At 45.7% G+C, this 72089-nt stretch overlaps 1 pseudogene; it reads left to right on the top strand.

The window, feature by feature from the left end:
* Positions 1-22370: 22370 nt before the first annotated feature.
* On the top strand, positions 22371-35677 carry LOC119924289 (annotated as a pseudogene).
* Positions 35678-72089: the final 36412 nt, after the last annotated feature.

The following is a 72089-nucleotide window of genomic DNA, read 5'->3' as shown; positions in this document are numbered from 1 at the left end:
CCTTTCGGGCTGCCGGCAGGAGGCATTGCGCCGAGGGGATGTACAGCTACTGCAAGCGATGCCGGTGGTGTATCTTCCTGGGCGGCCGGCTCAGTATGACTCTCTCCTTTATGAGTTGATTAAAGAGTTGCGGAAAAGTGTTCGCGATTATGGGTTACAGTCGTCCTATACAATGAATCCAATAGTGGCCGTCTCTCAATCGTATGTGATGACACCCCATGATTGGCGTACCTTGTTGCGTTTATTGCTCAGTCTGGCCCAGTTTTCTGTTTGGGACTCTGAGTATCGGGAAGCTGTTACCCTGCAAGTTATGGATAATATTGCTAACAATATTAATCTTAGGGTGGTAGGAAAACTAAGGAACACCCAGAAAGAGTAAAATGGAAGGACCTCCTCACGCGACAGTAGCGAGGGCTAGATCCCTTATTAACGTGGGGCCGAGGTTATGCTTGTGTCTTTCCAGAAACTGAGGGCCGCCCGATCTGGACACCTACAAGGAACATTCGTCGAGTCCTTTCTACATTGCGTTCTCCCTCACCCTGCATACTTCAGGAGCTGACCGAGAACCAGGAGACAGACTCTGAGACTTTTCCTCTGGAGGATCAGCGGCCCAGTTCCCCAAAATGATGATCGCTGTCCTGATCCTAGCCTCCTCCACTGTTGTGATTACTGAGGACTAGTGGACTGTTGTTCCGTACCCTCCGTGGGTGCGGCCCGTTACGTGGCAGGACCCGGTGGGAGATATTCTCACTAATGCTTCTGATCTTGTAAGGGGGAATGCGATTCCATGGGAAGGACCAGGGGAAGAGGCACTTGTCAATGTCTCCCTCCTTGCTACTCGCACTCCTATATGTTTCTCTGCAGCTCCGACCACAAGTCCGTGTCTGTCTCTGCTCCCCCTCGCTACTTGTGCTCAAGAAAGAGAATTGCGTGAACCTCAGCCCCGTTCGGTGTACTGTGGGATTACCCGTTTGACTGCTGTATCCCATCGTCTGGGAACCTCACCTTCGGTACCCGAACTTTCTTCTTGTGTGTTTTCCAGCTCGTCTTGGCCACCATCAGAGTCTGTTTTGCCTAACTGGCAAACGTGCCGACAACCCTTCCCCACGGTTATTCATTTGTCCTCTCACGTATTCCCAGCCACCCTAATGAATTGGGGCGGACATGACCACCTTACTTATTTATCCCCTTTGCATGGTTATCTTGGGTTTCTGCCCATGGATGCTTTCCAGGCTTTAGGTTCCTCTGTGCGGGAACTTCCTCCCCTTTTGTACCCCCACCTTTGGCGGGCTTTTGCTGCTTTGGGTCCAATCACGCTTGCTTTTGCTCGATTACAGGTCCCTTTCGATTCTACCCCAATCCATACGGAAGAACGGCAAATAAGAGCATGTATATTGCCACCGCAAGCCTTCCTTGTTGGCTACCCGTCCCTTAACCCCTTCCCTTCCCTCTGGAATATTACATGTGATAATTGTAGACTTACCCAATGTATATCCGCCCATGATGCCACTGCTACTATTCTTATAGTATATAAGAACCACGTCGTGCTTTACTACCCACCTCATTATCCCACCCTTGGGCAGAGTCCCCTGCGGATTCTGCCCTGCAGATGCTAGCTGATCATTTTCGTATTCCAAAACGGTGACATCGTCGGTTTGTTGGATTGTTAGTTACTGGGTTTATCGCTTTGGCATCCCTTATTATTACTACCACCTTATCCCCTATTACCCTGCATACTGAAATAACACAGGCCTCCTGTGTTAATTCCCTTGCAAGAAATGTTTCTGATGCTCTGCAAACACAGTTACGATTAGATAAAGACTTTACCGCTCGCCTCTCTCTTCTACAGCATTCTCTTTTAGAATTAGGAAATGAGGTTGATGCTCTGCCCATTCAACTTGCTTTTCAACTTTGCGATTATCGTTACCCTCATATCTGTGTGACCCCATATTATTATAATGCCACATTTCCCGGGTTTTCGTGGTCCGCGATCCGAAATCGGCAACAAGGAGCCTGGTATTCTTCGAATGTCTCCCTTGATTTGTCACACCTTGCCTCACTCTACGATGCTACGCAAAATACCCCTCCCTTGACCATTCCTGCCAATATTGCTTCACCGATCATTTCTGCCCTTGAGGCGGTTAATCCTTTTAATTGGCTCTCAATGCTGCTTCATAGTCTCCCATATATTATTTTGTTGATCTTGGCCCTGTTTTGCCTGCCCTGCCTTGCCCGATGGCTATCTGTCTTCCTTCGCCCGTTTCTTACTCAACTCCATGCTTTGCAATTGTTTCAAAAACAAAAAAGGGGGACTTGTGGCAGACCTAACATCTGGCCCATCAATTACTGGGCCTAAGTAGTAAGCCAGGCCGCCCGGCCTTCCGTGCTCACAGGAAGACCTACAAGGAACTGAGACGAGAGCTGTGGCCAAAAGGCTGGTCTCTGTTATCACAGCCTTGTACAGGCAAGAGTTACTTGTTATCGGCCCTACGGCCTTGCATAGATGGGTGTTGCTTGTTACTGGCCTTGAAGGTTACAGAATTGCTGTGTTAGCTATAAACACAGGAACGTGGAAAAGTACAGAATGTGACTGAAAGATATAAAGGTCTTGCTGCTTAACCCAATAAACAGTCTCCTTGTCCACCTTGAGACTCGCCTGGCCTGCGTTCTTCCATTGCACGTGCCCGTCTCCCCACTGCGCTGGACGCGTGGGGGCAGACGGCAACAATCTCTCATCCTCATGTCTCTCCCCACTTCAATCCATACTTCATGCTGCTGCCCGGATTGTTTTTGTCCAGAAACGCTCTGGGCATGTTACTCCCCTCCTCAAAAATCTCCAGTGGCTACCAATCAATCTGCGCATCAGGCAGAAACTCCTCACCCTCGGCTTCAAGGCTGTCCATCACCTCGCTCCCTCCTACCTCACCTCCCTTCTCTACTTCTACAGCCCAGCCCGCACCCTCCACTCCTCTGCCACTAATCTCCTCACCGTGCCTCGTTCTCGCCTGTCCCGCCATCGACCCCCGGCCCACGTCATCCCCCTGGCCTGGAATGCCCTCCCTCTGCCCATCTGCCAAGCTAGCTCTCTTCCTCCCTTCATGGCCATACTGAGAGCTCACCTCCTCCAGGAGGTATTCCCAGACTGAGCCCCTTCCTTCCTTTCCCCCTCGTCCCCCTCTCCATCCCCCTCATATTACCTCCTTCCCTTCCCCACAGCACCTGTATATATGTATATATGTTTGTACATATTTATTACTCTATTTATTTGTTTATTTTACTTGTACATATCTATTCTATTTATTTTATTTTGTTAGTATGTTTGGTTTTGTTCTCTGTCTCCCCCTTCTAGACTGTGAGCCCACTGTTGGGTAGGGACTGTCTCTATATGTTGCCAACTTGTACTTCCCAAGCGCTTATTACAGTGCTTTGCACACAGTAAACGCTGAAAAAGTACGATTGATTAATTGATTGATTGATTTATGGTAGGGGAGACATGAGCAGGGCTAAATGAATGAATCAATCAATTGTAACAACTGAATAAGTCAATTGTGTTTGTTAAATGTTTACTGTGTGCAGAACACTGTACTAAGCAATTGGTATAATGTAAAGAGTTGGTACACATATTCCCTGCCCAGAGACAAATAATAATAATAATAATAATAATAATAATAATAATAATAATAGTATTTGTTAAACGTTTAGTATGTGCTAAGCACTGTTCTAAGCGCTGGGATAAATACAAGGTAATCAGGCTGTCTCACGTGGGGATCATAGTCTCAATCCCCGTTTTACAGATGAGATAACTGAGGCACAGAGAAGGTAAGTGACTTGGCCAAGGTCACACAGTAAAAGTGGCGGAGCTGGGATCAGAACCCGTGACCTCTGACACCCAAGCCTGTGCTCTTGCCACTAGGCTAGAAGGCTAGACTGTAAGAACTTGAGGGTGATGTCTGTGTTAGTGCTGTGGGCATGGGAAGACAGGGGGGTGAGGGAATCAGGATGATCCCGCAGATCGAGCCAGGCCAGGAATACGCCCTTCCTTACCTCACCCATGTGTAATGGGGTGTAGCCCTAACTGGCTGCAGCGTCCTCTGCTGGAGAGCCGGGGAATGGGAATCGGGAGGTTTTCACCTCAGCATTTCTTACAAGCACTATCTGACGTTGTCACCTCTCCTGGCCTCCTGGCTGATGCAACCCCTGATAACCCCATCATCGCGTTTGGGACTGAAACTGTTGAGAAGGGAAACAATTCTCTCCCTCTCCTACTCGTTGGCCTCCTAAGGAGCCAGAGATGGCTGAGAAGACTGAGAAGAGGATGACAAGCTTATTTCTAGCCTGCGTTTTGGTTGCAGGGATGCAGGGGTTGAGCTCCCAGGCAGAAATGATCCCCGGAGCTCCCCAGCCAGGATGAGGCCATGTGGCTGAGGCTGGGGTCCAAAGAGATGAGATGGGGTGGGGTGGAGGAGGCTGGGTCCTTCCTCAGCAAGCAACAAAACTTGGTTTTAGCTCTGCTCCAAGCTCAAGGGACCAGTAAGAGACAGGGGGATACTCTCAGAAGAGTTTCCCTTTTCACTGGTGTCTATCCCGGCTATCAAGGCAAGGTTAGTGGGTGGCATCAGACAAGAGGCTGAACAAGGTGAAAAAGACACAGAGGGACAGAGGGTGAGACTAACTCACCCAGACTCCCTTTTCCTGCTCCCCACAGAAGAGGGTGCTGTGGCTAGGCAGTTCAGCCCTCTGGGAGGAGAAGGTCACTGCCCACATACTGACCTAAGCTCTGAGACCACTCTGCTTCCTACACTGAATGTACTTGGTACCAACACAGACATTGCCCCAACGTGCCTGCCTGGGAAAGGGGCTCCATCTTTCTTGCATTTTCTCTAACAACAGAGCCCAGAGACCAGCAGGGGAGTGAGCCTGACCTTCCCTCCTTAAATTGCCCTTCCCCCATACCAGCTCTGCACCCCTCAGCTCTGGGCTGTCCCGGCTACAAACATGAACCAAGAGATTCTTTGGTGACTGTTGGGAACAGGCGAGGCTGCACCACTGTCAGAAAAGATGGGGCCTGTGTCAGATGTGCAACTCAAAAACCACTCAGGTGCAAGGTCAAAACAGTCCTCATTCAGAGCCGGTTCCTGGTGCCTCACTGTGGGCTGCAGGATCAGATTTATCTTTCAGTGAGGCTTGCCCCTCAACCTGTCCAGCCAAGACCCCTCTCAATCAGGTCTACCAAGTCTCCACTTCTCTCCGACCCACAGCCTCTTCCTGCCTCCTCAGCCAGGGAGAACGTCCTGTGTCGCTGAGGGCAGAGGCTCGGGTGGAGGCTCAGGGCACTTTTCCTGAAATGGAGAAGAAACGTGGCTCATTGGAAAGAGCAAGGGCTTGGGAGTGAGAGGTCATGGGTTCGAATACCGGCTCCACCAATCAACAGCTGTGTTACTCTGGGCACGTCACTTAACTTCTCCGTGCCTCGGTTACCTCATCTGTAAAGTGGGGATGAAGACTGTAAGCCCCACGTGGGAAAACCTGATTACCTTATATCCTCCCCAGCTCTTAGAACAGTGCTTTGCACATAGTAAGCACTTATCAAATGCTATTATCATTATTATTATTATTATTATTATTATTATTATTTCCCACTGTATGCTGTGGGGAAGGCCACACGCGATCTCAGAGAAAACCTGGCTGTGACATGAGGTCTGGGCCATGAGTCATGGACCACAGATCCTTGGGCAAATTAGATGGAAACAGGCAGAACCGGATGGATTGTATCATCTGTGCTTCCTATTCCCGACTTCATCTGTGGTTTGGGTCTTCCCGAGTTGGAGCCTGGGGAGAAGTCTGAAGGTGTGGCCATCCAAAGCTGCTCACATTCTTTCCGAGCCCATCCAGGCTCTGGTTCCCTGTCCTTCTGGAAGTCTCCGACAGCAAACCTCCTTGATGACAGTGGTCAGATCTCTTATTGAGAAGCAGTGTGGCCTTTGGAAAGGGCATGTGCCTGGCAGCTAGGGGACCTGGATTCTAGTCCCTGCAGCGTGACTTTGGACAAGTCAGTCAGTCAATCATATTCATTGAGCACTTTCTTTGCTCAGGGCACTGGACTAAGCACTTGGTAGAGTAATAATAATAACAATAGCATTTATTAAGCATTTACTACGTGCAAAGTACTGTTCTGAGCACTGGGGAGGTTACAAGGTGATGAGGGTGTCCCACGGGGGGCTCACAGTCTTAATCCTCATTTTACAGTTGAGGGACCTGAAGCCCAGAGAAGTTAAGTGACTTGCCCAAAGTCATACAGTTGACAAGTGGCAGAGCCGTGATATGAACCCCTGACCTTTGACTCCACAGCTCGTGCTCTTTCCACTGAGCCACGCTGCTTCTCTATATACAATATGACAATATAGCAGACACATTCCCTGTCCTGGATTTGATCCCATGACCTCTGACTCCAAATCCCGTGCTCTTTCCACTGAGCCACGCTGCTTCTCTATATACAATATGACAATATAGCAGACACATTCCCTGTCCCCAGTGAGCTTACATTAATGTAAATGAATAAATTACAGATATGTGGGCAGGGAATGGCACTGTTTATTGTGTGTTGTACTTTCCCCAGTACTTCGTACAGTGCCCTGTACACAGTAAGCGCTTAATAAACGCCATTGAATGAAGGAAAGTGCTGTGAAGCTGTTGGGGAGGGGGGGTGAACAAAGGCAGCAAGTCAGGGTGATGCAGAAGGTAGTTGAAGAAAAGGAAAAGGGAGCTTAGCCAGGGAAGGTCTCTTGGAATCGGTTGTGCCTTCAGGAAGACTTCGAAGAGGAGAGAGCATTGTCTCTTCGATATAAAGAGGGAGGGGATTCTAGACCAGAGGCCAGACATGGGTGAGTGGTCAACAGCGAGATAGACAAGATCGAGGCACAGTGAAAAGATCAGAATCAGGAGAGTGAAGTGTGTGGTCTGGGTTGTAGTAGAAGAGTAGAGATGTGAGGAAGAAAGGGGCAAGGTGATCGAGTGTGTTAAAGCCAAATGAGTTTCTGTTTGAGTGAAGCTGCATGGCTTACTGAAAAGAGCGTGGGCTTGAGAGTCAGAGGTCGTGGGTTCTAATCCTGGCTCTGCCATTTAACAGTTGCGTGACTTTGGACATGTCACAACTTCTCTGTGCCTCAGTTACCTCATCTGGAAAATGGGGGTTAAGACTGTGAGCCCCAGGTGGAACAACCTGATTACCTTGTATCTACCCCGGCACTTAGAATAATGCTTGGCACCTAGTAAGTGCTTAAGAAATACAATGATAATTATTATTATTACAATATTATTAGAAGAGTAATAGTAGTAATGATGGTGGTATTAAGTGCTTACTACGTGTAAAACACTGTTCTAAGCGCTGGGGAGGTTACAAGGTGATCAGGTTGTCCCACAGGGGGCTTACAGTTTAAATCCCCATTTTATAGTTGAGGTAACTGAGGCACAGGGAAGTTAGGTGACTTGCCCAAAGTCACACAGCTGATATGTGGTGGAGCCTGGATTTGATCCCATGACCTCTGACTCCAAATCCCGTGCTCTTTCCACTGAGCCATACTGCTTCTCTAAGAGGAGTGAGGTAAGGTAGAAAGGGGCAAGGTAACTGAGTATGTTAAAGCCAGTTGAGTTTCTGTTTGATGTAGAGGTGGATGGTCAACCACTGGAGATTTTTGAAGTGTGGGGAAACATTCCCTGAACTTTTCTGTATTAAAATGATCCAGGCAGCAGAGTGAAGTATGGACTGGAGTGGGGAGAGACAGGAGTCTGGGAGATCAGAAGGAGAATGATGCAGTAATCAAGGTGGGATACGATATGTGATTGGATTAACATGGTAGCAGTTTAGATGGGGAGGAAAGGGCAAACTGACATTAGTCATGGATTGAATATGTAGTTTAAATGAGAGAGAGAAGACAAGGATAATGAGAAGGTTATGGGCCTGTGAGACAGGAAGATTGGTGGTACCATCTACAGTGATGAGAACGTCATGGGGAGGACAAGATGTTGGGGGAGAAGACAACGAAGATAAGGGAGGAAGATAAAGGAAGATTGGGAGTTCTGATTTAGGCCTGTTAAGTTTGAGGTGACAGGAGGACATCCAAGTAAAGATGTCCACATAGAGAAGTCATTTAACTTCTTTTTTCCTTCAGTTTCCTCAGTTGTAAAATGAGGACTGAGGGTCATGGATCATGCCTACCATCTGTATTGTACTCTCCCACGTGCTTAGGTAAAGTGCTTTGACCAAATTATGTGCTCAATACATAGCACTGATTAACCTGCTCCACCCCACCTCACCCATTCACCAACTTGGTCACACCCTCGACCTCTTCATCTCCTACCGCTGCACTATTCCCACCCTCACCAACTCTGAAATCCCTCTCTCCCATCATAACCTTCTCACCTGCCTCCTCACTCACACTCCTCCCCCGGTAAATCTATACCACTACCCCACAGAGACCTCTACTCTCTCGACCCCATCCATCTCTCTCTGCGCATCACACCCCACCTCGCCTCCCTATCCTCTCTACCCACTCTTGACGACCAGATTACTGTTCTCAACTCCACCCTCTCTACTCAACTGAACTCGCTCGCTCCCCTGTCCCTTCGCTGCTTTCGCACCACTAACCCCCAGCCTTGGATCACTGCCACTGCCTGCCGCCTTCGCTCTAATGCTCGAGCTGCTAAACGCTGCTGGCTAAAGTCTAAACACCAAGCCAATCTTGTTCACTTTAAGTTAATCCTTTCTTGCCTTAACTCTGCCCTCTCCTCTGCCACGCAAAACTATTTTTCCTCCCTTATTTACACCCATGCCCATCAACCCCGTCAGCTGTTCCATACATTTAACTCCCTTCTCAGGCCCCCTGTTCCTCCACTTCCTCCGTCACTCATCCCCAACGATCTGGCCTCCTATTTCATTAGTAAAATTAACTCCGTCAGGTCTGAGCTCCCGAAAGTCACCCCCCCACCCTTCTCCATCCCCCCGGCTCTCAACCCTCTGCACTACTCTCCCTTTCTTCCCAGCAGTATCTTCAGATGAGATCTCCTCTCTTCTCTCAAGTACTACTCCATTGACCTGTGTTTCAGATCCCACTCCCTCTCATTTTATGAACTCTCTCGCCCCTTCCCTCCTCCGCTCTTAACTTCCATCTTCAACCGCTCACTCTCCACTGGTTCTTTCCCCTCTGCCTTCAAACGTGCCCACGTCTCTCCCATTCTAAAAAACCTTCTCTTAACCCCACCTCCTCTTCTAGTTATCGCCCTATCTCCCTCCCACCCTTACTTTCCAAACTCCTAGAACGAGTCGTCTACACTCGCTGCCTCGATTTCCTCAATGCCAACTCTCTCCTTGACCCCCTCTAATCTGGCTCCCGTTCCCTAATGTCCACCGAAACTGCCCTCTCGAAGGTCACCAATGACCTCCTTCTTGCCAGATTCAATGGGTCCTACTCTATCCTAATCCTCCTCGACCACTCAGGTGCCTTCGACACTGTGGATCAACCCATTCTCCTCAACACGCTATCCAACATTGACATCTCAGACTCCATTCTGTCCTGGTTCTCCTCTTATCTCTCTCTCGCCGTTCATTCTCAGTCTCCTTTGCGGGCTCCTCCTCCTCCTCCCATTCCTTTCTGTAGGGGTTCCTCAAGGGTCAGGCCTTGGTCCCCTTCTGTTCTCTATCTACCCTCACTCCCTTGGTGAACTCATTCCCTCCCATGGCTTCAACTATCATCTCTATGCTGATGATATCCAAATCTACATCCCCGCCCCTGCTCTCTCTCCCTCCTTCCAGGTTCATATCTCTTCCTTCCTTCAGGACATTTCCATCTGGACGTCTGCCCGCCATCTAAAACTCAATATGTTCAAGACTGAGCTCCTTATCTTCTCTCCTAAACCCTGTCCTCTCCCTGACTTTCCCATCACTGTAGTCGGCACTAGAATTCTTCCCATCTCACAAGCCCACAACCTTGGTTTCATCCTCGACTCTGCTCTCTCATTCACCCCACTGCCGGTCTCACTTCTACAATGTCACCCAGATCCGCCCTTTCATCTCCATCCAAACCGCTACCTTGCTGGTTCAATTTCACATCCTATCCCGACTGGATTATTGCATCTCCTTCGTCTCTGATCGCCCATCCTCCTGTCTCTCCCCGCTTCAGTCTATACTTCACTCTGCTACGCGGATAATCTTTGTACAAAAACGCTCTGGACATGTCACTCCCCTCCTAAAAGCTCTCCAGTGGTTGCCTGTCAACCGACGAATGTTGCAAAACCTCCTCACTCTCGGCTTAAAGGCTTTCCATCACCTCGCCCGCTTCTGCCTTATCTCCCTTCTCTCCTTCTACACCCCAGCCTGAACATTCCTCTCCTCTACTGCCTCTAACCTCCTCACTGGGCCTCGTTATCGCCTGTCCCGCCGTCAATCCCCAGCCCACGTTCTTTCCCTGGCCTGGAATGCCCTCCCTCCATACATCTGCCAAATTAGCTCTCTTCTTCCCTTCAGCCCGAGAGCTCACCTCCTCCAGGCGGCCTTCCCAGACTGAGCCTCTATTTTCCTCTCCTCCTCCCCATCCCACTCTCTGCTCTACCTCCTTCCCGTCCCCACAGCACTTGTATACATTTGTAGAGATTAATTACTCCATTTATTTTACTTGTATATATTTACTACTCTATTTTGTTAATGATGTGCATATAGCTATAATTCTATTTATTCTGATGGTTTTCACACATGTCTACATGTTTTGCTTTGTTGCCTGTCGCCACCTTCTAGACTGGGAGTCCGTAGTTCCGTAGGGACCGTCTCTATATGTTGCCGATTTGTACTTCCCAAGCGCTTAGTACAGTGCTCTGCACACAGTAAGTGCTTAATAAATACGATTGATTGAATGAATGAATGTCCCCCTTCGTGAAGGTGAACTCCGGGAACTGCAGTCTGCCTCAGTTCGGCCTCTGGTTTCAGGGTCTATGGGGAGGAGGGGTTGAGGCTTCTTCTCCTCCCCTGCCTCTGGTTCAGGGGCACTGGGGAGCTCCACTCTTTCCCCAGCTGGAGTCCTGGGAGACAGGATCAGAGTTTTTCCCAGGCAACCTGGACTCATGCGCAAGGAGAGACCCCAGTCTCCTTGAGGAAGGTTGCTTGGTTCCATTTGTTCTGGTAGTTGCCCTTAATTTCCTGGATTGTGCTCTTTCCTGAGATGCCCCCGTTTCCTACAGGCCTCAGCCATGAATCCAACCTGCCACCATAGCAATTTACTGTATGGCCCTTTGCCAATAAAAGGGGGCTCTGGACTCAGCGATGCAGCCCGGTGGGTTCTGTGAAAGTGATGGTGTGCATATAGCTGTAGTTCAATCAATCAATCAATCAATCAATCGTATTTATTGAGCGCTTACTATGTGCAGAGCACTGTACTAAGCGCTTGGGAAGTACAAATGGGCATCACATAGAGACAGTCCCTACCCAACAGTGGGCACACAGTCTAAAAGGGGGAGACAGAGAACAGAACCAAACATACCAACAAAATAAAATAAGTAGGATACAAATGTACAAGTAAAATAAATAAATAAATAAATAAATAAATAGAGTAATAAATATGTACAACCATATATACATATATACAGGTGCTGTGGGGAAGGGAAGGAGGTAAGACGGGGGGATGGAGAGGGGGACGAGGGGGAGAGGAAAGAAGGGGCTCAGTCTGGGAAGTCCTCCTGGAGGAGGTGAGCTCTCAGCAGGGCCTTGAAGGGAGGAAGAGAGCTAGCTTGGCGGCATTCCAGGCCCGGGGGATGACGTGGGCCGGGGGTCGATGGCGGGACAGGCGAGAGCGAGGTACAGTGAGGAGATTAGTGGTGGAGGAGCGGAGGGTGCGGGCTGGGCAGTAGAAGGAGAGAAGGGAGGTGAGGTAGGAGGGGGCGAGGTGATGGAGAGCCTTGAAGCCCAGGGTGAGGAGTTTCTGCCTGATGCGCCGATTGATCGGTAGCCATTGGAGGTTTTTGAGGAGAATTAAATAATTCTATTTATTCTGACGGTTTTGACACTAATCTACATGTTTTGTTTTGTTGTCTGTCTCCCCCTTCTAGACTGTGAGCCCGCTGTTGGATAGGGACCGTCTCTATATGTTGCCAACTTGTACTTCCCAAGCGCTTAGTACAGTGCTCTGCACACAGTAAGCACTCAATAAATACGATTGAATGAATGAATGAATGAATGAATGAATGAGATGGTGGAGACCCTTCCCAGTGGGACAGAACTCTCAGGGAGAAGGGAAGCATCAACCCCATTTCCCTTTCTTATTCACCCTACTTTCTGCATCAGCTATTCACTTGTGTCTGCAATCCTTAAGCCCTCAGATATTCATAACCCAAAGCCCCTCTGCTCTTAGGTCCATATCCTTAACCTCTGTAGCCTCCATTAAGTGTAATTTATTTTATTGTTTATCTCCCATTCTACACCGTAAAGTCCTTGTGGTCAGGGATCAGATCTAACAATTCTATTCTGTTTGTAATCTCCCACGGGTTTAGCGCAGGCCTGTACACCATAAGCCCTTAGTAAATACCATGGATTGTTGGAATTATTGACTGATTCATTGGGTGAAAGTGTCTCTTTTTAAAACCCCTGAAGCCCTGCCTCCCCATCTCTTGTCCCCAGTGACCTGGCCTCCTTCTTCACTGAGAAAATGTAAAGGACCAGGTGTGATATCCCTAAAATCTTCCCTGCTCCTCTCCATTCCCCCCTTCCTTCTGCCCCTTCTTCAACACTCCCGTCTTTTCCAGCAGTATCTCAAGAGGAGGTCTCCTGCCTTCTCTCCTCAGAGACCTCAAGCGAAGGTCTCTGCCTGTCTCCTCCTTTTAGACTGTGAGCCCACTGTTGGGTAGGGACTGTCTCTATGTGTTGCCAATTTGTACTTCCCAAGCGCTTAGTACAGTGCTCTGTACATAGTAAGCGCTCAATAAATACGATTGATTGATTGATTCTCTCAAATTCCACACCCTCCAACTACACAGCCGACTCCATCCCTTCGTAATTATCAAAGCACTTACCGCCTTCTTCTTCCCTCCCTGACCGCCATCTTCAATTAGTGTCTCTCCAGTGACTTTTCCCCACTGTTTTCAAACATGCTCATTTATTTCCTATCCTAGAAAAACCCTCCCCTGGCCCCTCGATGTTCTCCCATCATAACCCCATCCTCCTCCTATCATTTCTCTCCAAACTCCTAGAATGAGTTTTCTACATTTGTTCACTCAAGTTCCTTTCTCCAAATCTCTCCTTGACCCCCTTCTATCTGGCTTCTGTCCCCTTCACGCCAAAAGAAACCACTCTCTCAAATGTCACAAACCATGACCTTCTTGCTAAATCCCACAGCCTCTATTCCATTCGAATTCTTCTTGACCTCGCATCTGACTTTGACACTGTTGTTCATTCAATAGTATTTATTGAGTACTTAAGTGGAGAGCACTGTACTAAGCACATGGGAAGTACAAGTCGGCAACATATAGAGATAGTCCCTTAAATATAATCCAACCTTGCCTTTACTGACACTGTCATCTCCTGATTCTCCTCCTATCTCCCTGGTCACTCCTTTTCAGTCTCTATCAAGGGCTCCTCCTCTGCCTCCCACTCCCTAACTGTGGGCATCCCTCAAGGTTCAGTTCTGGGTACCCTTCTATTCTCCATGTACACCCACTCCTTTGGAGAAATCATTTGCTCCCATGGCTTCAACTTCCATGGCTATCCAGATGATTCCCAAATCTACATCTCCAGCCCCAATCTCTCTCCCTCTCTGTAGTCTCACATTTCCACTTGCCTTCCGGACATCTCTACTTGGATGTCCCCAAAACACCTCCCACATATCGTATCCAAAACAGAATTCTTCATCTTCAAGCCCAAACCTGTCCTCCTCTGATTTTCCCATCACTTGTAGACAACACCCCCATCCTTCCTGTCTCTCTAACCCATAACCTTGGCATTGTCTTCGACTCCTCTCTCATTCAACCCACATCTTCTTTCAGTAAATCCTGTTACTTCAACCTTCACAGCATCAGTAAAGTCCTCTCATTCATCTCCATCCAAACGTCTGCCACAGGTATCCGTGGTGATTCCCACTGTAATCCTATCCCACGTTAGTTCCTATGCTGGCCTACGTACTGTCCTCCCTACCTCTTGTCTATTCCTACTCCACTCCATACTTCACTCTGCTGCCTTGGTCATTTGCCTGGATTTTTCCCCTGGATCCATTTCAACCTTGCAAGCTTTAACTCTTCCCTCTCCTCTGCCTGGCAAAATTATTTCTCCATCTTTATTGACACCCATACTCATTTTCCTCACCAGTTGCTCCAGATGTTCAAATCCCTCGTCAAACCTCCTGTTCCCTTACCTCCAACATCACTTGCCTGGCTTCCTTCTTTATTGAGACTACTGAAACCATCAGGAGTGATCTCCCTAAAATCTCCCCTTCTCCACTCCAGTTCCTCACTCCTCCTGCCCCTTCTTCAACTCTCCCTTCCTTTCCAGCAGTATATGAAGAAGAGATCTCCTGCTTTCTCTCAAAATCCATCAATCTACCTACTCCTCCCACCCCATCCCTTTGCAACTTATTAAAACATTTTCCCTTACCTTCTTCCCTTCCTGACTGCCCTCTTGAGAGGGTTGCTGTCCAATGGCTTCTTCCCCACTGCTTTAAGTAGATGTAGGGAAAGGTGATTTGAACCAGAATCATTTTTATTGTTACTGAGTAAATAAAAGACTAAGCATTTTTGGGATCTCTGATGATAGTGTGTTCCTGTGATAGAGGTTGGAGGAGAACTCTAGTTTCCAGGGATACACAATGCTCTATGAAGCCATGGGATAGGGAGGGAACACTTTCTCCACAAGCTTCCTGTAATTGTAATCATCCTGGGATGGGGGTGGTAAGCTAATTCCTAATTACCACTTTATATTCAGGGCAACTCTCGAGCTTCAGTCAAAGGGTGATGGCAGTGGTAGGGACACCATGAACAGAAGGTCCCCAAATCTGTGCTTAAGAATGGAAGACACGCAGAGTCTAATTAGGGTCCAGGCACTTCTAAAGTGACTCCAGGGTCTGTTTTGGCTGGGATTTAGGGCTGTCCTATTTCCTGCCAATTTGTTTGTAAAAAAATATTTTTCTTCCTTTTTTCTTCCTTTAAGTTCTGGAGAAACAATTGCTGCCAATTTTCCTTCCCAGTGGTGTTAGTATTAGCGGTAGTAGTGGTAGTAGTAGGTCTAGTACTAGTAGTAGTAGTAGTAATAGTAGTAGTAGTTATAGTAATTTTATTAATTAAATGTTTAATGGCTGCAGAGCACTGTACTAAGTGCTGGGAAAACATAATGTTGATAATGTTGATAATAATAATAATGTTGGTATTTGTTAAGCGCTTACTATGTGCCTAGCACTGTTCTAAGCACTGGTAGAGATACAAGGCTATCAGGTTGTCCCACTTGGGGATCACAGTCTTGATCCCCATTTTACAGATGAGCTAACTGAGGCACAGAGAAGTTAAGTGGCTTGCCCAAAGTCACACAGCTGACAAGTGGCAGAGATGAGATTAGAACTCATGACCTCTGACACCCAAACCCATGTTCTTTCTACTAAGCCACTCTGCTTCTCACACAAGTGAAAAGCAGCATAGCCTGGTGAGAACGAATTATGTCCTAGTGAAAAGAGCCTGGATCTGGGAGTCAGAGTGTCTGGGTTCTAATCCTAACCCAGGCACTTTTTAAATGATATTTGTTAAGCACTTACTGTGTCCCAGGCACTGTACCAAGAGCAGGGATAAATACAAGCTAACTAGGTTAGGCACAGTCCATGCCCACATAACACTTACAATCTTAATCCGCATTTTTCAGATGAGATAACTGAGGCCCAGGGAGATTAAGTGATTTGTGCAAGGTCATACAGCAGACAAGGGGTGGAGCTGGAATTGGAACCCAAGTCATCTCACACTCTGGCCTATCCTTTTTCCGTTAGGCCACAGTACCTCAGTTGTCTGCTGTGTAACCTTGGGCAAGTCACTTAACTTCTCTGTGCCTCAGTTATCTCATTTGTAAAATGGGGATAAAGACTGTAATCCCAATGTGGGGCAGGGATTGTGTTTAAACCAATTATCTTGCACTTCTTCCAGTATTTACAGTAGTGTCTGACACTACTTTACAAATACCATATTTTTTTACACCAAGAAATAGGAATGGTCGCTGCCCTCTGAGGGGCTCAAAATTTATGAATAAAGGTGAGGAAGAGGACTTGAGCACTTCAGGAGTAATGGAAAATAAAACATTAAAGGAGCTTAAAAGACACGACAAATACACAATACCCAAAACGAAAACAAATGTCAGTAGGGAGCTGTGGCTAAAGGAGCAGAATTTCAGTACTTCTGTGAGTCTTAATCACATCGAATATTAATTGTTAACGGCTTTCAATGATATCATCATCTGCTTATTTTAGTGCCATTGCATGTTAATTAACTGATCTTTGTGATGTCCTCTTCTTATTTTAATGCCATCGCATGTTAATTGTTAGCTACTGTCTGTGATGTCATCATCTACTTATTTTATTATTGTTACTGCATTATTGCTACTGCATGTTATTTGTTAACTACCCACTGTGCTGTCATTTACCTTACTGACCTCACCATGAACTATCAATTCCCCTGCTCCCAACTGACCTTCCCATTCCTCACCTTCCCCTTCCCCTCTCCCACCCAGCTCTTTCCCTCCTTTTCCCCCGCCCCCAACTCTCCCCAACACCCCTCTCCAGAATCATTCTGTACCAGTGTGAACTCTCAACCCCTCCCTTCCAACTCCCTCCCATCCTCCCCGCCCCCACCCTATCCCAGTTCTCCTTTCTCATCGCCATCCCGCTTCCTCCTCTCTCTGCCCAGGGTCCGCCAACTCAATCCAATCCAAACCCTCGCAACTACTCGCACCCTTTCCCTTCCCTCCCCTGCTCCCACAGCTTCTGCCAAGTTTGGCCTTTGGAAATTCCACTTCATTATAGGTAAGCTCCCTTTCATCCTTGACCTGTTCCTTTCCAGCTATCTCCTCCTCCTCGTCCTAACCGAAACATGGCTCATTCCGGATGACACGGTTTCTTCTGCTGCTCTTTCCAGCAGAGGCCTTTTCTTCTCCCACTCTCCCAGACTCTCCGGAAAAGGAGAAGGTGTTGGCTTCCTTCTTGCACCCCAAAGTCTGTCACTTTCGCACTATCCCTTCTCCCCCTTCTCTTTCTTTCCCCTCCTTTGAAGCCCATATTATTCACCTCTACCACCCCCTCCAGATTCCTGTAGCCATCATCTACCGCACCCCTGTCCCCATCACCAACTTTTAAAAATGATTTTGACTCCTTTCTCACCTTCCTTCTCTTCTTTTCCATGCCCACTCTGATCCTCGGAGACTTCAACATCCACATGGATGTCCCTGGTGACTCCTCTACTGCCCACCTTCTATCTCTCCGTAACACTGTCAACCTCCTGCTCCACCCCACCTCTCCCACTCAACAATTTGGACACACCTTTGACCTCATCATCTCTTACACCTGCACTATCTCCACCCTCAGCAACTCTGAAATCCCTCTCTCTGATCATAACCTTCTCACTTGCCTCCTCAGTCACACTCTTCCCCCTTGTAAATCTGTATCACTACTTCACAGAAAAAGGATATGGACATGACTTAGCAATGAGAGCTTGCATCATCCTGGGCACTGAAGGAGCCCGAATTTTTCATGAGGCCTGGTACAGGCTCAAGGAAGAGAGGCAACAACTGACAGATAACAGATCATTCCCCAACTAGGTTTCAGGACAGATAACTGGACCTCAGACACTGATAAGGCTATTTGGTGATGGGAGCAGTATTCGCTGCGTAACTTTGGGCAAGTCACTTAACTTCTCTATTCCTCAGTTACCTCACCTGTCAAATGGGGTTTAAGATGGTGAGCTCCAAGTGGGACAACCTGATTACTTTGTAACTACCCCAGCGCTTAGAACAGTACTTGGCACATAGTAAGCACTTAACAAACACCATCGTTATTATTCCAGTGCTTAGGACAGTGCTTGGGATATAGTAAGCGCTGAACAAATATAATTATTGTTATTATTATTGTCATTATTTTATGGGTGCAATAAAGCATGTGTGGCAGAGCTGGAATGGGGCTGAAACTGAACCTAGACGGGAGTTCCGAGGATGGGAGGAAGATGAGCTTGTGCTTGGGATGGAAGCTGGAGTTGGAGGGAGTGTGGAGTCTCAGATCCTGGGAAAATGTCCCTCCCACACTGCAGACTCAGGCTGCAGGCCAGAGAGACTCCATTCCACAGAAGCTCCCTGCCCCACCCTCCTCTACCTGAGTATTTTGATGACATTTCCCTGCCAGACAATCACAGTAGCACACTCAGAGCCCTCACTTCCTGTGCATTATGATGGCATCTTTAACAGGCCAATGCTTTCAAACAAGCTCATGAATCCCTTAGCCTAAAAATCCCTCCGAAGACCTCACATCACCTTCCAATAATTCAATTATCCTTCCTGAATTCCTCAAGTGAGTTGTTTGAATGCTACCTCCACTTCCTCTCCTCCAATTTTCTCCTTCAATTCCTCCACCGCTTGGAAACGTCCCTTTCTAAGGTTATCAAAGACCTCTTTCTTGCCAAATATAATGGCCTCTACTCCATACTAATCCTCCACAACCTCTGCCTTCAATGTTCCCTTTTCCTGGAATTACTAACTTTGGCTTCACCGACATTGTTTACTCCTGGCTATCCTCTTATCTTTCTGGATTCTTCTTCTCATTCTCTATCACTTCTGAACCCCACCTCTAACTCTGGGGGGTCCCTCAAGCATCAGTTCTGCTCTATTTACACACCTGCCTCAGTGAACTCTCACCCCCACAGTCAGTCAATCGCATTTCCTGAGTGCTTGTTGTGTTCAGAGCGCTATACTAAGTACTTGGGAGAGTACAATATGACAATATAGCAGACACATTCCCTGCCCACGGTGAGCTTACAGTCTAGAGGGGAAGACACACTTTAATATAAATTAATGAAATTACAGATATATACAAAGGTGTTGTGGGTCCTGGAGAAGAAATGAGGAAAGGGTGGATTTTAGTGATGTTGTGAAGGTCAAACCAATATGATTTAGTGATGGTTTGAATACGTGGGTTGAATGACAGAGAGGAGCCTATGGAAAACGCCACGGATGTGAGACAGGAAGGATGGTGGTGCAATCTACAGTGATGGCAAAGTCAGGGGAAGGGCAGGGTTTGGGTGGGAAGATAAGGATTTCTGTTTTTGGCATGTTAAGTTTGAAGTGATGGCAAGACATCTAAGTAGAGATGCCTTTAAGGCAGGAGGAAATGTGAGACTGCATAGAGGGAGGCAGATCAGGATTGGAGATGTAAATTTGGGAGTCCTCTACATAAAGGTGGTGGTTGAATCCATGTGAGTGAATGATTCCTCCAAGGGAGTGGGTGTAGATGGAGAATAGTAGGAGACCCAGAACTGAACCTTGGGGTGGGAGGCAGAGGAGGAGCCTATAAAAGATACTCAGAATTAACAGGCAGAGAAATAGGAGGAGAGACAGGAGAGGAAATTGTCAGTGAAGCTGAGGTTGGATAATGTTTCCAGGAAAAGGAGGTGGTCGACTATGTCAAAGGCAGCCAAGAGGTTAAGGAGGATTAGGATGAAGTGACAGCCATTGGCTTTGACATGCAGGATTTTGATCCCTTTCTCACATTCCTTCTCTCTTTCTCCATGCTCACATTGACCCGGGGGCCTTCAATATCCACATGGATGTTTCTGATGACCTTTCGGCTGCCTACATTCTATCACTCCTCAACTCCACTGACCTCCTGCCCCACCCCACCTCACCCTTTCACCAATTTGGACACACACTAGATCTCATCATCTATAGTCAGTGCACATCTCTACCCTCTCCAACTCTGAAATCCCTCTAACTGATCGCAACCTCCTGATCTGACTTCTTTCACACACATCTCCTCCGCACAAATCTGTGCTGTTCCTTCACAGAGACCTCCGATCTTTGATCCCATTTAATTCTATCGACTCATCCTGCCCCATTTAACCTCCATACCCAAAATGTCTTTCCTTGATGACCGAGTTGACATTCTAAACACCACCGTCTCTACTGAACTTAACTCACTCATTCCCCTTTCCCGTTATTGATCTTGTGTCACGGGCTGAAAGTGCTGGATCACGTCCACAGTCCACCTCCTTTGCTTTTGTGCATGAGCCACAGAGCACTGCTGGCCTAAATCCAGATATCAGGGTGACCTTGTCCACTTCAAGTTTATCCTTTAGTGCTTTAATTCAGCACTCTTCTCTGCCCGGCAAAATGATTTCCCCAACCTTATTAACACCCATACTTATCACCCTCACCAGTTGATCCAGACATTTAACTCCCTCCTCAAACTCCTCTCCTCCCACCTCACCTATCTCTTGCCCCCGGTGACTTAACCACCTACTCATTAAGGAAATTGACACTACCAGGTGTGATCTCACTAAAATCTCCCCTAACCCACTTCAGTACCTCCCCACTCCTACCCCTTCTTTAACTCCCCCAACTTTTCCAGAAGTATCTATAGGGGACTTCTGCCTTCTCTCAAAATCTACACCCTTCACCTGCGTTTCCAACCCCATTACTTCTCACCTTAACAAAACACTTGACCCATGCCTTCTTCCTTCCCTAACAGCTATCTTCAGTTTGCTCTCCAATGGATTTTTTCCCACTGCTTCCAAACATGCCCATGTCTCCTCTATCCTAAAAAAACCCTCCCTTGACCCCATGGCTCCCTTTAGTTACTGCCACACCTCCCTCCTACCAATCCTCTCTAAACTCTTAGAGCAAGCTGTTTACACCCACTGTCTCACGTTCTTCTCCTCCAAATGTTTCTTGATCCCTTCCAATCTGACTTTTGTTCCCTTCACTCCACAGAAACTGCCCTCTCATAGGTCACCAATGATCTCCTTCTTGCGAAATCCAAAGGCCTCTACTCCTTCTTAATCCTCCTCAACCTCTCAGCTTCCTTCGACAGGATCTACCACCCCCTTCTCCTGGTAACATTATCCAACCTCGGCTTCACTGACACTATACTCCCCTGGTTCACCTCCTATCTCTCTGGCCATTCCTTCTTAAGTCTCTTTTGTGGGTTTCTCCTCTGCCTTCCACCCTTCCACACAGTTAGAGGGTGGAAAACTGTGAGGATACATCAAGAGTCAGTTCTGGGTCCCCTTCTATTCTTCATCTACACCAACTCCCTTGGAGAGCTCATTCACTCCTATGGCTTCAACTACCACCTCTATTCAGTTGATACAAAAATCTACATCTCCTCCCCTGATCCCTCTCCCTTTCTGCAACCTCGCATTTCCTCTTGCCTTCTAGACATATTTTACTTGCATGTCCTCCCATCACCTCAAACTAAACATGTCCAAAACAGAACTCCTTATCTTTGCACCCAAATCCTGCCCTCCCCTTGACTTTCCCATTGCTGTAAATGGGCCTGGGAGGTAGAGGATTTGAGTTCTAATCCCTGCTCTGCCATTTACTTGCTCTGTGACCTGTCACTTTTCTGTGCCTCGGTTCCCTAATTTGCAGAATGGGAATTCAATACCTAGTCTCCCTCCTACTTATAGAGTATGGGCCCCATGCGAGACCTGATTGTCTTGTATCTACCGTAGTGCTTAGAATAAGGTTTGGCACACAGTAATTGCTTAATAAATGTTATTATCTATTATTATTATTAATAATCATTCATTATTATTAATGATAATTATATCCCTCTCCCGCAAGCATTTCTAAGCTGTAAGAATGGAAGTGGATTAAGTCAGCCTGAAATTTAGATTTCCACCAGCAGTGCTTTGCTCGAGCACTAGAATGAACGAGGCAACTGTGCAGGTGATTCAGGGCTGTGGGTTAATAGTAAGAGATTGAAGAAGGGATAGGGGAGAGAGTGAGTTGAGTTCAATACAGAGGGTAGTATTGAGAGTGTCTATTTGGTCATCAAGGGGAGATAGATTGAGTGTGGAAGCTAAGTGGTACATGGTGACTTGAGAAAATTGGATGGGGTCCAGGGATCAGAAGTCTCTGTGGAGGAGGTGTGTGGGAGCGGAGGCAATTGAGAAGGTTTTGGTCAGAGAGAGGGATTTCAGAGTTAGTGAAGGTAAGGCTTGTGCAGTGGTTAGAGATGATGAAATCGAGTGTGTGTCCAAGTTGGTGAGTGGGCAAGGTGGGGTGAAGCTATCTGTCAGTGGAGTTGCAGAGTATTAGAAGGCAGTCAGCAGAAGAGTTATGAGCAACATCTATGTAGATATTGAAGGCCCCAAGGATCAATGTGGGCATGGAGAATGAGAGATGGAATATGAAAAAGGAATCAAAATGGTTAAAGAAGCTGGAGGTGGGACCGGGGGTGGTAGATAACAATTACTAGGGTCTGGAGTGTGTGGTAGAGGCAGACGATATGGGCTTCAATGGAAGGGAAAGACAGGGATGGTGGAGGTGGAATGGTGCGAAAGCAGCACTGGGGCAAAAGAAGGAAGTCAACAACTCCTCCTTTCCCATTGAGTCTGGGGGAGTGGGAGAAGATGAGATCCCCTCTGGAGAGAGCAGCAGGGGAGACTGTGTCATCTGGGGAGAGCCAGGTTTCAGTGATGGTGAGGAGGAGGAATGACTGAATCAGGAACAGATCAAGGATTAAGGGAAATTTCCCCATGATGGAGCAGGGGTTCCACAGGTCAAACTTGGCTGAAGTTGGCTGACCAAAAACAGCTGCTTTTGGGGCCTACAATTTAACACACTTGGTAAATGCGAACTTCAATGAAGGTTCCTGAGGTGGTCTTTCTCCCAGAAGTAGCCAATTTCTGCATCCTGAACTCCTTAAGCTCCGGAATTCTTAGCAATCAATCAATCAATTGTATTTATTGAGCGTTTACTGTGTGCAGAGCACTGTACTAAGCCCTTGGGATGTACATGTTGCCAACATATAGAAACAGTCCCTAACCAAAGTGGGCTCACAGTCTAAAAGGCGGAGACAGACAACAAAACCAAACATACTAACAAAATTAAATAAATAGAATAGATATGTACAAGTAAAATAAATAAATAAATAAATAAATAGAGTAATAAATATGTACAAACATATACATACATTAGCAGTCCATGGGATTCAATCCTACAGTTTTTCCTCCCCATCTGAGGAACTATTCCTCCTCCTCTTGCTGGACTATTGCAAAGCAACTCCCAAAAGAGACAGAGTAGGGGCCCCACTCATCTTGGGCAAACCTTGTCACTCCCCGAGTTTGATTATTCCTGGACCACCTTGTCTGGTCCCCAAGCTCCCAGCAGCTTCTTTACCAAGTTCTCCTGAATCGACCTCCCCGACCCCGGTGCTAGGAGCTGAGCTTGTCCCTGAGCTCACACCACTCCTCAGGTCAGAAAGGGGAATGTGATTGTTTCTCTGTTCATGATGCTAGGTCCCTGTCCAGGGGACTCTGCAGCAGGCCCAGGCCTCAGGAAACCGATTCCAGGGGCTCAGGGATTGTCCCCAAACCATATGCAAAGTCTGCATATGTGACTTTGGTCTGCAAAGTCACAAGACACTTTCTGGCTGGTTCACGGATTATCCTCCCCTGCTCGGAGAGGACAACCACCTTGGCACTCCCAGGAGGTAAGTGGTGCTAGGCTCAGATCAACTGAGCTCTAGATATCACCTCCCCACCTTACTTCTCTAAATTCTCTGAGGGTTGGGTCTTGGAGTGCCTTCCCCCTTGCTGAGATTGAGTATAGCAATATTTGTTAAGCATTTAACTATGTGTCAGGTACTGTATTAAGCATTGGAAAAAACACACCATAATGAGTTCAGAAACAGTATGATGCAGGAATAAATGCAATAAAATAAATAGATGGGACTCACAGTATTAGAATGAGAGAGAATAGGTAATCTATCCCCATTTTAGATGTGGTAACTGAGGCCCAGAGAAAGTTACAATAATTTCCCAAGGTCTTCCATCAGGCAAGTGGCAGAGCAGAATTAGAACCTAGATTCTCTGACTCTCAGGGTCATGGGTCAAAGTCTTGTGGCTTTGCAGACTCTGGCATATGGTTTGGGGACAATCCCAGAGTCCCTGGATTCGGTTTCCAGAGCCACGGGCCTGCAGCAGAGTCCCCTGGACAGGGACACTCATCCACAGTGGCAGGATAGAATTTTTAGAGGTTCCCAAAGCCAAATAGGCCTCATTGTGCAGAAGCAATCAAAATATCCACCCACACTATGAGCAGTATCAGGAAGTGATTAGAAGCAGCATGGCCTAGAGGAGAGAACATGACCCTCTACCATTAGATTATGACCCTGACCCTGACCCTGATAATGAGATTATGCTGGTTCCCTCTTGTAACCCCTTTGAGCCCCCAGCTTCAAATAACCTTCTGGGGTATTCCAGGTCCATGGAAGGCCCATCTCAATCCTTAATATATTTGATAATAAACTCACTTTTATTTATTTATTTGTTTCTAAAATTAAGCAAATCCTACATTATAATGATCCCATCCTCATCTTTCCTTCACTTTGGACCTATGAGTGACTTAAACGGGTTTCAGCTCCTCTCTCTGTATTCATATACTCAGTGACTCCGGGCAGTGAGCAGTGTATGCCGGGAAATGGCAGTAGAGCTAGGTCTCGTGGAGGATAATTCTGGTTCCTACACTCTGCATGTTTTCAATGGACAGGCTGTAATTCAGAGTTCATGACCAACTTCCAGTATAAGAGGAGGGGATGTATCCACTCCACAGTCAAAGACCCAGCTAACTGACTATTCCTTTGAATTCTTATTTCCATTTTCAATAAGACAAGCCACCCATAAGGAGACATTTACAGAGGGTGCAGTCAGTTCTACTTCCTGCAAGCACAGATAATTATAGCATTACTCTTCTGAGAACACTTACACTTTTGAGAAGTAGTGTGGCCTAGTAGAGAGAACATGGGCCTGGGAGTCAGAGGATCTGGATTCTAATCACAACTCTGCCACCTGTTTGCTGTATGGCCTTGGGCAAGTCCCTCAAATTCCCTATGCCTCAGGTACCTCATCTGTAAAAAGGGGATTAATACTGTGAGCCACATGTGGGACATGGACTGTCAAACCCGATTAGCTTGTGTCTACTCCAGTGCTTAGTACAGAACCTGACACATAGTGCCTGGTGCTTTAAAAAAATTGTTGAAATCTCACCGAATTCCACTCTTCCAAATGATGATTTAGTCACAACTGTGATTTTCAACTGAACAGCTAATTTGTACTCAAGAATCCAGGGAACTCTAAAATTCCTCCTTTGGTGAGAAGCTGTGTGGATTAGAGGCAAAGGCACAGGCTTGGGTGTCAGAGGTCATGTTTTCTAACCCCCCTTCCACCACTTGTCCACTGTGTGACCTTGGGAAAGCCACTTAACTTCTCGTGCCTCAGTTACCTCATCTGTAAAATGGGGATTAAGTCTGCGAACCCCATTTGGGACAACCTGATTACCTTGTATCTACTCCAGCGCTTGGAAGAGTGCCTAGTACATAGTATGTGCTTAACAAATGCCATTATTATTATTATTATTATTATCATTTACAGCCGAGATCCAGTCTCTCTTTCTGTGCTCCACCAGGACCCCAGGGGCTCTCTTCAAGAGGAAACCGGGCAGAGAGAAAAGAAAACCTAGGTAACAAAAAGTCCATCTTTCCTTCAGTCTCTAATGCTAACAGACATTCTTGTTGGCTAAGTCTGCTTTGAGATAGAACCCAAGAGGCTGAATCACATCACGGTGAAACAGGAACTCCTTGTAGGCAAGGAATATGATTACCAACTCTGTTGTACGTTGTATTTTATTCTCCCAAGTGTTAAGTACTTAGTAGTACTCTGCACATAGTAAGCACTCAGTAAACACCACTGATTGATAGATTGAGTGACTGGATACAATCCAGTCCCTCAGCTGGACTCTAGCACTCCTGAGGAGTCTCTTCTTTCCATTCCTGCTCTGCAGGAGAAGAAAGTAGAAGGTGAGTTCACAAAGGGTCATTAGGTTATTAGGGTTTTTATACTTTTGGAATATATAAAGGAAATATCAGGATGGTAGAAATTCCCTCAGAATCTCTGTCTCTGAACATCCTGTTACCACTATCAGAGAGATGATTAATCTTAGTGGACTATCCATGTTCTTTATGGTCCTAATTGAGCTCACCCCTTCCTAAATATATCAATTAATGTGTACCCAGTGGGAAACCTGCAGAAACAAGCATTTTCCATTTGCCTACTCTTACCATATAGAAAAGTAACTCCTTATGCACCCTTTGTCTTTTTGTTGTTCAGAATTCATTGGTTGTCCCCTCCTCTGAGTGATGTGGGTTTTGATTATTCAAAAAAACTTGTGAATGCCCAGTTCACACCCTCCTTGGTTTCTTAGGCCTCAGGTTGCATTTTTTTCAGGCTGACTGTCCTGATCTTTCCTCTAAAGTAGCTCCCCCTTCGCCATGCTTCATTTATTCCAGCTCTACTCTGTCCTTCCTTAAACTCCATGAAACAGTCCAGATGAAGGTATAAGTAACATGGTTTAAAATATTTCCATAGGTATGCCTTTTGTTAAGAAATCCTCTAGACTGTAAGCTCTTCATGGACAGGGAATGTGCCTGTTATATTATTATTTTGTACAATAAAATTATGATTGAATAATTGATTGATAGCAATATTTGTTAATCGTTTTACTTTGTGTCAGGTACTGTATTAAGCATTGGGTAAAACACAACACAATAAATTCAGAAACAGTCGTAGTCCCATATGGGACTATTGTCTATCTAGCCACCGACCTCTTGTCCATATCCTACCTCTGGCCTGAAACGCCCTTCCTCATCATATCAGACAGATAACTGCTTTCCCCCCACTTCAAAGCCTTACTGTAGCCTTCCCTGACTGAACTCTCCTCTCCTCTTCTCCCACCCCCTTCTATGCAGCTCATACTTGCTTCTTCATTCATCCACTCTCCCTTCCCAACAGCATATATGTATATCCTATATCTATCTGTAATTTATTCATTTATCTATTCATTTATATTAATGTCTGTCTCCCCCTCTAGACTGTGATCTCATTGTGGGCAAGGAATATAGTTGATGTTATATTGTACTCTCCCAAGCACTTGGTACAGTGCTTTGCACAGGGTAAGCACTCATTAAATATGATGAAGGAATAAATAAAATAAAATAAATACATGGGACTCACAGTATTAGAATGAGAGAGAATAGGTAATCTATCCCAATTTCAAATGAGGTAACTGAGGCACAGAGAAACTTACAAGAATTTCCCAGGGTCATCCAACAGACAAATGGCAGAGTCAGAATTAGAACCTAGATTAACTCACTCTCAGGGTCATGTTGTCTCCTGTAGGCCATGCTGCTTCTAATCACTTCCAGATGTGTGGGGGTGGGTGGCCCAGGGTGTGGGTGGATATTTTGATTTCTTCTGCACGACAAACCCTATTTAGGTTTGGGAACCTCTTAAAAATTCTATCCTGCTGTTGTGGATGAGTGAGGAGTGATGATGTGTGCTTCTTGTGTGCTTCTTGAGTGTTTGAGAGCACATTTTGTGAGATTGTGCCGTGTCATGCACATGAGTTTGTGTGAGAGGGTGAAAGATCACCTGTTAAAGTGAGTATGAGAGAATACATGGCTACAACTGGATGAGCAAAGGAGAGCTGGTTTTGGTGAAGGGGAGTTTGTGATGGAGTGTGGGACAGAGAGAGAGAGTAAAAGGAATAGTGTATTTCTGAGGAGAGTGGGTGTATACTTCATGTATGTGTCTCTATTATCTGTCTCTTTTCTCTGGGTCTTTCCGTTTCCTGCCTTTTTTTCTATGCTCTAAACGTAGTCCCACAGCCATGCTCCATAGAAGCCCTAAAGAATCAATCAATTAATTGTATTCGGGCAGAGTAGTCTACTAAGCACTTGAGAGACCACAATGCATAAAAGTAGGTATAGATGACCCATGACCACAAAAAGGTTACAGACTGGAGCGGAAGGCAGATATTAAAATAAATTGCAGAGGGATATGTGCAGAAGTGAGAAATTGACCTCTTTTGCAAGGGCTGCTACTAGGGGTGAAGTGTTGCCTTCCCTAACCCTGTCAGTATATTCCCCTGCTTTGTATGGACAATAGAGCCAATGGTGACAAAGAAGGCAGCAGCATCAACCCATAGTGGGGTTGAAAGGGAATCACTTACCTGCCTCCCCATCCTTCCTGACTCTAATTCTATTGCCTGTGTCCGCTGTTTTTGATGAACTACTCTCTCCTCAAATCCCTGTCCCCTTCCAATATCCTCAATGCCCCACCTCTGATATCTCTTGCCCCTAACAAACCCGCCACATATGTAACTGATAAAATTGAAACCTGTCAAGTGCGATCTCCCTACAATTTCCCCCACAGGTCTCCAGTCCTTCCTCCTCCTGTCCACCTTCAACTTTCCCAGATTTCCCAGCAGTATGTCCAGAGATCTCCTGCCTCCTTTCAAACTTTACCCCTTCCACCTGCACCCCTACCCCATCCCTTCACACTTTATCAAAGCACTTGCCCCCTCTCATCTCCCATCACTGACCATCATCTTTAACCATTCATTTTCCAGTGGCTTCTTCCCCACTCCTTTCAAACACGCTCATGTGTCCCCTATCCTAACAAACACTCTCCCTTTAGCCCATGGTTCCTTATAGTAATCTCCCCACCTCCCTCCTCCAAATCCTCTCCAAACTCCTTGAGCAAGTTGTTTACACCCGATGTCTCATTCATTCATTCATTCATTCATTCAATTGTATTTCTTGAGTGCTTACTGTGTGCAGAGCACTGTACTAAGCGCTTGGAAAGTGCATTTCGGAAACAGAGACAATCCCTACCCAACAAGGGGTTCACAGTCTCCTCCAATTCTTTCCTTGACCTGCTCCTATCTGGTGTCTTCCTCTTCATTCCATGAAAACTGTTCTCTCTAAGGTTACCAATCACCTCTAGTCCATCCTAATCCTTATCTACATCTCAGCTGCCTTCAACACTGTAGACCACTGCCTTCTCATGGAAACATTATACAACCATGGCTTCACTGACATTATCCTCCCCTGGTTTTCCTCCTGTCTCTCTGCCCACCTTTTTTCAGACTCCTTTGTAGGTTCCTCCTCTACTTCCCACCCCCTTACTATTGGGGTTCTGAAAGGCTCAGTTCTGAGTCCACTTCTCTTCTCTAACTTAACTTAGACTTAATACTTCCAAAAGAGAGCTCCTCATATACACTCCCAGACCCTGTCCTCTCCCTGACTTTCCCATTCCAGTAGACAGAACCACCATCCTCCCAGTTTTAGAAGTCTGTAACCTAGGCATTATCCTTGACTCATCTCACTCATTTCATTCATTCGTTCATTCAGTCATATTTATTGAGCACTTACAGTGTGCAGAGCACTGTACTAAGCACTTGGGAGAGTACAATATAACAATAAACTGATTCATTTCCTGCCTACAACAAGCTTATAGTATAAATTCTGTAGTCACTCAACCCATCTATGCATTCTGTCACCAGGTCTTGTCATCCACCTTCACAACATTGCTCAAATATACCTTTTCCTCTCCATCCAAACTGCTACTAAGCAGAACCAATTATTTATCTTGGCTTAGTGAATATAACACGGGTCTGAGAGTAAGAAGTACCTGGGTTTTAATCCTGACTCCACCACTTTTCTGCTGTGCGACCTTGGGCAAGTACATTTCTTCACTTTTCTGTGCCTCAGTGTCCCAGGGTGCCCCTGGGGTACCGGCCATCTCAAGGTCAAATGCTATCTCACAGCCACCTGAGCCAGCAGGCAAAACTTGGAAGTGAATGTGGGATACTGCCCCCATAAGCAAAACTGTTAGATTGACAGCCCAAGCCGGGAATAGAGAAGGTGTCCCTTGCTCCCTTGCCAATCAAATTAGGTATGGAGGAGGGGGGAGGGCAGAGATTGGATAAACTGAGGCCAGAAGCTGGAATGGCCTAGGAGCACAGGTGATAATAACCTGTGGCCTCTGGCCCTCTATGCAGAGGATTGAGACTTGCAGCAGATGGCTGCAGGGCGCCTCTGCCCAGAGCATCAGAAGCCCGCTCTTCATGCACCAAGTGAAGAGCCGTGGGATGGGGGACTGTCCATCCCACTGGCTCATGGGGCTGGAAGCCAGGCGCTTCGCCATGGGTATGTAACGAATTAATGGATTCCTCCCAATTGGAAAATACTCGTGGGAGGGAGCTAGGCGTTTCCCCATGGGTGTGTAACTCAAGTGGATTCCTCCCGAGTGGAAAGTACAAATAGGTGAAAGCTAGCCGTTTCGTGCTAACTGTAAGGGAATTCTGCCTGGGTGGGACCTGTGGGTTCTGTCATGCGCCAGTAATGTATACGTGTGCTCCTCCCATGAGGGAAGTTCTAATATTACTAATTGATTGAAATCCTTCCGAAAGGGAAGTTTAATCCATTCCTCCTAAACAATTAACTAATTCAATTCTCCTCGCAGAATGAATTTTATATAAAACTCAGGGTTTTCATCCCCGGCCTCTCTCTCTCTCACCGTGTGAATTACCAAATGAACCCATCCCCGGGTGACAGGTGACACTCAGTTATCTTGTCTTTAAAATGGGGATTAAGACTGTACCATATGGGACAGGGGCTATGTCCAACCTGATTACCTTGTATCTACTCCTTCACTTAGAACAGTGCTTGATAAATAGTAAGTATTTAACAAATACCATTATTATTATTATTATTATTATTATTATTATTATTATTATTATTATCTTGTCTTGACTACTGCCATCAGCCCCCTTGCTGACCTCCTTCCTAGCCTATCTCTCCCCAGTCCAGTACATACGTCACTCATATCATATCATTTTTCTACAAAAACATTCAGTCCGTGTTTCCCCACTCCTCAAGAACCTCCAATGGTTGCTCATCCACCTCCGCATCAAAGGAAAACATCTTTCTATCAGCTTTGAAGCACTCAATCAGCTTACCCCCTCCTACACTACCTCACTCATTTCCTACTACAACCTAATCATCTTGCTCCATCTTTAGCACCATCTTGCTCACTGTAGCTCAATCGAGTCTATCTCACTGACTATCCCTTGCCCATGTCCTCCTATTGATATGGATCTTCCTTTCCCTCCATATCTGACAGACCACCACTCTCGCCACATCTCCTCCAAGAGGCCTACCCCAATTACACCCTCTTTTCCCCTACTCCCTATCCCTCTGTATTACTTAGGAACTTGAATCGGTATTCTTTAAGTACTTTATATTCACTCCATCCTCCCCTCGACAACACTTATGTACATGCTTATAATGGGTTTTTTTTTGTATTAACACCCGTCTCCTCCTCTAGACTGACCTAATATGGTCTGGAAACGTGTCTACCAACTCTGTTTCATTGTACTCTCCCAAGTGCTTTGTGCAGTACTCTATACATAGTAAGCTCTCAAAAAATGCCATTGATGGATTCATTCATTAATTGAAAAGGTTCTCAATCCCTCCCTTCCATTTCGTATTCTGTCCTCACCTGCTCTCTGTTCTTCAGGCCCTACTCCATTTCCCCCAGATTTTCTCTTCGTCCCTCATCTACAAGGACTCTCCCACCCCCACACACAATCCCCGGGGCTCAGCTGCAGTCACCCAGAACCTTCTCCCTGGATTCCTCTCAACCAATCAATCAATGATATTTATTTATTGAGTGGCTTCCTTTGTGCAGGATACTGTGCTAAGGACTTGGGAAGGTACAATTCAGCAGAGTTGGTAAGTACGTTCCTTGCCTACAAGCTTACATTCCAGACTACCTTAAAGCTTACTCTCAACTCCCTGGGTTCTGTTTCTTCATCTTCATCCTCAACCTCATTCTTAAGCTCACTCCTATCAGTTTTCCAAATCTTGTAGAGACCAGATTCTCCCATAAGGACGAGAGGTTCCCAACATCAGTGTCCACAGAGAATTTGAAGGGGAGAAGTCAAGGTGAGTAGGGGGTGGTAAGAAGGTTAAGATACTGGGAATCATGAATTGTTAATGAAGGATGAAACTATTAAGCTCTCTGACACATACAGGAAGTGGGAGGGGACTATTTCCCCAAGGGATTCTGGGAACGAATAATATCTTCTGTTCAAGGGAGGGGTGTGGGATTTGTCTGTGGATGGGGTGCCAGGTTCCTGTCCTGCAGGATCAATAGTGGAGTAGCTGTTTGTGTATGGCCTCTTCCTCATGGCTGTCCAATCCATCCCCTACATCCACAGCCCCGTGCAGCATCACTGACCTTCACTCAGATACAACAACACTGGGGTCTCCCTTCTCACTGACTAGAAGAGAGTTTATCTCTGGGAGTCATGGCCAGGAGTAGGAGGGGGCTGGGGAGGGGCAGGAGTCAAGATGACCCCAGTCATCAGGGCCCAGGTAGCACAGGGCATGGCAGAGAGAAGGTGGGGACAGGATGGGTGGGGGCAAGAAATGAGTAGAGAAGCAGCATGGCTTAGTGGAAAGAGTCCAGGGAAGGGAGTCAGAGGACCTGTGTTCTAATCCTCGCTCCACCACTTGTTTGTTGTGTTACCTTGGGCAAGTCACTTCATTTCTCTGTGCCTCAGTTTCCTCATCTCTGAAGTGGGGATTGAATCCTACTCCTTCCATCTAAGACTGTGAGCTCTATGTGGGACAAGGACTGTATCTGACCTTAATTAACTTGTATCTACCCCAGCACTTGGAACAGTGCTTGTCACACAGTAAAGCCTTAAAAATACTATAAAAAATAAGTCATGTCTAACAGCCGGGCTTGTCAAAAGCTGCACTCCCTTATTCTATCCCTGTCCATCCTCTTTCCTCCAGTCTTGGTAGACCAGAGACAGGGAGCTGCAAAGGGGACAAGGTTGGGATCCTGTTCCTACCCTGTCCTTATCCTTGGAGCCCCGAGCAGAATCCTGAAGGAAAAGTCACCACCCAGACTACAAGCTTCACAGCAACTGAGCTCAGGCAGCTCTCTAGAGAGTAAGCCCAGGACCCCGGGGAACCGGTGATAGGCTGGCTGGCTAGGGTACGGAAAGGAGCAGCCGTCCAGGTGGACATCAGCCTAAATGAAAGCAGCCACCTAGATTTGGGGCCAGGGGTGGATGCGAACCACACTCACACTCAAGGTCGTACCCTTTGGACCCTCGCTGTACATCGGGCTCGGACAGTCCCCCTGAGTGAGCAGGGATGGGCTGGTACCCTCCTGTGGACTAACCCAACTGCATTGAACCCGCAACTTCTGATGCCTGGAATTGAACAACTTCCAAATGATAGGGAGAAAATTCTGAAATCTAACCCCTGGTCCCTTCCCACCCAATAGAGCCTACTTCGTGCAATAGTAATGGGTGCACCCCCAGGGTCAAGGTGCAGGCTGGTCCACCGTGTGAGGGATAGAGCTACAGGGGCACAAACCTGGAACATTGGCCAGTGTGCTCAACAGTGACTGGTCCCTATTCCAGTTCTCTGAGGTTTCCATTACCCGGCGTGTAGCTGCTATGATTGGGAAAAGCCTGGAGTTAAGGAGGGCAAGGCTAGCTCCATAAAATGCTAAAGGGGACCCCCACCGACCCCCACAGTCGGTCAGTTCAAGAAGACTGGACTCAGAACAAGTGGTCATATGGCGGTAGTTGAGGGAGCGGGGCTCTCCTATGGACAAGCTGGATGGGCTGCCCACCTATAACCTGAAACCGCTCATTCAGGAAGGTAGACCAGCGGCCCCAACCGCCACGGAGCAGGGAAAATAGAAGTGGGAATATAGCGGGCCCGGACGGCGGCCGTGGCTTTCTCACAGCCTGGGTGCTCCCCACAATGACTGTCCTGGCGAATGATCATCAGGAAGTCTCCCTTCTGGTAGGCACTGGGGCTCAGATATCTATGATTAGGAGGGATGCTTGGGTAGGGGGGCCAACCATCAATTACGGGAATGGTTGCTATAATTGAGGTCACTGGGGAATGGAAGACCCTCCCTTTAACCAAATCAAATTAGTTCTGACTAGTGGATAAGTGAAGCAGGAGGCCCTGGCATTGGGACCTGTGAACATCATAGGAATGGATGTGATCGCTCTATGAAGCTGCTTGGCCTGCTCATCATCTTGGCCCTGGAGTGCGGGGGAACCCATTGCAACATCTTCTAGAAGGCCTTGGCCCACTACAGCCGGGACCTGAACCTTTCGAGGTGTTGGATTTGTGGGCACGCCCCATTGAATGGAGGGGGGCTGTATCCCCTTATAGCGCATCCTTATGACAACTCCACCTGGTTCAATGCTACAGGGGCCTCCTCAACCCTGCACCCTCTACCCTCTCTCCGAACCAGCAAATGCCATCACGTACCTTATGGTGAGTGGGTGGATTGACCATGCCGTCTTCCCATTCTGCTTTCACAATACTGACACCAAATTCTGGACGGGCAACAGTTCCCATGTATATAATGCATCTAACCTTCAGGATGGGCAGGGAATCACGGCTGGGCCCCAAAAGGGGTGGATATCTGTTGTTATGGCCTGCTCACTACGAACGGGACCTTTGGTATTTGTGGCACCGCCCCCTTCGCCGTACCTGCCTATCTCATATGTGGCACCCGTGCCTATCAGTTGCACCCTTCTGGGTGGGGAGGACTTTTTTTCCCTCGGTTTTGTGCTCCCTGCTGTCCGCCAAACAGAGCCGCCCAGAAGGTCGAATCTGAAACCAACGGGGAGTGGTGGTGGGGGGGGACTCCAATCCAGAGACCGACCGTTTTTTCAGGATCATGTTTCCTGCATATGGGGTTGCACAGGTGGTTTGTGAAGTACTTAGCCTGGCTAAACTAGTTGAACAGATTACACCGCTGCCATTCTTCAGACCCTCAGGGACAAACAGAGAGACATCCGGACAACCATCCTGCAGAACAGGATGGCCCTTGACTTTCTCCTCCCCAGCCAAGGAGGGGTATGCAAACTAATGAGAAAGTAATGTTGTACCTTCATCTCGGACAGCTCTAGACACTTGGATGCAATTGTTGTTGATATGTACCATGAGTTTGACCAGTACCATGATGATGACACCAATGGAGGACTTTGGGACTGGTTCCAAGGACTCTTAAAAAGTTTGGAGAGCTCGCTATTTCATGAGTTGCAACTACCTTTGTTCCTGCCTGTGGGTTTACTGGGAGGATGCTGGTTACTATGTTGCCATTGCTCGGCCCTATCCATGCAGTTGTGATGAACGCTGCAGCCATCCCCGGCTCTTGCCTCTTTGTGCTACCTTAAGACCGTTGTAGTCCAACAGTCCCTCTCCCCACCTCCGGCCTGCACACCTTGAGGGCAGCACCTCCCGTCACCCCTGGCCAGCGGATGGGGCGCTGTCCTCTGCCCCGATCCACAGATCCATGTTCCTGGCTTCCATCACTAGTCAGGGAAGGATATCGGCCCATGCCGTCCAGGGAGGGACGGCGCTGGAAGGCACGGCCCCCAGCTCCACCCCACCACCATGCATCCCGGAGGGGACGCAGGGAGGGGTGGGGTCAGGTGGGCATAGAAGGCGAGGGCCAAGGTGTAGTATATGCCAAGGTGAACCTGAGCACCAACCATCTGAAGGTCAAATGCTATCTGTGACTTAACCTCTCTGGCTGGGGGTGGACGGGGCAGATAGATAGGTGTCCCTCAACTCCACATCAAACAGAAACTCTTTACCTTTCCTCTGCCTTAGGCCTTATTTCCTTAATTAATTTTTTTGTGTACAACTCCCAAATCCATATCTCTAATCCTGACTTCTTATTTAATCTGCAATCCTGCATTTCCTCTGACTGCCAACATATCTCCATTTGAATGTCCTGCTGGCACCTCGAAATGAACTAATATTGAGCTACAAATCTTCTCTCCTAAATATAATTCCCCTCCTAATTTTCCTATCTTTTTCAATATTATCACCATTCCCCACCCCTGAAAGTCCACAGCCTCTGGTTTAACCTGAACTCCTGTCTTTCAATTTTCACATCCAATATTCAGCGAAAGCCCTTTGGTTCTTTCCACACAATACCTCCTGCATCCACACTTTCCTCTCTATACAAACTACCATTTTTGTATAAGTTCTGATCGTATCATGAGTACACTGTAGTTTCCCTGCCTCTCCACTCTTCAGTCCATAGTACAAGATGCTGCAAGAAACATCTGCTTGAAATGCTACTCAACTCGTATTGCTCTGCTTCCCAACCCTCTTCCCTGGCTCCCTGTGTCAATCAGCATCAGTCAATCAATACTCTTTATTGAACATTTACTCTGTGTGGAGTACTGCATTAAACACTTGGGAGAAAACAAAAGAATTAGACATGATTCCTGCCCTCAAGAAACTTGCAATCCAGTGAGGGAGAAAGATATTAAAACAAATTACTTGAAGAGAAAAACATAGTTTAAAGATATGAACGTAAGTGTTTTGGGAAGGGATATGGGAGGGGTACGTAAATGCCTAGGTCACATGGAATAAATGAAGTATCAGTACATGGGAGGAAATAGGGGAGCGAGATGAGAGATTAGTCAGGCAAGGAGAAGAGGCTATTTTAATAGAGTTTTGAAGATTGAAAGAATGATAGTTTGGAAGATTTGAAGGGGAGGCATTCTAGGCAGGAGGGAAGGCACTAACAAGGGGTCGATAGCCAGAGAGGTGAAATTGAGGCAGCCAAAGAGATGAAATTGAGACACACTAAGCAAATTTGTGTAAGTGTGCAGGCTAGGTTGTAGTGGGACAGAATCAAGCATAAGCAATAGGGAGAGAAATGGGAGAGAAAACGATTGAGTGTTTTAAAGCAAATCAACAGGAGTTTCTTCTTGATGCCAAGAGGAACAGGAAAACATTTGAGGATTTTGAAGAGTGGGGAAATGTGCACAAGACAGTGTTTGGAATAATGATCTGGGCATCAGAATGAATTACAGAGTGGAGATGGTAGAAGAGTTTGTTGTTGTTTATATGGTATTTGTTAATCTCTCACTATGTGCCAGGCACTGTACTAAGCGCTGGGGTAGATATAAGATAATCAGATTGGAAACAGTCTCACATGGGGCTCACAGTCTTAATCTCCATTTTACATATGAGGTAAATTCCTTCTTGGATTCAGTTTTCTCTTTTCATGCATGGCAGCAAGAAGTTGAGTTCTAGTCCTGCTGGATGTATCTCTAAGGGGGTGTGGGTTTGGGACCAAACACAAGTCCTGGAAGAGGGGAGAAAGTGGAAGGGGGCTATAACATAGCTGTGACTGATATAACAGGTGTTGGGTTGCTCTCTGTTTACAATTAACAATAAAGTTCATCCCAACAATTGTATAAATCAATCCACCTAATACAGACAAATGTTTTTATGTTATTGAAGTCCCCAAATTAATCGAGGTGATACTGGTGCCCAAAGTCTCTGAACTGAGTGCAATGGTGGGAACATGTTTCTTTCCCTGATGATGTTTCCACATCACAACTCAAAGAAACCACAGGCTTTCTGGGAAGCAGCTCATTCATTCATTTATTTATTAAATCATATTTATTGAGAGTTTACTGTGTGCAGAGCACTGTACTAAGTACTTGGGGGGGGCATAATACAACAATAAACAGGCACATTCCTTGTCCACAGTAAGCTTACAGTCTTAGTGGATAGAGACAGACATAAATGCAAATAAATAAAATAGCAGATCCATACATAAGTGCTGTGGGGCTGGGAGAGGGAGGAAGAACAGTGAGAGCAAGTCAGGGAGATGCGGAAGGGAGTGGGAGATGAGGAAAAATGGGGCTTAGTCTGGGAAAGACTCTTCGAGGAGATGCGCCTTCAGTAAGGCTTTGAACAGGGGGGATAGTAATTGTCTGTCAGATGTGAGGAGGGAGGGTGTTACAGGCCAGAGGCAGGATATGGGCCAGAGGTTGGAAGTGACACAGATAAGATCGAGAAACGGTGAGAATGTTGGCACGAGAGGAGCGAAGTATGTGGGCTGGATTGTAGAAGGAGAGAAGCAAGATGATGTAGGAGGGGGCAAGGTGATGGAGTGTTTAAAAGCCAATGGTGACGAGTTTTCGTTTGATACAGAGATAGGCAATCACTGAAGATTTGTGAGGAGGGGGATGATATGTCTTGAACGTTTTTGTAGATAAATGATCTGATCAGCAGAGTGAAGTATGGTCTGGAGTGAGGAGGGACAGGAGGCTGGGAGGTCAGCAAAGAGTCTGAATCAGTAATCCAGGCAGTACTGGATGAGTGACTGTATTAACGTGGTAGCAGGTTTGGATGGAGAAGAAAGGGCAGATTCTAGTGATCTTGGGCAGGTGGGACCAAAAGGACTTAGTGATGGATTGAATATGTGGGTTGAAAAGAGAGAGTAGTCAAGGATAATGCCAAGGTTGCAGGCTTGTGAGTCAGAAAGGATGTTGGTGCTGTTTACAGTAATGCGAAAGTCAAGGAGGGGGACAGGGTTTGGGTCGGAAGATAAGGAGTTCTGTTTTGGACATGTTAAGCTGAGGTGGTGGAAGGACATCGAAGTAGAGATTTCTTGAAAGCAAGAGGAAATGAGAGACTGCACAAAGAGAAAGTGGTCAGGGCTGGAGATGTAGATTTAGGTATCGTCCTTATAGGCGTGGTGGTTGAAGCCATAGGAACGAATGAGTTCTCCAAAGGAGTGGGTGTAGATGGAAAGTAGAAGGAGACCCCCAGAACCTAACCTTCAGGGAGGCAGCTGAGCTACGATTCCTATGCTGGACTTGTCTGGAAGCCAATATATCCTACTGGGCTGAAACATGGAAGATACAATCTTAAACATAGAATTGTTAGGTAGATAAGTACCCTGCAGCACCATATCTATCTGTTACTTTAATGACAAACACTGGTCTGCTTCAAGACTGGTCTGGCCCATTCGCCAAGCTATAGTACAGACAGCAGGCAGGGCTTGCATTGTTTTAGCCCTTATTATAGTGGAGATATTAGATAATAATGATAGTATTTGTTAAGCACTTACTATGTGTCATGTACTGTTCTAAGTGCCGAGGTAGATAAAAACAAATCAGCTTGGTTAAAAACCCTGTCTTATATGGGGCTCACACACTTAGTCCCCATTTTACAGATGAGATAACCGAGGCCCAGAAAAGTCAAGTGACTTGCCCAAGGTCACACAGCAGAGAGATGTCAGAGCTAGGATTAAAACACAGGTCCTTCTGACGCCCAGGCTTGGACTCTAACCACTAGGTCACACTGTATATTGCCTTCTGTCAACCGTTCCCCTATTTCTGATCAAGGTAGCCAGATTTGGATCCAAGTAATATAAGAGGAGTGGTGGGGATTTAGTCTAAACCTATTTATCAGGGATGATCTAATTGGTTGAGGTGTAGAGGAATGGGAAATCAGTCTCCCCTTTCTGATTTCTACAAGAAAGCAAAAAGAAGAGGGGAAGGGCACCTGAGACAAAAAGCAGGTGCTGGAATGCAACCCACTGAGAGGTATACAACATAAAAGCTTGTTACAATGTGTTTAATTTTCCACATTACCTCTAATTAGATTTTTGTTTGCTTTCCTTAGTACACCCAAGAGGAAGGCAGGTGGTCCTGACCAGCTTAGGGACTCAACTCCCTAGGCAAGGCCCTGCTGGAGATTACGTGCACCGTGAATTTTTTTTTTCAACTGTTGTCCCTGTTGCTACCCGTGGCTTTTCTCTGTGGTATTTTGTCTCACATCTGCAGAGACAGATTCCCACAGGAGGTGGGGCAGGTGGCGGGGGGCGTGAGGGGGACAGGAGGGGAGCAGACTGCCCAGGTATCATGTCTACCAACTCTCTGTGTTACTCACCTGAAACCTTAGGCTAGTGCTTTGCACTCAGTAGGTGCTCAATAAATACCAATGATGGAAAGCTTTTGGAAGTGTGAGATATTTAAATCAAAGCCTATCTTTCCACCATCCTGCGGCCCATGGTCACTCCTGGCCATTTCTTCTCATTCCTACTGCTCCGATATGGCCTTTCTGCTACAATAAACAGTGATGTCCTTTTGAATTTTTTTCTGGCTTCCTTATGCCTTTATTGTGTAAGCTCCTTGAAGACAAGGATGCCTTCTTATTCTGCTCCTTGTACCGTCCAAACACCCAGTACAGAGTCCTACACAAACAGGCCCTTGAGGAATAATTTTATGGGCAAAGAAGGAGCTGGCAATTCTGGGAAAGTCCTGAAGAGGCTAACTCAAGGGACGCTGATCTTCACATGACCCTTCCATTAATGTCTGCCAGGACTTTGTTATTAGAGTTCAACAGATCTTAGACCTCCAGATTTAAATGCGGGATGGAGAAATTGAAATGGGATTGCAGAAATTAAAAGGTTGTTAGCTTTATGAGGAATAAATAGGAAAAAAATTGATGTCATATAAATGAGACAGAAAGAAAATAGAAATCCGGGAAGTGGGACAATTTTAAATTTTACCAGCAAAGAGAAAGACACACACACGCACACACACACACACTTAAATCAAAAGGAAGTTATCCAAAAAAAGGTGTAAGCTCTTTCTCTGGACTTTAATAAGCTCATTATGGGCAACGAATGTGTCTGCTAACTCTGTTGTATTGCATTCTCCCCAGCACTTAGTATAGTGCTCTGCACATAGCAATTGCTCAGTGAACACCAGCAATGGATTACTTGAAGTGAAACCCCACCACCCTGCCCCACAGGGATATATGTCCCTATCTTCATATGCTGCTTCCCCAGCTGTAATTTATTTTAATGTGTTTTTCCCCTGCTATACTGTAAGCACCCTCTCAGGGTTGCACCTGGAGGATTTCCAGGACTCTACCAGTCTCGACTACAGGAGGAAGGAGAGGCATTGCCATTCGTAGCTTGGGCAGTGGTTAGTAAGTGGAAGGCAACCTGCTACAAGTCAAAACTCACCTTTGCTGGGCAGCAGCGGCTTGGGGAGAGAGTCGAGGGTGGAGACTCAAGTTTACTGGACGGAAGGAGACAATGGTAAACCATCGCCGTATACTTACCAAGAAAACATTCTGGATACCCTACCAGAATGATTGCAGATGGAGGTGGAGCATTCTGGGAGTGATGTATCCATCAGTGTGTTGTTAAGTGTCAGAGACAACTCAACAGCATAAGGCAAGATTGTAAGCTCTATCTGGGCAGGGGTCGTGTCTACCAAATCTATTATGCTGCACTCACCCAAGAGCTTAACTCAGTGCTCTGCTCACAGTAAGCTCTCACTAAATACTGTCGATTGGTTGACTGATTATCAGGGAACGTACAAGAAAGAGAGATAAGGGGTGTCAGGTTTAGAGGGACGAAGAGGCAACCACTTAAGGGAGTCTGACACTTAACCTCAGGACCCAACTCGGCCATTGGCAACAAAATGACCTTTGAACTCACCTTCTGAAGGCCCCCTTGACCCTTCTGTGAGGAATTAGGTATATGGAAAATAAAGGGATATGCCCTCCTCCTCACTCTCTCATCTCCTCCCACCCCCTGCCCCCAGGGCCGTTGTCATTACAGGCTGTTTCTTCCTCACCCAAACTGATAAGGTAGCAGTAGGTAGAATTTACTGGTACCACTCTCTCCTCATAAATCTGCTATACAATCAATGTACTAAGCTATGGGTTGGATACAAGCAAACCGGGGTGGACACAGTCCCTGTCTCATATGGATCTCACACTCACAACCCCTATTTCACAGATGAGGTAATTGAGGACCAGGGAAATAAATATCACACAGCAGACAAATGGCAGAGCTGGGATTAGAGCGCACGACCTTATGACTCCCAGGTCTGTGCTCTATCAACTACACAGCAGGCAGTCATCAAACTCTGCCCCTGCCCAGTCAGTGTAATTCCCGCTCCCACAAGATAAGGTTCACCCAATCAATTAGTATCGGCTGCAAGAATGGGGTAAGCTCAATACTTACATGTTGGATTGACTAGCCAGGTCCCCTCACAAATCAGCCCATTCCCCTGATCAATCAGACATTTTACCAAGGGGTTAGAGGTTACCACACCCGTAGCCACTTTCCAAAGGCCGTGTCCCATTTCCCCAAATTTTGCATTTTGTCCAGTAGGAAAATCATAGGCAGATCCAGGGTCCATCAGTAACTCCACATCCTGGCTCTCAGCTACTGCACTCCAAACTACCCAGGGTCTGCCGCTGTGGTCCAGCTTCATGAGGGTGCAGGGCCAAACCTCCTCATTCTTAAAAAAAGGCTGTGTTGAGTGCACTTTTGCCCTCCCTCCTCTTGCTCTTCCATGACGACCCTCACCCCTCTCATTTATCTGGCACCACACCTAAAACATATGTCTTTCCTGGTGAAATTATATCTTACATGCCTCTAGGGAATAGATCAAATTTCCAGGTCTTATACTGATAGCGGCCCCCCTTCTCTCTGTTGTGGTTCCCTGGCAGAATGCTCATTTTGATTTGGAGAAGTCATGTTGGCTCCCTCAGGCCCATCCGACGTCCTCCCATCATCTCTCAACAGCCTGTCATTGTGTATTAGCAAAATTGGTTAGTGCATTTTATAACTCATGTACCTAGGTTTTCATTTCCATTCATTCATTCATTCATTCAATGGTATTTATTGAGCAATTACTGTGTGCAGAGCACTGTACTAAGCGCTTGGGAAGTACAAGTTTGCAACATATAGAGATGTTCCCTAGCCAACAGCGAACTCACAGTCTAGAAGGGGGAGACAGACAACAAAACAAAACATATAAAACAAATAAAATAAATAGAATGAATATGTACAAGTAAAATAAATAGAGTAATAAATATGTGCAAACATATATACATATATACAGGTGCTGTGGGGAGGGGAAGGAGGTAAAGCGGGGGGGTGGGGAGGCTGAGTAGGGGGAGAGGAAGGAGGGGGCTCAGTCTGGGAAGGCCTCCTGGAGGAGGTGAGCTCTCAGTAGGGCTTTGAAGGGAGGAAGAGAGCTAGCTTGGTGGCTGTGCGGAGGAAGGGCATTCCAGGCCAAGAGGAGGACGTGGGCCGGGGGTCGACGGCGGGACAGGCGAGAATGAGGCACAATGAGGAGATTAGCAGCAGAGGAGCAGAGGGTGCGGGCTGGGCTGTAGATGGAGAGAAGGGAGGTGAGGTAGGAGGGGGCGAGGTGATGGAGAGCCTTGAAGCCGAGGGTGAGGGGTTTTTGCATGATCCCCCCCCAGTACTCCAACCTGTCAGAAGTCCCGGTCTCTGCTCTATGGGTTCCAAATAAGCCCTTCCTACTTAGCTGGGGAAGCCTATTATGCTAATCGACCGCCACGTAATGACCAGGAATTTCCTAGACTTGGCACTCTGTGACAATTTAAAAAATGCAAAACTTTATTCAATTCCAATTCTGATTGAAGGTGGAAACACACACACACGCACACACGCATGCACGTGCACGCACACACACACACACACCCTCTACCAGTCTGACTGTTTTGCCCCAAGTTCGTGAAGATAGTCTTGTAGCAGAGGAGCTTGGGGAGTTCGGCTGGCTTGGGGTGGCCATGATGACTGCGAGCAGCAGTGTGGACTCCTGATGCGAGTCTTAGCTGTTTCACAGTTCACAAGGGCCAAGCTACTTCGCCATGGTCCATTTCACATTCCAATTCTTAGCTCATGGTGACTGCGTCTTTGTCATATCATCTCATCTCTGGCCGGCTCCTCATGACTCAAGACAACTAGCTTTTATCTGCCTCTCTCTTGGGCATCACAGCAGTTCACTGTTTTAAGCGTCAGAGCCGCTCCTAAGTGGCGGTTGTTGATTGTTCCAGACCCATTACTAGGTAAAGCAGGGAGAGAGAGCTACTTCTCCCCCTATGTCTACTCCACGGAGCTACCCTGCAACTATCTGCCCTGCTGCAAAGCAGCCCAGCTCCTTCCTCCATGTCGTTGCTCACAGGTTAAAAAAAAAGTCACTTGTGAAAGGGCTTCTTGGCCAACAAAATGACCTCTGAGTGCTTACCACACGACCATTGGTCCCGTTTCTGCAATCTTAATTTTCCACTAAACCCCTGCCTTAGCGAGGTAACTCTAATTTTTGTGCTACCAAGTCTCCATGTTGCATTTCTGATTCTCTCCTAAGTTCAGGATCAGTAAGGTTTCCCCAGGCTTCCATGAGGCATTCCCCCAAGTCTCGTCACGCCAATGAACCTACGCTCAATTCCTCTGGGCAATATGGTATGATCAACTGATTCTGGACAAATGTCCTCCAACATTCAAGCCCACATGCACATTTATCCTGTCCACAGGGCCTAAGGGTGTTGCCCATCTTGTGGTCTCATCCTTCTTACTTTTGCACTTAGTCCATACTTCACTCTGATTCCCAGATCATTTTTCTACAGAAATGTTCAGGACATATCATCGCACTCCGCAGAAAAATCTGGTGGTTGCCCATCCACCTCCGCATCAAACAAAAACTCATCACCATTGCAGTCCTTTAGTTCTAATAATGATAATGACATTTATTGAGCACTTACTATGTGCAACTCTGGCCGTCACCCCACTCCTCAAAAAACACCACTCAATGCCCATCCACCTCAGCATCAAACAAAAACGCCTAACCATTGGCTTTAAAGCACTTCACTGCCTTGCCCCCTCTTATTTCACCTCACTTCTCTCCTTCTACAACCCAGCTGCACACTCTGATCCTTTAGTTCTAGCCTTCTCACTGTGCCTCAATCTCAACTACCTAACCACCAACCTCTAACCCCTAACTCCAGGCCTCTGGTCTGGAGTGCCCTCCCTCTTCAAATCCAACAGACAGTTACTCCCTCTCCCTGAAAGCATTATTAAAGGCATATTCATTCATTCATTCATTCATTCAATCGTATTTATTGAGCGCTTACTGTGTGCAGAGCACTGTACTAACCGCTTGGGAAGTAAAAGTTGGCAACATATAGAGATGGTCCCTACCCAACAACGGGCTCACAATCTAGAAGGGGGAGACAGACAACACAACAAAACATGTAGACAGGTGTCAAAACTGTCAGAATAAATAGAATTATAGCTATATTCAATCGTATTCATCGTATTTCAATCATATTTATTGAGCACTTACTGTGTGAAGAGCACTGTACTAAGCGCTTGGGAAGTACAAGCTGGCAACATATAGAGACAGTTCCTACCCAGCAGCGGGCTCACAGTCTAGATGCACATCTTTAACAAAATAAATAGAATAGTAAATATGTAGCAGTAAAATAAATAGAGCAATAAATCTGTACAAACATATATACAGGTGCTGTGCGGAGGGGAAGGAGGTAGGGGCGGATGGGGAGGGGGAGAGGAAAAGGGGGATCAGTCTGGGAAGGCCTCCTGGAGGAGGTGAGCTCTCAGTAGGGATTTGAAGGGAGGAGGAGAGCTAGCTTGTCGGATGCATATCTTCTCCAAGAGGCTTTCCCAGACTAAGCCCCACCTTTCATCATTTCCCACTCCCTTCTGCATCACCCAGACTTGCTCCCTTTTCTCTTCCCCCTACCAGCACCAAAACACTTGTACATATCTGTAATTTATTTATTTGTACTGATGTCTGTCTCCCCAGCTCTAGACTGTAAGTTTGCTGTGGGCAGGGAATTTGTCTGTTTATCGTTGTATTGTACTCGACCAAGCACTTGGTACAGTGTTCTGCACACCTTAAACACTCAGTAAATATGAATGGATGAATGAATGAATGAAAGAATGAATGAATGAATAAATGAATGATCACCTGGAATCAGGAGGAGGTTTCTTGTCCCTCTGTGACTACTGCTTTCACACACGGCCCCCTCCCCCCGCCCCCACCCCCTACCCCACCTTCCCTTTCTTCCTTACGTAACTGTGGTTTTGAGGATCTTTCCGGACATGATGGGAACATCTTTTTCTTACTACAATTCAACTGCCATTCATGGCTGTTGCCAGTAGCTGTTCTGATCCCATCATCCTGCCTTGTGTTTCATTCACTTCTGTGCCATGAGCGTGTCTGATTCACCCCGTCCTCCTATTCCTTCTCATAAACCACTTGCCTATACAATTTGAGTAAAACAATAATTTCCCTCCCCACTAGCCTCAAATGTCATCCACCTTAACAGAACTATCTATGGAGTAGGGAAGAGACCTAGTAGAGAATGAAAAGAGTTAGTTAGCTAGAAGAGTAGAAGGGAGCCAGTTTGAGGCATAAGAGAGTTAGCTTAAGTAGAGAAGGGACCAAAAATCTCCAGTGGCTACCAATCAATCTGCGCATCAGGCAGAAACACCTCACCCTGGGCTTCAAGGCTCTCCATCACCTCGCCCCCTCCTACCTCACCTCCCTTCTCTCCTTCTACAGCCCATTCCGCACCCTCCGCTCCTCCACTGCTGATCTCCTCACCGTACCTTGCTCTCGCCTGTCCCGCCATCGACCCCCGGCCCACGTCATCCCCCGGGCCTGGAATGCCCTCCCTCTGCCCATCCGCCAAGCTAGCTCTCTTCCTCCCTTCAAGGCCCTGCTGAGAGCTCACCTCCTCCAGGAGGCCTTCCCAGACTGAGCCCCTTCCTTCCTCTCCCCCTCGTCCCCCTCTCCATCCCCCCCATCTTACCTCCTTCCCTTCCCCACAGCACCTGTATATATGTATATATGTTTGTACATATTTTTTACCCTATTTATTTATTTATTTATTTTATTTGTACATATCTATTCTATTTATTTTATTTTGTTAGTATGTTTTTGGCATGGTTTTGTTCTCTGTCTCCCCCTTTTAGACTGTGAGCCCACTGTCGGGTAGGGACTGTCTCTATTTGTTGCCAATTTGTACTTCCCAAGCGCTTAGTACAGTGCTCTGCACATAGTAAGCGCTCAATAAATACGATTGATGATGATGATGATGACCACAATGGTTTTCAGGACTGTGTTCTGTGACATACTAACGAAGCATAATTCTTCGAGATGGTCCCACTGAGCAGTGATTCATGAAGTCACCCCACTAGGTTTCTGCAAACTTTATATTAGGAGGTCGCTGGACTTTCTGAGCAGGAGGGCTGCACTGGGGAAGAGGGAGATGGAACTTTGTGTTGAAAGTCATATAATGCAATACAGATCCCAGGTCTACAATTGATAATTTGTAGAAGCCAGAGTTAGCTGAAAATACAGATCCTATTAATTAATTTCCAAATACTTGAAAATTTAAGTACAGATGACTAACGGACTCATCTTACCTCTGGAGGGAAGGAAACTGTGAATTCTCCAGAGGTTGGGGAGTGGATGGGGAACAGGCAGTTGGAATTGCACCAAATGAGTCAGGGAAAGGCAGAGGTGGGGAGGGGAGGCAGGGCCATGTAGGATAGTAATTCAACCCATTTGCCTCGCGGTTGATAGGCTTGATAGGGCACAAAGACAAACTAGGAGGTCAACAAAATGGTTGTCACAACTCTGGCAGCACTGACCCAGGCAAAAGGGGAAAGGAGTTAGCTAGGTAAGGAGAGAAAAAGGTACGTGGAGAGAAAACTATGGAAGCCTGACATTAAGTTCTCATAAAGGCACATGTCCTCCAAGAAGTCTTCCTTGAGTAAGCCCTTCTTCCCTCTTCTCCACTCCCTTCTGTGTTGCCTTAACTTGCTCCCTTTATTCATCCCCCCTCCGACCCACAGCACGCATGTACATATCTATAATTTTAATTGTTTATATTGTCTGTCTCTCTCTCTAGACTGTAAGCTCATTGTCGGCAGGGAATGTGTCAGTTCTATTGTTATATTGTACCCTCCCAAGCTTTTAGTACAGTGATCTGCACACAGTAAGCACTCCATAAATACAATTGACTGACTGACTGCCTGACTTCATCATTAATGTTGCTTAAGTACAGTGCTGAGCGCACGGTAAGTACTGTAAATGCCATTAACACTGTATTAAGTGCACTATACTTACACACTTGGGAAAGTATAATTCAAGAGTTGATTGGCATATCCCCTGTCCTCACTGAATTTACACTCTAAAGGAGAAAGGCAATAATGCAAATAAATAATTTACAATGTATACCTTAGAGATAAATATGCAAATGCTGTGGAGCTGAAGGTTGGGGGAATATCAAATGCCTATAGGTCACAAATTCAAGTGCAAGAACCCTAAGAACTTGTACTTTCTTGTTCTCATGGAGAAGAAGCAGTGTGGCTTAATGGATAGAGCACGGGCCTGGGAGCCCGAATGACCTGGGTTGTAATCCCAGCTCTGCCCATGTCTGCTGTGTGACCTTGGGTACGTCACTTAATTTCTCTGGGCCTCAGTTAACTCATCTGTAAAATGGGGATTAAGAGTGTGAGCCCCATGTGGGACAGGGGCTATGTCCAACCGGATTGACTTGATCTACCCCAGTGTTTAGAACAGTACTTGGCACCTGTTAAACACTTTCTATGTGCCAAGAAATGTTCTAAACCCTGGGGTAGATCAATTCTTTCAAGTTGGACATAGTGCTTAACAAGTACCATTATTATTAATACTTATGATTGTTTTTGTTAGAGGCATTATGGCTTAGATTCAGCCATGGCTAGATCTTTCAATTCTAGTCATGCCTCAGGCTGGTTGTGTGACCTTGCATAAGTCACTTAACCTGTTTATCACAGTTTCAGTAAATAGGGATAAAATACCTGCTCTTACTGCCACTTAGATCATGAACCCTCACATGACTTAGGGATCATCTTTGTTCTGATTTTCTTGTATATCTTGTATCTAACACTGAACTTAGCTGAACACTGAACATAAAGTAAACATTAAGCTATTAAATATATTTCTTTCCACAGGGCTTAATCTTCCCTCCTTTTGAAAATGCACATGTCCATCCTGGTGTTAGAGGTATTGAAGTGGCAATTTGGGCCAGAGCCAAGTTTGTAACATTAAACCCATACCTTCTATGTGCTTCCTGAGGGCAAAGACTGTTAATAATAATGATAATAATAATAATAGTAATAATAGCATTTGTTAAGCACTTACTGTGTGCCAGCCACTGGCTTTGGAGTCAGAGGTCATGGGTTCAAATCCCGACTGTGCCAATTGTCAGCTGTGTGACTTTGGGCAAGTCACTTAACTTCTCTGGGCCTCAGTTACCTCATCTGGAAAATGGGGATTAAAACTGTAAGTGCCCCGTGGGACAACCTGATCCCTTGTAACCTCCCCAGCGCTTAGAACAGTGCTGTGCACATAGTAAGCGTTTAACAAATGCCATTATTATTATTATTATTATTATTATTATTATTACTATTATTATTATTATTATTACTAAGTGCTGGATCTGTCTTTCTATGCTTGAATTTCCTCTGTGGGCTAGAGATGACTCAGGGATGTGATCTTCCAATAAGTATTACTCTTATTACTCTTACATGGTGAACAATAATAATAATTGTAGCATTTGTTAGGCACTTACTAGGTGCCAGACATGGTACTGTGCACTGAGGTGGATATAGGCAAATCGGATGGGACACAATCCCTGTCCCACATGGGGCTCAGAGTCTCAATCTCCACTTTACAGATGAGGAAATTGAGTCCCAGAGAAGTGAAATGACTTGCCCAAGATCATACAACAGACAAGTGGCAGAGGCAGGATTAGAAGTCATGATCTTCTGACTCAGAGGTCGATACTCTATCCCCTGGGCCATCAATGATGATGATAATGATGATGATGAAGAGGAGAAGGACATGAGAAGGAGTAAGGTTGATAATTATTTTGATGATGGTGATTGGGGAGAATGGACTGACCCTCCCTACAGCAGGCTCAAGTCTAGTGTCCCGTCTCCCCAGCTCTGTCTCTCAACATCCTGCCCCAGGATGGTCCCACACTGGTGTTCCCCAGAGCATTCCCATGGCAATCAATCAACCAAACAATCAATGGCATTTGAGTGTTCGACACTGTACTAAGCAAATGGGAAAATGCAACTGCAAGAGACATGTTCGCTACCCTCAAGGAACTTACCATTTAATGAGGAGATGTTATTTACAAGCAGTATAACCTAGAAGAAAAAGGATAAATCAGGAAGTAGTACAAACATATCAGCATGAAACAGTCGAACAAATAATTGAATGTACACATTACTATATGAATAGAATACATACATAAATAAAAATGTATGTACATGAGTGTTATAAGTAACACTGAAGTGCACAGGTTTGTTAAGTGTGGGTGCTGGGCTGACAAAATTGGAATGTTGGGAAATAATTAAAAAAGGCTTCCTGTAGGCAGTGAGATTCTAGGAGGACTTTGAAAATCGGGAAAGCAAATTGGGTTTGGAACAGGGAGCTCCTCCAGATAATAGATTCTTCTACAGTAAATAACAGATGAACCTCAGTCCACTCTCAAAGTCTTTGGGACTGAGAATCTTTGTGAAATAATTTATTAGATAGTCAAAGGATCTCTCAACATCAGTTGCACTCTCTCATATCTGTCAGCCATATTTCTGCTGCAGCACTGAGTGCAGTGAGGGAGTAAGCAGGCAGGAGTGTAACAAACACACTGTAAACTGCACAGAAAGGGATTTGACCATAGAATAGTGTTCAGAATATACTGTAGTCACTTAACCCAGGAGGTAGCTACCTTGATATCCTCTGTAGTCTTCACTATCCCTCTAGCCAGTTATTTTTCAGGATTCCTCTTGAGCTTGCCCATCATGTGAGACATCCTGGGTGGTCTGCAGTACCCCCAAAGGCATAGATCCAATAGATATTCCCTTACTTCTGGCTGTTTCACCTCTTCTACCCACCACCCCTTGCCACCTCCTACCATAATGAAAGGATGGGCAAGAATTTGGGAGAAGGAAGGGGAACACTCCTTCACACAAATGATAGTAGCTTAAGATGTGTTGCCAGAAACAAGGACGTCTCTTGGGTGAGAGAGCCAGGGTGGACATCCCATTTTGGTCCTTGTTTTCAATCAATCAATCGCTCAATCACCTTGTCCCCTTCTTACCTCACCTCAGTACTCTCCTATTACAATCCAGCCTGCCCACTTTGCTCCTGCAATGCCAATCTACTCATCAAACCTCAATCATATCTACCTCACCACTTACCTTCTTGCCCATTTTCTGCCCCTGGCCTGAAGTACTCTCCCTTTTCATATTCACCCATTCTGCTGTCAGCACTCACTCTCCAGCTGCTGGAGAGAATCCAAGGCAAGACGAATGGCTGGGCCTCCCTGTTCCCCAAGGAAGGCCCAATTTCCCTCCTACCAATTATATCCAACTCTTGAGAGAGTTGTTTACATTTGCTGTCTCTTTTTCCTCTTCTCCAATTCTCTCGAGATCCCCTCCAATCTGGCTTCTGTCCCCTTCACTGCACAGAATCAGCCCTCTCCAAGGTAACTAATGACAAATTCTGACGGTCTTTACTCCATCATAATCCTCCTAGACCTCCCAGCTGTACTTGACACTGTAGACCATCTCCTTCTTCTGGAAACTTTATCCAACCTTGGATTCATTGACACTGTCTTCTCTTGAGTCTCCTCCTGTCTCTCTAACTACCCCTTCTTAATCTTTTTCAATGGCTCCTCTTCTGCCTCCCACACTCTGACAGTAAGAGTCCCTCAAGGCTCAGTTCTAGGTCCCCTTCTATTCTCTATCTACACCCACTCCCTTGGAGAACTCACTTGCTCCCATGGCTTCCATTACCATCTCTGCGCAGTTGATTCCCATATCTACATCTCCAGCCCTGACATCTCCTTTCCTGCAATCTCTCATTTCCTCTTGCTTTCAAGGCTGTGTCTAATATATCTAATATCCCACCGAAACCACAAATTAAATATGTCCAAAACTAAACTCCTTATTTTCCCTCCAAAATCCTGCCCCCACGTCTTTCCTATCACGGTAGACAACACCACTACCCTCCCTACCTCAGAAGCCCATAACCTTGGCGTTGTCCTTGACTCATCTCTCTCATTCCATCCTCATATTCAGTGTCACCAAATCCAGTCAGTTCAATTTTCACGTCATTGCTAATATAAACCCTTTCCTCTACATCCAAACAGCTACTCTACTGGTTCAAGCCCTTATCCTATCCCACCTTGACAACTCTATTTGCCTCCTCACTGACCTCCTAGCACTCTGCTTCCTGGATCTTTTATCAACAAAAATGTTCAGTTCATGACTCTCCATTTCTCAAGAATCTTGAATGGCTGCCCATTCACCTCTGCATCAGACAGAATCTCCTTACCATTGACTTTAAAGCACTCGAACAGCTTGGCCCATCCTACCTCATCTCACTAATCTTCTACCAGAGACAAGCCCGCACACTCCGTTCCTCTAGTGTTAGTGTTCTAGTGTTCCTCTAGTGTTAGCTTATTCACTGTGCTCCGATCTCATCTATCTCTCTAACCATGTCCTCTCCTTACCTTGTAACTCCCTCCTCCTCCATCTATATCAGACCACCACTCTCTCCTCCTTCAAAGCATTACAGAGTTCAAAGAGCCTCCAAGAAGCCTTCCCCAATTAAGCTCTGTATTCCCCTGATGGCTCTCCCTCCTGTGTCATCTTTGCATTTGGATCTGCGACTTTTGGACATTTAATATTCACGCCACCACCAGCACCATGGAACATATTAACATATCTTTGAATTATATATTATGTTACTTTTTAATTCATATTAGTTTCTGTCTCCTCTAGAATGTAAGCTTGTTGTGGGCAGGGAATGTGTTTGTTATAATTACTATAGTGTACTCTCCCAAGTGCTTAGTACAGTGCTCCGCACACAGTAAGCTCTCAATAAATACAATTAATTGATTGATTGATTGATTGATCATTTACTATGTGCAGATTTCTTAGACCTCCGGCTGCATCTTTTCAGGCTAGCTGTTCTGATCTTTATTCTAAAGCAGCTGCCCCTTCCCCATGCTTTATTTCCTCCAGCTCTACTATGTCCTTCCTAAAACTCCATGAAACAGTCCAGATGAAAGTGTAAGTAGCATGGTTTAAAATATTTCCATAGGTATCCCTTTTGTTATTCAATCCTCTAAACTGTAAGCTCACTGTGGACAGGGAATGTGTTGGTTACGTTGTTATTTTGTACAATAACAATACGATTGAATGATTGATTGACAGCAGTATTTGTTAAGCTCTTACTATGTGTCAGGTATTTAAAAAAATACCATAAAATATTATGAAAACAAGAGGCTCACAATGGAAGAATAAAGGCTAGAAAAGGAGGAGGAGATCAGAATTGAATACATAAGAAGAAATGAAATAGAAAAAGGAAAGTTTTCATGAAAAGACAAGACCAGTGATTAAATACAAAACCAACAAAGAATTGTGACTGAAGGATCAGTGTTTTAGGCTCCTCGTATCTCAGCTAGGGCTGGTAAGAGCCCAAAAGTCACAACAGCCATATCCACAGGCACCACGACATTTGAAAAGTGGTTACAGGAACGTTAATGCTGCTTCCTCATGCTGGCCACCTGGAGGAGGGTTTGATGGGATTCCAAAATTGTATGGGGTTTGGGCAGTCTCTCTTTCCCAGATAGCTGTCCAATGGTAAAAGAGCAATGAGAAACTCAAGCTGATGCTTCTTTTCCCTCTCTGAAGGCAAATAGAAAGCAGAACTAGCCTCCTTTCTGTTGGGAGCAGGTCTAGACTGAGGGGAATTGAATCAATCAGTCAATAGCACTTACTTTGCATCTACTATGAAGAAAACATTGTAATAAGTCCTTGTAATAAGACAATCCCTGTCCTACAGGGATTTACTGAATATAGTCAGAGTGCTCACTCTGAATTCATTGTTTGGGCTAATGGAGGAATATTTCATTCTCCATAGATTCTGAAAGCAGGAAGGGCTCAGACCTAACTGTATGTGTTGCTTTTTTACTTTTCCCCACGGAAAATGAGGAATAGAGGACAGATTTACCACAGCTCAAAGGAGATAATCCTTTGGTCCAGCCTGTCGAGTCTACTTGAGCCCAAGCTGAATGTTGTGACACACTCTTCTTGCTAAATAATCAGTCAATAAATTGTATATATTGAGTGCTCACTGTGATTATTCATTCATTCATTCAATCATATTTACTGAGCACTTACCGTGTTTAGAGAACTACACTAAGAACTTGGAAAGTACAATTCAGCAAAAAATAGAGGTAATGCCTGCCCAACAATGGGCTCACAGTCTAGTAGGGGAGCGACAGTCATCAAAACAAGTTAACAATCATCAATAACATCAATATAAATAAATACGATTATAGATATATACACATCATTAATAAAATAAATAGAATAATAAATATGTACATACGTACATACATACAAGTGCTGTGGGGCAAGGAGTAGGTTAGAGCAGAGGGAGCAAGCACTGAACTGAGGGCTTGGGAGAGTACAGAGTTGGTACACACATTCCCTGCTCAAAGCAAACTTCCAGTATACAGGGGAGAGACAGAAATTAACAAAAATTAACAAATTTAATTATGGGTATATACATATGTACTATGGGGCTGGAGGGGGGGTAAAAAAGACTGCATATCCTAATGAAAGGCCTGCTTGAAAGTGAGTGGGAGAAGAGGAAATGAGGGCTTAGTCAAGGACGGCCTCTTGGAGGAAATGTGTTGTTAGTAAGGTTTGTAAGGTGGGAAGAGTCAATGTCTATCAACAAATACGTGGAAGCTGAGAACAGTCTTTAGAGTCTGGACATGATTTGGCTGTTTGGAACGTGGCATGAGCCTTGGCATGGACTGGATGCTTTAACGAATGCTGCATATCTTCTCTCAGGCTCGGCGGTTTGCCCTGCAGGAAGACTCTTCATCATCATCATCAATCGTATTTATTGAGCGCTTACCATGTGCAAAGCACTGTACTAAGCGCTAGGGAAGTACAAATTGGCAACATATAGAGACAGTCCCTACCCAACAGTGGGCTCACAGTCTAAAAGAGGGAGACAGAGAACAAAACCAAACATACTAACAAAATAAAATAAATAGGATAGATATGTACAAGTAAAATAAATAAATAGAGTAATAAATATGTACAAACATATGTACATATATACAGGTGCTGTGGGGAAGGGAAGGAGGTAAGATGGGGGGGATGGAGAGGGGGACGAGGGGGAGAGGAAGGAAGGGGCTCAGTCTGGGAAGGCCTCCTGGAGGAGGTGAGCTCTCAGCAGGGCCTTGAAGGGAGGAAGAGATTTAGCTTGGCGGATGGGCAGAGGGAGGGCATTCCAGGCCCGGGGGATGACGTGGGCCGGGGGTCGATGGCGGGACAGGCGAGAACGAGGTACAGTGAGGAGATTAGCGGTGGAGGAGCGGAGGTTGCGGGCTGGGCAGTAGAAGGAGAGAAGGGAGGTGAGGTAGGAGGGGGGCGAGGTGATGGAGAGCCTTGAAGCCCAGGGTGAGGAGTTTCTGCCTGATGCACAGATTCATTGGTAGCTACTGGAGATTTTTGAGGAGGGGAGTAATATGCCCAGAGCGTTTCTGGACAAAGATAATCCGGGCAGCAGCATGAAGTATGGATTGAAGTGGAGAGAGACACGAGGATGGGAGATTAGAGAGAAGGCTGGTGCAGTAGTCCAGACGGGATAGGATGAGAGCTTGAATGAGCAGGGTAGCAGTTTGGATGGAGAGGAAAGGGCGGATCTTGGCAATGTTGTGGAGCTGAGACCGGCAGGTTTTGGTGACGGCTTGGATGTGAAGGGTGAATGAGAGAGCGGAGTCGAGGATGACACCAAGGTTGCGGGCTTGTGAGACGGGAAGGATGGTAGTGCCGTCAACAGAGATGGGAAAGTCAGGGAGAGGACAAGGTTTGGGAGGGAAGACAAGGAGTTCAGTCTTCGACATGTTGAGGTTTAGGTGGCGGGCAGACATCCAGATGGAGATATCCTGAAGGCAGGAGGAGATGCGAACCTGGAGAGAGGGGGAGAGAGCAGGGGCAGAGATGTAGATCTGGGTGTCATCAGCGTAGAGATGATAGTTGAAGCCGTGGGAGCGAATGAGGTCACCAAGGGAGTGTGTGTAGATTGAGAACAGAAGGGGACCAAGCACTGAACCTTGGGGAACCCCCACAGTAAGAGGATGGGAGGGGGAGGAGGAGCCTGCAAAAGAGACTGAGAAAGAACGACCAGAGAGATAAGAGGAGAACCAGGAGAGGACGGAGTCTGTGAAGCCAAGGTCAGATAGCGTGTTGAGGAGAAGGGGGTGGTCCACAGTGTCAAAGGCAGCTGAGAGGTCGAGGAGGATTAGGACAGAGTATGAGCCGTTGGACTTGGCAAGCAGGAGGTCATTGGTGACCTTTAAGAGGTCAGTTTCCGTTTAATGAAGGGGACGGAAGCCAGACTGGAGGGGGTCGAGGAGAGAGTTGTTGTTGAGGAATTCTAGGCAGCGCGTGTAGACAACTCGTTCAAGGAGTTTGGAAAGGAATGGTAGGAGGGATATGGGACGATAACTAGAAGGTGAGGTGGGGTCAAGAGAGGGTTTTTTTAGGATGGGAGAGACATGTGCATGTTTGAAGGCAGAGGGGAAGGAACCAGTGGAGAGTGAGTGGTTGAAGATGGAAGTTAAGGAGGGGAGAAGGGATGGAGCGAGAGATTTCACGAGATGAGAGGGAATGGGGTCAGAAGCACAGGTGGCCGGAGTAACACTTGAGAGGAGGGAGGAGAGCTCCTCTGAGGATACCGCTGGGAAGGATGGGAGAGTAGCAGAGAGTGTTGAGAGCCGGGGGGTTGGAGAAAGGGGGGAAGAGACTCTTCTGGTTCTATTGGTGAATCCAAAGGATGGATCCCACGGAGATCATTTTTGGAATCCTGATCCTACTGGTGATCAACTTCGGGGTTTCAGGGAATGTGTTCCTCTTCGTGAGTTACGCCTACCTGGTCTCTTCTAACAAAAAGACAAAGTCCTCAGACCTAATCATTGCTCACCTAACCGTGGCCAACACCGTGACCCTTCTGGCCAAGGGCACCCCAGACATTCTGTCAGCCTGGGGACTGATAAATTTCCTGAATTATGTTGGTTGTAAAACCCTCCTTTACCTATACAGACTGTCCCGAGGCCTGGCCATCTGCACCACCTGCCTCCCAAGCATATTCCAGGCCCTCACCATCAGTCCCAGCACCTCCCAGTGGACAGGACTTAAAGCTAAATCACCCAAGTGTATCACCCCCACTTGTCTTCCCTCCTGGAACCTCAATATGCTGATGGATGTTACTACACCCATTCTCGTGACAGGTCCGCAGAACAGCACAAGTAGACACACTGTCAACATTCTGAAATACTTTTCTTCCATTAACATAAGTGCAATAACCACCCTGGTCAATGCAATCGTGCTCTCCTTTCGGGGTCTGTTTTTGTGGGGCTCATGAGTGGGTCCAACCATTACATGGTGGTTGTCCAGCACAGACATCACGGGCATGTCCATCACCTTCGTGGATCTGGACACTCCTCCAGGGAGATGCCCGAGGTCAGAGCGGCCAGGTGTGTTCTTGCCCTGGTGACCCTCTGCATCCTTCTGTATGTGCGGAAGACCATCACCCTGGTTGTTTTAATCAACACTGGAAAAAATTTGCCTCTGCTTCTGAACACATACACATGATTTTGACATTCTCCTTCTCGGCTGTAAGTCCATTCTTGATGATTCATAGTAACAGGAGGATAAGAACCTTCAGGAAGAGTAATTTACCTGTTTGTGGCACTGACTTCTCCCCAGTCCCAGGAAAATGAATTGTTCATTCCCTGTGTTCTGTGCTGAATAAATCATAGAGTCCTGGGAACTGCAGACTCACTGATGTGCCCCATTGAGTTAGAGACCATGATTGGATGACCAAACTCTGTAAATTCATCATTTAGCTTAGGCCTCATCCTCCCTGATGTCAGGGAGATGTAGCAGCCTGATCTCTGAAACTAAACAAACTGGATAGAGCTCGGCCCTGGGAGTCAGGAGGTCATGGATTCTAATCCCAGCTATCCCACCTGTCTGCTGGGTGACCCTAAGCTAGGAACTTCACTTCTCTGGGCCTCAGTTCCCTCATATGTCAAATGGGGATTGAGACTGTGAGCCCCACGTAGGACAGGGACTCTTTCCAACCCAATTTGCTTGTGTCCACTCCAGCGCTTAGTAAAGTGTCTGGCACATAGTAAATGCTTAACAAATACCATAACTATTATTATTATTATTATTATTACTATTATATATGAACTCTTCAAATTATGCAACCTGAGCTTTATTCTTGACTCTTTATACCTAACAACTATTCAATCCAATCTGTCATTACATCCTATCTTTTGCCCTCATAATTTTTCCTGCATCCATTCTTTGTTGACAGTCCAAATGACCACAGTCCTAATCTAGCTATTCTTCATATCCTGGCTAGACTACTACTATTAAAGAAGCAGCATGGCTTAGTGGAAAGAGGGCTTGGGAGTCAGAGGACATGGGTTCTAATCCTGGCTCTGCCACTTGTCTCCTGTGTGACCTTGGGCAAGGCACTTAACTTCTCTGTGCCTCGGTTACCTCATCTGTAAAATGGGGATCAAGACTGTAAGCCCCACGTAGGACATCCCGATTACCTTGAATCTACTCCAGTGCTTAGACGAGTGTCTGGCACACATTAAGTGATGAACAAATACCATAATCATTACTACTTGGCTCTCCTCATTTATCTCCCTTGTTCTAGCCTCTTCCCTCTCTAGTCTATACCTTATTCTGCTGTGCTGGATTATCTTTCCAAACGACCATTCTGCAAATATCTCTCCAGTTAAAAAACCGTCAGTGATTACCTTTCATTTATTCATTCAATCGTATTTATTGAGCACTACTGTGTGCAAAGCACTGCACTAAGCGCTTGGAAAATACAATTCAGCAACAGATAAAGGCAATCCCTACCCAACAACAGGATCATAGTCTAGAAGGGGGAGACAGACAACAAAACAAAACAAGTAGATTTGCATCGTTAGAATCAAAATAGATAAATAGAATTATATATATGCACATTATTAATAAAATAAATAGGATAATAAGTATGTACAAATATACACAAGTGCTGTGGGGATGGGAAGGGGGTAGAGCAGAGGGAGGGAGTGGGGCGATGGGGAGGGGAGGAGGAGCAGAGGAACAGGGGGCTCAGTCTGGGAAGTCCTCTTGGAGGAGGTGAGCCTTCAGTAGCACTTTGAAGGGGGGGGGGAAGAGTGATTGTTTGGCAGATTTGAGGACGCAGGTGCTCCAGGCCAGAGGTAGGATGTGGGTCAGGGATTGACGGCGGGACCCGCAAGAACAAGGCACAGTGAGAAGGTTAGCACCAGAGGAGCACAGTTTATGGGCTGGATGTAAAAGGAGAGAAGGGAGGTGAGGTAAAAAGGGACAAGATGAAGGAGAGCTTTGAAGCCAATAGTGAGGAGTTTTTGTTTCATACAGAGGTTGATAGGCAACCACTGGATATTTTTGAGGAGGGGGGTGACATGCCCAGAGTGTTTCTGTAGAAAGACTATCCGGGCAGCAGAGTGAAGTATGGACTGAAGCAGGGAGAAACAGCAGGTTGGGAGATTAGAAAGGAGGCTGATGCAGTAATCCAGTAGAGTTATGATGAGATACTGTACCAACAAGGTAGCAGTTTGAGTGGAGGAAAGGGCAGATCTTGGCGATGATGTGAAAGTGAGACCGGCAGGTTTTGGTGATGGATTGAATATGTGGGGTGAATTCATTCATTCATTCATTCATTCAATCGTATTTAATGAGCACTTACTGTCTACAGAGCACTGTACTAAGCGCTTCGGAGGTACAAATCGTCAACAATGAGAGAGCAGAGTCAAGGATGACACAAGGTTGCAGGCTTGTGAGATGGGGAGGGTGGTAGTGCCATTCACAGTGACAGGAAAGTCAGGGAGAGGACAGGGCTTGGGAGGGAAGATAAGGAGCTCAGTCTTAGACATGCTGAGTTTTAGGTGGTTGGTGGACATCCAGGTGGAGATGTTCCACTTCGCATCAAACTGAAACCACTGACCATTAGTTTAATTATAAATCTACCCAAATGACTTCCAAATCTACCTCTACACCAGCAACCTCTCATCTTAAGCTACAATCCTGTATTTCCTCTTGTCTGCATGACATCTCCACATAGATATCCTGCTAACATTTCAAACTGAGAAACAGCATGGCCTAATGGATAGAGCATAGACCTGGGAGTCAGAAGGACCTGGGTTCTAATCCCAGCTCCACCACTTGTCTGCTATGCGATCTTTAGGAGGCCACTTAATTTCTATGTGACTCAGTGATCTCATCTTTAAAGTGGGAATTGAGACTGTGAGTCCCATGTGGGACAGGGATGGTGTCAAACTCGATTTGCTTGAATCCAGGCCAGTGCTTCATACAATGCCTGGCACAGAGAAAATGCTTAACAACTATGACAATTATAATCATTACTCAACATGACCCAAACTTAACTTCTATATCTTTCTTCACAAAAGCAGTCCTCCTCCTAACTTCCCTTTCTTTGACATTAACACCACCATTCTCCCTGTCCCAGAAGCAGACACCCTTAACACATCTTGAAATCCTCATTAGCATTCACATCCACTCAACTGCTAAATCCTGTTGGGTCTTATTCCAAGGAGCTCACATATTCACCACATTTACTCTTTGAATGAACCATCTAATTGTCTCAAAAATTAACTTCCCTTCTCCTATACCGGGGGCACATGTGCATAAGTGACCTTGTTCAGGAACACGGTTAGCAGGCCAACTGCTCAATTCCTATCCTTTGTTGTTTGACTGAATTGTGCACTGAACCTGGTCAGAACTAAATCTTTCCGACCAAAAATGTTGTTTCTAGGAAATGTTTCCCTGAGGCAGCAGAGCCTAGTGGATAGAGCATGGGCCTGGGAGTCAGAAGGACCTGAGTTCTAACACCAGCTTTACTACTTGTCTGCTGTGTGATTTTGGGCAATTCACTTAAATTTTTATCTGTGCTTGTTACCTCATTCATAAAATGGGGGTTAAGACAATGAGCCCCGTGTAGGATAGGGACTGTGTCCAACTGGATTAGATTGAACCTACCCTATGTTTAGCACAGTGTGTGGCACATTGTAAGTGCTAATATCATTGTTGTTATTATTATTACTATCATCATTATTACAACAAAAATACTTGTAATCCTATGCTTTGTAGTTTGTAATTATATGCTAGGCTTTGGGGGAATTAGTGCTCAGACTGCTAGAGTCCTGAAAGAATCTATTTAAGGGTGGTGGGTGTATAGTTGAATGGAGGGATGACAGTGGAACGAGGCTTCTTTGAAACTTATGGAGGCAACAAAGAAGTGACCAGGTTGGTGGGCAGAGGCCAGCACAAGGAAACCACCTACCAGATCAGGGGTGAGGATTCAATATGAGGGTAGCACGATATGGTAGGTCACAGATGATGCAGAAGTCCAAGAGACACCCGGATGGAACACTGGCAACCAATGGATGTGAAGAACGGTGTATGTAGGTACGTGGATTGTACCTATCGGGATGGATTCTACAGCAATTACAGACAGTTTATTCATCAGACTGCTATTGATGTGGTGCCCTTCCTTGATATGCACTGGTAATAAAGCTGCTTCTTGCAGCCTCTGAGTATCTCCTCGGTGTGGCTTTGCGACATTGATCAACAGAAGCTAACATCTTCTTGCAGCGAGAAGGATCCTGCTCGGATTCTATTATGGGGAAATCTATCCCCGGTGGCCAAGAGCTCCTAAAATGTTCTTCCCTCTACCCCTTCCTCCCCCTCCCACAGTAAAAAAGCCTGAGCCCCGTGTATGGTACAAAAATAAACTTTATTGCTACTTTACCCCCGTACTTTGGGTTCACTTTAACAGGAGCTTTTCAACCTGGCAACCAACAAGAGATATAACTCAATACAGGTTAACTGATTCCCTTACGTATACCCAACTTATACCCAACTAGGGTGATCAGGTACCTTGTTGTCCTTTGAACTCATTGAGGGACCCCTGCTGCCCTGGTCTCAACTAGTTTTAACTAGAGGTTTATAGTATATTTTGTCTTTCACACATCCTAACTCATGTTCTTTTCTTCAGGTGACAGTATCATTTCCTCCACAGGTGGTCATTTGCTCATTTGGCATGCCTGGCCTTTCATCTTATATCTTTTTTATATATCATATTTTGTAAAAACTTACTACATGTTGAGAACTGTTATAAGCACTGGAGTAGATGTTTTCTAGGTTGGACACAGTCCTTTTCTCTCATAGGGCTCACAGTGTAAGTTTGAGGGAGGAGTACTTAATCTCCACTTTACAGATGAGGAAACTGAAGCAGAGAGAAGTTCAGTGACTTGCCCAAGGTCATGCAGCAGACACATGGCAGAGTCTGGATTAGAACACATATCCTCGGACTCCCAGATCTGTGGTCTTTCCACTAGGTCAAGCTGTTTCTCCATATCTGCATCCGTGGCTTTTGATCTGTCACCCCATCCACCAGGATAACTGGCTTCCATCCAGCTTGTTCTAATGAATGTTTCACTAAGGGCTCTAGGGTCCTTTACAAATTGGCCACCCACCCCTTTAAGACCTGAGAGTTTGTTTGCCAGGCACCCACGTCTAGTTTCGTGGCTCCCTGGCTATCCTCTGCATGGTTTAGGCAGGCTTGCAAACTTTCAATTTCTTCTCTACCCACCTCCGTTCCCTTTCCAGACTTAATCCTAGCCACCATCTGCCATGCTTCTAATTCTACGCTTAAGGCTTCCTGATTTCTAATACTACCTTTAGCCATTCGCTTTCCCAGGGGATGACAGCCCACCCATTTTTCTTCATAAGTGCTATACAATCTTCTGAGAGGGTCTCCATTTGCATCAAATAATCCAAATCACTTAGTAAGAGCATGCAATATGCTGACAACTGGGGGTAGGACGGAACTGGAGGATAAAGTCCGAAGTGTGAGAGCAATTCTCCAGAGAGAGAGAGAGAGAGAGAGAGAGAGAGAGAGAGAGAGAGAGAGAGAGAGAGAGAGAGAGAGAGAGAGAGAGAGAGAGAGAGAGAGAGATCGTGAGTATATTCGGTCGCAAAGTCTGAAACAAAGAATCCCACTGCTGAAACCATTTATGTTATGTCTCAGTAAGGTCTATTGAGGACAGGGGGTGCGGGGGGGGGGAGGTGCGGGGGGTTCTTGACTCTCCTTTACCGACTGAAACTTTACCATGATATTTAGTATACCAGTAAGAAAGCATTTATTACCCGACAAAAAACATGAATAGTAAAGGATCCTGCTTCTTTTAAGCCCTCAACCCAAGGACAATGAGATCTCTAACGTCATTTAAGCCCTCAACCCAGGGGCTTTCAGAATTTCTCCTACTGCGAGATGATTAATCTCTGTCAGTTTTCAGTCCTGGGACAGGCTGACACCAGCATAAGCGTCCCCGGTGAAAAGGTCTCCTCCTTCCTGGACTGTCTCTTTCTTCCCTTTGGAAGACAGTGAGCAGCAGCAACAGGCGTTTTTCCCCTAAATCTTATGCTATATTTGTTGACTGCAACATCGAGCTACTTCCTCATGATGGCCCTAACCTACCAGGTACAGTTCCATTGTCTTCTGCCCTTAGAATACATCTTGCCCGGACCCCTGCCCAGAACCAAGCTGTCTTGATCAGTCAAAAATCCAGAGGAGGCTAGAAGCCTCCAGGCCCCGAGGATTGTACTTCTCTCAAAGGCCCAAGAGAAATAGCCAAACTGAATACACAATTTTGAGGTAAGGTTTAGCAAGGGGCTGTGTGGGTGGGGCAGGGGCAGGAGTTAGAAACTCAGAAACTACATTTCCCAGGGGACAGAATGCTGCTTCATTTTCCTAAAACAGGAATAGGAAATAAAACCCTCTTTCAGAAAATACAATTCATAGAATGCAGAGGTCTGGACTATTTAGTGCCCCCATCAGAGCAGCATCTGGAATTTGAAAGAGATCAGTTAAAATTTCACTTTTTCTGGGTTGTTCCGAGAGTGGTAGGAATACTGATACAATCCCAGGTATTGAAAGAAGGGGATAAGATCCAAACACTCAAAAGGAGATTTTTCTGATTTCCCCTTTCAAAATATGCCTATTCCCTTTGTCTTCTCTGGCTATCTGGCTATCTATAGGTTCTCCCAAAAAATGGTCAACATCAACCTTGGTTTTGACTCCCAGGCCCATGCTCTTTCAAAAGGCCACACTGCTCTTGTCTAAGTATCAAGATTTTTCTACATTAAAAGCTGATGATAAGCTGACAAATGGTGATTATAATTACTCTTGGGAAAATGATATCCCTTCCACCTTTTACCTATTTCTTTGCCTAATATCTGGTGTTCATTTGACTTTGAGAGCTTGGGTCTCATTTTATAATGTAAACCCTAGAAATATGTTTGAAAAGGTAAGGAGTGATCATAGAGTCCAATAATATTATGGACACTGAGAACATTAAGAAATGTTGAGAAAATAAAGTGTAATCGACTGGACTGAAATAGAATGGAGAAGAATAGAATAGGCCAAACTAAAATAAAATAGAAAACAATGTATTGTTGTATTTAACTAGTTAAATTAGTTAATGGTTTGGGCCAATCAAACCATTCTTTACAATTGTATTGAAAGATTGGACCCATTTTTTTAACCAGCCAATCTAATACCTAAAAAAAGTAACTCTTAGGACGTTCATTTTAATTTATAACCCATGTTTGTCATGCTGTCATCCAAACCTACTTTTAAATGATACTTGTTAAGTGCTTGCTATGTGTCAGGCACTGTACCAAACACTGGGATAGATACAAGGTAATCAGCCCACATGGGTCTCACAACCTTAATTCTCATTTCACAGCTGAGGCAACTGAGGCACAGAGAAATTAAGTGACTTGCCCAAGGTCATGCAGCAGTGAAGTGGTAGAGTCAGAATTAGAACCCAGATCCCTCTGACTCCCAGGCCCATGCTGTATACACTAGGCAAACCTGCTTCTCAATTAATTTAGTTCTATCCCGTTAGGCAATCAATTGATAGTATTAATTTAGTGACAGCTGTGTGGAGAGCACATTATTAGAGTTTGAAAAACTACAGTTGAGTTAAAAGGTATGATTTCTGCCCTCAAGAAGCTTACAGTGTAGTAGAGGAGACAGGCACAATATAATTAACTGTTAGGAGAAAAAAAAGAAAATCAGTCAATGGTATTAATTGAGCATTTATTATGTGTTGAGCAGTATATTAAGTACTATTTTATGGTACTTACTAAGTGCTTTCTCTATTCCAAGCATTGTACTAAGTGCTGGATAATCAGGTTGAACACAATCCCTTCCCCACATAGACCTCCCAGTCTCAATTGGAGATACTAGGATTTAATCCCCAATTTACAAATGAGGAAACTGATGTCTAGGTAAATTAACTGATTTGCCCGTGGTCACACAGTAGACAAGTGGTGGAGCTGGATTAAAACCCATGTCCTCTGAATTCAAAGCCCATTCTGTTTCAGACTTCCCCTCCTCAAAACTCTCCAGTGGCTACCAATCAATCTGCGCATCAGGCAGAAACTCCTCACCCTGGGCTTCAAGGCTCTCCATCACCTCGCCCCCTCCTACCTCACCTCCCTTCTCTCCTTCTACAGCCCACCCCGTACCCTCCACTCCTCTGCCGCTAATCCCCTCACCGTACCTCATTCTCGCCTGTCCCGCCATCGACCCCCGGCCCACGTCATCCCCCTGGCCTGGAATGCCCTCCCTCTGCTAATCCGCCAAGCTAGCTCTCTTCCTCCCTTCAAGGCCCTACTGAAAGCTCACCTCCTCCAGGAGGCCTTCCCAGATTGAGCCCCTTCCTTCCTCTACCCCTCGTCCCCCTGTCCATCCCCCCCATTTAACCTCCTTCTGTTCCCCACAGCACCTGTATATATGTATATATGTTTGTACATATTTATTACTCTATTTATTCATTTATTTATTTTACTTGTACATATCTATTCTATTTATTTTATTTTGTTAGTATGTTTGGTTTTGTTCTCTGTCTCCCCCTTTTAGACTGTAAGCCCACTGTTGGGTAGGGACTGTCTGTATATGTTGCCAACTTGTACTTCCCAAGCGCTTAGTACAGTGCTCTGTACACAGTAAGCGCTCAATAAATACGATTGATTGATTGATTGATTGATTCTTGGGATCATTCAATACAATAGAGGTGGTAGACCTGTCTCCTGACTGCAGGGATCAAGTGCTTGAATAGTAGAATGCAGTAAATTGCTAAGTACAGGAGTCTTGCAGTTGGTTCTTTCATTTCATGATATTTGTTAAGCATCCACTATGTATCAGGCATTGTATTAAGGGCTGAAGTAGATGCAAGATTATAAGGTCGGATGCAGTCCACATCCCACATGGGGCTCAGAGTCTTAATCCCCATTTTACAGATGGGGAAATAGAAGCACAGAGAAGTGAAGTGATTTGCCCACGGTTCCACAACAGGCAATTGCTCTGTCCATTAGGCAACGCTTATTGTCCAAGGGCACAGGTGGCATATCATTGGATGTGACCTGAACAGAAGTAAAAATAAATATAGATTAACTCCTGGAGGAAGCATGATTTCAGAAGGGCTTTGAATATGAGGTTGGGGCGGGGGGGCTGTCGTCTGAGGAATTTGACGAGGAAGAGAGTTCCTGGCTCAAAAAATAGTGCGAGCAGTGGATTGGAGGTGGAAGAGGTAAGATCAAAGTTCAATAAGTAGGTTAACCTGTGAGAATTGAAGAGTCCAAGCTAGTGTGCAGTGGGAAAGGAGTGTGGACAATTTATTGTTCAATGTGGAGAGTAATGGGTAACCACTGAATGTTTCCAATCTGTGCAGAAACATGAACAGAACAATATTTTAGATAACTGATTACTACAGTAGAGTTAAGTTTAAACTGTGGAGGGGAGAGACTGGAAACCAGTTCAGTGAGGAGGTTGATAGAGAAGTCAAGCCAGAATTTGATAATTGCCTTACAAAGAGTGGTATTTGTTCAGACGAAGAGGAAGGAGTGGATCTGGAGAAGTTCAAGGCCATTAAATATTTCATCAGTGTGGAGGTTATTACTAATTTATCCCTCAGCTCCCCCTTTTTTCATAGTAACTGAGGTATCACTGGAGCAGAGTAGAGCTATCAATATCTTGTTAGTGGAAGATCTGAACACTGGTGTCATGTCACCTAGAGAAATATATGGTAATGAAGGACAAGTCATTTCTTTGTCCAGCGTTGAGAACAAAGGGAGTTCTCAAGGAGTTCCACCCTGCTTCTCCTCTCAGTCTAGGCTCCCCAGCGGCCTCACCTAATTAACTCCATAGGACGCAGGGTGCTTGAAGTTTCTGCTGAAATTCCTGGCTGGTTGGTTTTTATAACTGCATCTTCATCAGTGTGCTGGAAGAGAGCAGGGTTTGCCAACAGTCTTCTGATTTTGCACAAATACTCCCAATCAACCCACTTCCATTCCTTGGACTCCAGCATTAAGTACAGTATTCAAATGTTCTAGGTATCTCCCTGGGTATCTGACACCTCTGAATCAGTACTACCTTCGAGGTCCTCATGTGGATCGATTAGGACACACATAAAGTGGGATTATTTCTCCCTGCCCTATTTAGGGACATCTTTATAACTTTCAATTTCCCAAGAGCTTCCACCTATTTTTATTGCATGGATTATATCAACATCTCTGAGATATTAAAGGAGCCTTATAGGACTTCATTGGGACTCCCGATGTACCAGAGCATATTAGTAGTAGGACTGGCACCAGAATTCTGGTCTTCTGAAGCCCTGTCCAACATTTTTTCAATGTGACCACACGGTGGAAAAACCCTTACCTTCTTCCCCTGAAACTCCTTTTGGCTTCCCTCAAGCAGTGCTGTGAGTGGACTTATGAACATCAGGTGCAAGTCAAGTGTTCCTGTAAAGTGATAATTTGTGTTGCATGATCTCAGAGTCAATGGCAACTCTACGTTCCCAGGTAGATGACACTAACAAAACAACATTCTTCCCTTATAACAACATTGCTCTTGTATTCAACTTGGGGATGTAGAAAGAAACATGGTTAGAAGAGCAAGCCTGAAATACGGGACTCAAGAGAAACCCATTCATCATCTATGGTTTAGCATTTATATGTGAACAGATGCAACAGGCTCTTCATAGTAGCAACTGATCTCCTTTCTGGGTAAATAAGCCTGTGTTTCTATCTTCTATATCCTCCTTTTCACTACTTGCCCACTTTTCTGTACTCTTTTCCTAAAACTATCTCCCTGGGACCCTCCTTCTATCTACATATGCCCTTTCTGGATGGTGGTCTGTGTGTCTGTCCTCCTTTCTCTAACCCCCTGGCCCCTCAGAGTGTTTCACCTCAATTTCCCTTCTCCTTCTCTGTTTTCTACACTCTATGATTCTCTATTTCTCTGCTCCTAAGGTCTCTTTCTCCTCTGGGTCCTCTCCATATGTAAAGAAGCTGCATGGCATAGTGGGTAGAGCAAGGGCCTCGGAGTCAGAAGGTCATGGGTTCTAATCCCCGGCTCTGCCACTTGTTTATTATGTGACCTTGGGCAACTAATTTTATTTCTCTGTGCCTCAGTAACCTCAACTGTAAAATGGGGATTGAGACTTTGAACCCCACATGGGTCAGGGACTGCGTCCAGCCCGATTTGCTTGTATCCACCCCAGTGCCTAGTACAGTGCCTGACACATAGTAAACACTTAACAAATACCATTATTATGATTGAGACTGTGAGCCCCATCTGGGACAGGGATTGTGTCCACACTGATTTAGTTGTATCCTCCCCAGTGCTTAGTACCCTGCCTAGCAAACAGTAAGCACTTAACAAATAACACAATTATTATTATTATTATTTTTATTATCATTATCATTATCATTATTATTATGTTCTTTTCATTGCAGCCTCTCTCCACTTTAGTTCCCTCTCCTTCTCTGCCTTTCCTCCATACTTCCTCAAAGATGTGCCATGCCAATTCATTACCAGTGTCCATAGTGGCAAACTCTTCCATAGTGCTGTAACTTTACAAGAGGCCTGACATAGCTTCTTTGAGGGGAAAATGCAAGTTTGAAAGAGGGCAAGCACCCAGATATGTTCTATGTCTATTTATTTATTTATTTATTTATTTTATTTGTACATATTTATTCTATTTATTTTATTTGTTAATATGTTTTTTTTTGTTGTCTGTCTCCCCATTCTAGAATGTGAGCCCACTGTTGTGTAGGGACCATCTCTATAAGGTTGCCAACTTGTACTTCCCAAGCGCTTAGTACAGTGCTCTGCACACAGTAAGCGCTCAATAAATACGATTGAATGAATGAATGTCCTCCCTCTTCTCATCTCTCCATCCTACTTCATATCCAACAGCCAATTACTCTCCCTACCTTCAAAACACTCTGAAAATCACTACTCCTCCAAGAGGCCTTGCCTAAGTCCACATTTCCCCTATCCACCCTCCCTTCTTCATCACCTATGTACTTGCCTAGGTACTTTTGGCAGGCAGGCACCCAGATATGTTCTGTGTCCTCCCTCTTCCCAACACTCCATCTTACTTCATATCCAACAGCCCACTACTCTCCCTACCTTCAAAACACTCCTAAAATCACTGATCCTCCAAGAGGCCTTGCCTGACTAAGTCCACATTTCCCCTATCCACCCTCCCTTCTTCATCACCTATGTACTTGCCTAGGGACTTTTGAAAAACTTTTTAAGCACCTCAACACCAGAGCACTAATGTGCTATGTGCTAAATAGCCTTATTCTCTTCTGTTTCCCCTAGCTGAAATTTATCTTAATGTCTGTCTCCTCCTGTAGACCATGAGCTTTCATGGGTGAGGATCATGTCTACCAGCTCTATTCTTTACTATTCTATACTTTTCCAAGTACCTAGTACAGTGCTTTGCACACAGTAAGCACTACATTAATACCATTGATTAAATGATTTACAAAGAGACTATGCCCTTTCTTAAGGCTCAGTTTCTGCATTGCTAGTGAAGAAGGAGAGGGAAGGTGGGAATAAACAGGCTGGATCATGGCCCTACCCAGATTCATCAAGGGAATTTGTGGGCAAGCACAAGAAAACTCCAAGGTGCCCCCTGAGTGGGACCAAGCTCTAGCCATCTCCACAGTGCCCATCCACTGATATCCGATTTTCCTGGAGGTAGAAGCTTGGGTCCTAATACTGTGCTTCCCCCAGCAACCTCTTCCTACCGCCCCTCACCTCTCCTCTTGATGCCTAGAAAGGAAGAAAACTATGGACTTTTTATGGGGATTAATGAGGAAGCAAGAGAAAAGTTTCCAAGAAGGTGCTCCTAGAACCAATCCTGGGTGGAAAATATTTTCTGCTTTCCCTCCCTCTTGTATAATAATAATAATAACAATTGTGGTATTTGTTAACTGCTGCTAAGCATGGTACTAGGTTCTTGGATAGATAAAAGATAACCAGGTCCCACCTGGAGCTCACAATCTAAGTAGATGAGGGAACAGGTTTGAACTCCCATTTTACCGTTGAGGAAACTGAGGACAGACAAGTTATGTGACTTGCCTAAGGTCACATAGCAGATACTCCTAGTGGAATCAGGATTGGAACTCAGCTCCTCTGACTCCCAGACCCATGCTCTTTCCACTAGACCACGCTGCTTCTCCCTACAACCCACTTCTTACAAGAACACAGCCCTCACTATTCTTCATTCTGAGGCAGGTATAAATTAATTGGAGTGGACAGGGTCCCTTTCCAACATTGGGCTGACAGTCTAAGTAGGACTGAATCCCCATTTTACGGTTACTGAAACTGAGGCAAAGAAAAGTTAACTGACATACAACAGGTGAGTGGCATATCTGGGATTAGATCTGACTCTGAAGCCTGTGTTCTTTCGACTAGACAACACTGCTTCACATCAAAAGGTAGTGAAATGCCTTCATCAATCATCATCAATCACGCCTTCATGAATCATGCCTTCATGTTTGTAAGGGGAGAAAAATGCCTCTGTTCCTTCCCATGCTAAACTCCAGTTATTACATCCAGATCCACCTTCACCATACTACTCCCAAATGCCTCTCACGGTTTCCAAAATCCCGTTTTAACCAGAGTTTTTACATTTACTAAAGGAAGACCGTGGAACTGGCAATCTCAATACCAGGGAAACCGAATGACTGCTGCCATGAAAGCAAGATATGGTAGGAACTGAGAGTCCACTGAACACTAACCTCCCCAAAGCCCACACTGCTCCACCCTATGAATAGAACTAGAGAGGATTGTGTCACTGACAAGAGGTGCTCAAAGGGCAGACATTCCCTCCAATCAGATCCAGTCGCAGGGTGTAGGGAGGTGTAAATATTTAGTTGAGTCAATCATAGACTGGGGAGATTGGCAGGCCAGGTAGTTGGAGAAGACCACTGGCCATCCTGGAGCTGAAAGGTTGCAAGCCATGTGCCGGTGGAACAAGTCATAGAGAAAAGTAGTGCTGTGACCCTAAACAGACACAGGAAATAGGGAGGGATTGGAGACTATCCCTGGTAAGAGTTAGGATTCCAGGGAGATTTGGGATCCAGTGACTAGGACTCCAGAAGACTGAGGTTCCTGCCCTTGAAGGGAAGAAAGGACACTGAAAGACCCTACATCTGAAGGACTTGGACAAGGTGAGAATGGAACCTGGGATGCCCCAGAGAAAGAACGGGAAGAACCAGAGAAACGAGACCTCTCGGATGCCCAAGACATGTACAGAGGGTCCTGTGGGGAGAAGCACTTAGAATGGTGCTTGACACATAATAAGTAATTAGTAATTGGTAAGTAATTAACAAATACCATAAAAAATACTAGATCCAGATAAAGGCAATTTGAACTGTATTTGTTCTCATTGGCACCAGAATCAAGAACTATTAAACAATCTTAAGAGCTCAGATCTTGGTGCCTGTCGGTTGTAAGGGTTGGAGAACTACTAGACTGTGAGCCCACTGTTGGGTAGGGACTGTCTCTATTTGTTGCCAACTTGTACTTCCCAAGCGCTTAGTACAGTGCTCTGCACACAGTAAGCACTCAGTAAATACGATTGATTGATTGATTGATTGAGGAAAAGCTCCATCGTCCAGGGAGACACGTGGACCTGGGAAGTTGTGGAAGAGGGAGATAGAGCTTCCTCCGTGAGCTTTCTGGAGCCAGTCCAGGACAGAAGTGGTAGACG

Source organism: Tachyglossus aculeatus, unplaced genomic scaffold (assembly GCF_015852505.1).
Source record: "Tachyglossus aculeatus isolate mTacAcu1 unplaced genomic scaffold, mTacAcu1.pri scaffold_92_arrow_ctg1, whole genome shotgun sequence".
Taxonomy (NCBI): domain Eukaryota; kingdom Metazoa; phylum Chordata; class Mammalia; order Monotremata; family Tachyglossidae; genus Tachyglossus; species Tachyglossus aculeatus.
The sequence above is the reverse complement of the archived record's forward strand: the minus strand, read 5'-3'. Positions and strand labels throughout refer to the sequence as shown.